We start from the raw sequence: 72,089 nt of genomic DNA, 5'->3' as shown, positions 1-72,089 counted from the left end.
TTCATAACAGAAACTAGAACCTCAATCCAATCCTAAGATTATACAAACAAGCAATCAACACAAGGGAACAACACCCTTGCCGTGAGTCTCAATAGCCGAACGTGTGGTGATCCCAATAACCCAAACAAATCCTAGAATCAAGTATGCTCTGATACCAACTTGTAAGACCCGATCCTGGATTCTTTAACCCAACCAGACCGCGGCTTACTTAAACATTTCTATTCAGTTTGACTCCTTTACTTCCGATTTCAGGTGTAATATTTTCTAAGTATTTATCACAGTTTTGAGGTTAATTCAATCATACTTAGAAAATCAGATTCAAGTAAGGGCAAATCGATGTTTCATAGATAATAAACGAGATCCATACATCATTCATACATTCATAATACATAAGTTACACTCTAGGCTATCATAAATGATAGACCATAGATTTTACCCACTTTTAGCCACGGTTTATAAGTGTTTTAATATATATTTACTACTATATAGAGTCTATTTAGAGTGTTTACAGGTTCAGGTACGTTCTAGAGAAATATGGTGATTTTAGAGCATTTTGAGGTGCAGAACTGCACAGACGCATCACATGTTTAGCTATGGATGGAGACCTTCCCACCGTTAGATTGAACTCATCTTTTGACACACGATAGATATTTGCGTTTGCTTTCCAGCGCCACAGTTTGAGGCCAATCAGCATCTTGTAGCAGACATTATGCCTGTTTTACTGAAGAGTGGTCAGTCTACCTCGTGAGACGAAGCTATCGAGAAGAGGAACGTATGTCGATCAATGCAGAACTCTTGACATCGATCGATATGGATGCCATAATACGGGCCAAGCATATTCTATGACCAATTTAGGCCCAGAAGTCACCACATATTACCAATATACCCTTGGACGACCAGAAATCCTATTTTATTGTTTTCTAAGCCATTGTTGACGGCTATGCTTCATACTATTCTGGAGAGAGAGAGCTTAGGATTGGAGAGAGAGATCTGTACACCTTGAGAGAGGGAAGATCTTGAACTCCCTTTGTTTCTTTACTCTATTCTGTTTATTTATCTATTGCAATATTATTCAGACCATCATAACCATGTCTTTTATGAATATGTCTGAGTAATCTCATTGTAAGATTTAGGTTTCTTATATAGGTTGATATATGTATTGCTAGCTTAAATTGTTGTTAGGATGATTTAATTAGTTCTTCATCTAGTTGTTCTTATTACTAAGATTAGGGTTGATAAACCCTAAATCTTAAATCTTAGAATTAATTGAGATCAAGCCATTGCTTGACTCAATACCTGAAAATTAGCTAGGTATGATCTAACTGACTAGATACAGACGAGAGTTGGTCTAGTGAGTTAGAGAATATAAATAAAACCTGTTCGTAAAGCCTTCTGGAAGAAATATCGATCGACACAGCAATAGCCCTGTCGATCGATATTTTGAAAGGTGTATCGATCAATATTCATAACAGATTATCGATCGACACTTTATCGCAATTACGATATGAGAGTTCAAATCCGAGATCCAGAATAGACAATCAAATAGATTATATCTTAGTTTGAATTCAAGAACAATTAGTATCAGTAAACCCCTAAAAATCTACCTTAAGTAATGCTTATCATACCTGAGAACATACCTAAATCTAGCTATTCTCCCAACTGTCAACAACCTCAAAGCAAACCAATCGAGCAATAACTCTGCTCACCAATTCATTTACTGCTTTAAAACCTATAAACCAATTAATCTAGATTATTTCAAGACCATAATCTACTATGTAATCCTAGAGTCTTTGTGGATTCGATCCCTAAGTACTACATCTGAACCTCTTATTTGAGAGAGTAATTCACACCTTAGGGTAATTTGAGTGATATAAATAAGTTCACAACAAGCACAATAGGTTATCAGTACTTCACATCTATCAACAATGACCCAATCACCACATATCTTCCCACGGCTGGAGTCCTCACAGTTCCTTTCCTTTACCACGGTCCAAGTCTGTACCTGGAACCACAAACACAACACACAAGCATATGATCAGATAACCTAACACAAGGATCTATCATTGCATGGCTGGTTCCATAACTAATAATCAAATTACTCATCAGGCCCAAATCTGACCAATTTTGAAAGTACTCCAAAAAACTAATTAAAATTCACTAAAACTCATGATAAATCTCAACTAAGAGATTTCCATAATCAGAATCCAATGAATCGACCCGGACCATATGGATCCTGATCATTAACAGCCCGACTAAGGCCATGGACATCATTCCTGAACCGGCCAAGGCCATGGTTCAGTGCCATCAAGTCTGATCGAACAGACTACACCATAATGATTCAGAATATAAGATGAAGTAATCAGAAAGTGGAAATGGGTGTAACCAACAAAACAAATTGAACCATAGACTCAGACGGATCAACCGCCGGCTATGTATGATGGTTTGCGAACCACATTTTTGGGGAAAAATACTCAGGTATTAAATTCCTCCAGACCCCAGACAAGACACCGACATCTGGGTCCCTGCTAAGAGGTACCCCGGTTCCCCGCTACGGAGTACCCAGGGTGTCCCTGAGACCGCCCCCTTCCCCTGGAAAAGGAAAGCTTCCGATAAGGATAACCTTCCATATTTCTGAATATGGAAGAGTTTAACCTACTCCAACCAACTAAGGCCAACCTTAAGAAGACTATATAAAAGGAACATAAACCCTAAAGCAAGAGATCGACACTTCGAGACTTAGAGATTAGAGCTAGACGCCTAGAACTAGGGTTCTTACTAAAAACTGTTGTAGTTCCTGTTGAGATGAGATCAGTATATGAGCAAAGGAGACATGAGGAACTACGATAGATGGAGAAAGGATGAGCTTTAGGGAGTTGGGGCGAGCTAAGGCGAGCCATCTGTACCAGGCCGTACAAGATGCGCGAGGTAACTCGACCATGGTGAAACAAAGTTACCCGAGTAACTTTGTATGATGAGAAGAGGCTTCGGACACTTATCTAAGGAGATCAGACCATTGGGAAAGGAAGGGGAGCGTGCGTGACAGCCTGTCATGGGCTGGAAAGGATAAGACATAAAGCAAAGACGCCTCACACACGCGGCCACACCCATTGGACAGATTCAAAAGCATTCCTCCCATATCCATTGACTTCACATGCTTGTTCCTTTTGTATCTCAAAACCCTAGTGTCTTCTCCTTACTATATATTGTATCCTAATCTCATTAATGAAAGTTAGATAGTTCTAAACAATTAATATCTCCATACATTTAACAATGATTATCCATTAGTCTCTTAATCTCTCATTATATCTCAATCTACTCAAATCTCTTTTCTATTCTCATCTAAACTCAGATTATCCATTACAGTACTCAAAAGTCATATGGTATCAGAGCCAGGTTGATTTCAATCTGAGTTCTTGGTGTTTTCTCTTAAAGATTCAAGCTTGAAGCTTTAAGAGATCAAGTGAGTGTGTTTGAAGTGTTCTTGGAAGAATCGATATCAAGGGGGCTTCAGCTAATATTGGGAGATCTTATCTGGTTCTTTAAAGGTTCTTTGAAGATTCAAGACAGGATACAAGGTGATTGAAGCTGGTGGTGCGGTTCTAAGTCTCAAGATCAAGTCTTTTACAAGTTATTGAAGTGAAACTGTTGAAGATGGAAAGCGGTACAAAGATGAAGGTTGCTGTGACTTTCAAGGTTAGTAACTACCTAGTATGGTCTAGGATGGTGAAGACTGCTGTGGGAAGCAAGGGTTTATGGAAGCACATCACATCTAGTGAGGCTCCAAAGCTCATTACACAAGGAGGAGACAAAGAGAGTGTCTCGGAGAGTAAAGCTGAGAAGTGGCAGCAAGAGGGAAAATGGCTAATTCATACATCAACACAGTCCAGCGGTCCCGATCAGTACATAAACACATAAGCTGTGCAAATACATACATGAACACGTAGTTAATTCAAATCTCATACACGAACTAACAAAATTCGGTTTTTGCATACATTGACTAATTATCCGTTAGTCAAACGTAACGGAATCTGAGATGTCCGTTATATACCGCTTACGTGGCTTTTTACGTTTTTAAATAATAAATAAATTAATAAAAAAAATTAAAAAATAGCTTGTGGGGGAATCGAACCTGGGTCTGAGCAATATTCAAAGCATGCTAAACCATTGTGCCAAAGTAGGCTTATTGTTTACTGTCCCGATTGTTTCCAATTTATATAATCGATATTTCATTCACATATTTCTTTTTTTTTGTGGTTGACTTTATCATCTAAATTGTTCAGAAAAGAGACTAATCATCCAAACAAAATGAAAAAAATATTCAAATATTTTTTTTTGTGGAAGAAATAACCTTTTTATATATTCGAAAAAATAAAATAATAATATATATTATTAAAAAGGGGTTACATACATTGAAGTTGTTTCTACCTTACTATATTTTGTGCGACAAAGATCGACAGATCGTTCTCTTGTTGAAATTTCTAATTTCCTCTTGTTTGAATTTGAGTTTATTTGCAAACACTTATGTTTCTAACGCTCTCTTACAATTACTGGAAATTGGAAAAAAGTTTACTCAAAATTTAAACAAGAAAAAATTAAAGATTTCAACAAGAGAACGAACTAGTTCAAAAAGAGAATTGATATTATTAAGGATTATGGATTAGTTTAGTAGAACGTGCCGGTGTGGTAGTTGAACGAAATTAGACGCGCAATATTTGAATTAGTTTTGTTTCACTACAAGAAAACAGCGGTATTCTGACGGACGTTCCGACGGAAAATGAATTCCTCGGAATATACCGAGGAATTTCCGAGGCAATTCCGAGGAAACACAAAATTTGGCTTCCTCGGAATTTCCTCGGAATATTCCGACGAAATTCCGAGGAAAATTCATCTCGTCGGAATATTCCGACGGAATACCGAGGAAACTAGTATTCCTCGGAAAAAACCGATGAATTCCGAGGAAATATTATAGACGTTAGAGAGCCGTTGGAGAGAGCCGTTGGAGAGCCGTTGGGGGATTTTAAAAATTCCGAGGAAATTCCGACGAACTAGCCGTTTGCATCGGAATTCCGTCGGAATTTCCTCGGACCGTCGGCAGGATTTCAACTATAAATACAAGCACCCCTCTTCCTCTTCATTCACTCCATATCTTCATCCTCCCTCTCACTTTCTTTACACACGAATTTGATTCATAAAAAACATGTCTTCTTCAAATTATTTTCGTTCTTGGATCGATCGACCTCATTTGGATCCGAACACGAGATTGCTTACGGAAGAATACCAACAAGGTATAACCGAATTCATGGGGTTAGTTCACCGACAACCGGAAGCAAAAACAGGTATGTTAAGATGTCCTTGCTCTAATTGTAAAAATAAAAAAGTTATTAAAGAATGGGATGTTTGGACTCATCTATATTTGAGTGGGTTTACACGAAGTTACAAAATTTGGTATCATCATGGAGAAACTGATTATGAACTTGGTAGTACTAGCGAACCTCAGCCAGCGGTTAGATTAGAAGATCCAATTAGAACGGATGTAGATTACGGTGTAGGTACTGAGCAGATGGTAAATGATCATTTTAGAGGGGAAGATTTACCCAATGCCGAAGCTAGGAGATTTTATGATATGTTGGATGCTGGAAAGCAACCATTGTACGAAGGTTGCAGAGATGGTCATTCAGCTTTATCATCTGCTACAAGATTGATGGGCATTAAGACGGATTATAATTTGGCTGAAGACTGTGTGGATGCGATTGCTGATTATGTAAAAGGTATTCTACCCGAAGATAATGTAGCTCCTGGCTCATACTACGAGGTTCAGAAACTCGTAGCTGGTCTTGGTTTATCGTATCAGGTAATAGATGTATGCAGAGACAACTGCATGATTTATTGGAGGGCGGATGAACAGCGGGTTTCATGCAAATTTTGTGGGAAGCCTCGTTATAAAGATACGAGTGGAAGAGTTCCAGTACCATATAAAAGGATGTGGTATTTGCCTTTGACGGAAAGGTTGCAGAGGCTGTATCTGTCTGAACGCACAGCGAAACCAATGAGATGGCATGCGGAGCACTCAACAGATGGTGAGATCAGACATCCTTCAGATGCAAAAGCGTGGAAGCATTTCCAATCAAAGTATCCCGACTTTGCGTATGAGAGAAGAAATGTCTACCTTGGATTATGTACTGATGGTTTCAGCCCGTTTGGCAAGAGTGGAAGACAGTATTCTCTATGGCCAGTCATTCTTACACCATACAACCTACCCCCAAACTTGTGCTTGCGACGAGAGTTTTTGTTTCTCTCGATTCTCGTTCCCGGACCAGAGCATCCTAAGAGATCACTTGATGTGTTTCTTCAGCCACTAATATATGAGTTGCAACAACTATGGACTCAAGGTGCTGAAACATACGATATTTCGTATAAAGAAAACTTTCAAATGCGGGCAGTACTAATGTGGACAATAAGTGATTTTCCAGCATATGGTATGTTATCTGGATGGACAACGCATGGAAGGCTATCATGTCCATATTGTCAAGATAACACTGATGCTTTCCAACTAAAACACGGAAGGAAAACGTGTTGGTTTGACTGTCACAGGAGATTTCTACCACCAGATCATCCATATCGTAGAAGTAGGAATTTGTTTACGAAGAACAAGAAGGTGTTTGACAGTCCACCTCCGGAAATTCGTGGGAAAGATTTGAAGACACAACTTAGAGATTTTGGTGCAGAAAGAACGCCAGACGTCGGTGGACATGAGCATTTTCCGGTAGATGGTGTTGGAAACCTACATAACTGGCACAAAAAAAGTATTTTTTGGGATCTGCCATACTGGGAGGATCATCTACTAAGGCATAATTTAGATGTCATGCATATCGAGAAGAACTTTTTTGACAACCTGATGAACACGATCCTTAATGTTCAAGGTAAAACAAAGGATAATTTGAAGTCAAGACTGGATTTAGTCGATATATGTGCTCGTTCAGAACTTCATGTTGATGAGAGTGGTAGGGCTCCTTTTCCCATATACCGACTTGATGCAGCGGGAAAGGATGCGTTCTTTGATTGGATTTCAAACGATGTGGAATTTCCAGACGGTTACGCATCTAATTTGCGTAACTGTATCGACAGAAAGGAAGGAAAGTTTACTGGCTTGAAAAGCCATGATTGCCATGTAATGATGCAGCGTCTCCTTCCGTTTGCCTTCAAGGAACTATTACCACGAAATGTTCATGAAGCAATTGCAGGGATAAGTGGTTTCTTCCGCGATTTATGCACAAGATCAGTGACTCTTGAAGGTATTGAAAATTTGAAGACTAACATAGCTGTGATTCAGTGCAACCTTGAGAAGATATTTCCTCCCTCATTTTTTGATGTTATGGAGCATCTTGTTATTCACCTGGTAAGAGAATTGGAGCTTGGTGGTCCTGTGCAGTATAGATGGATGTATCTGTATGAGCGGTATATGTTCCATTTGAAAAAGATGGTGAAAAATTTAAGTAGGGTGGAAGGGTCTATAGTCGCACAGATGATCAATGAAGAAACTTCAAACTTTGCCGAGTACTACTTTCCAGCAGAAGTTCAGACCAAAAACAGAAGACCTGCTCGGCATGATGATAGAGGCGAACGGGCAACATATCATTGGAAGGTTCCAGACATTTTCACAGACGTTGGACGACTTAGCGGAAAACCAAAAGACCGTCGACTTACTGATCAGGAGCGCAGTCATTTGCAAACATATTTACTCACCAACTGCGAAGATGTTCTTCAATATGAAAGGATTTTCATGGCAGAAAAGCGGTTAGAATATAGATACGCCACAGAGGACGAACTAGAAGAAATGAAGCAGAGAGAATTTGGTGGATGGATGTTTACCTATGTGAGTGATGGTTTGGCCAGAGGTGAAACATTCGACGATTGGATACGCGAGATGGTCGTTGGACCAAACTTTGTTGTGAAGTCATATCCGAGATTTTGTACTCGAGGTAAGTATTCTAATTTTAAATTATATTTTTTATATTATTAATACTATTTTTTGTAATTATTAAACTATTTTCTATATTTATTAGACATTTTAAATATTATTAAAACTTATTTTTTGTAATTATTAAACTATTTTCTATATTTATTAGACATTTTAAATATTATTAAAACTTATTTTTTGTAATTATTAAACTATTTTCTATATTTATTAAAATATTATATTTTTGTGCTTAAAAACTATTTTTAAACTATTTCAGCAAGAATTCAACTGGAATGCCGATGATACGCTCTCTATCTATCACCATTTTGTCCATAAAGTTATGGACAACTATGGGAAGCAGATGTACGAGTGGAAGAAGAAGTGGGAAGTAAACAAGGTAGTTTTTAATTTATTAACAATTTTTAATTTATTAAACTATTTTTAAAATTATTAAACTTTTTTTTTTAAATTAAAAGGTCCCAAAGTCGATGAACGACACGGTCTGGAAGGAGTTGTGTGCGCATTGGGATAAAGAAGAGACGAAAGAAACTTCTTCCACCAACTCCAACAACCGCAGGAGCGACCGTAAAGGAAAGGGCATCTACAAGCATAACTTGGGTGCTCAATCAATTGCCACTCTGGCGGATCGCATGGTAAGTTCAACTGCTTTTTCTTCAATTATTTAAGTTTCAGAATTTAATTTTTTATGCATTTTTTCAAATTTCTAATGTTTGTTTAATTTATTTTTTTTTCAAGGCCGAAGAAAATGAGGGCGAGCCGGTTGATGATCTCGCCCTCATGAAAAGGGCGTATACCAACAAGAAGACCGGCCAGATTGATGATGGTCTTGTGAGGGACGTGGTCGACCTGGTCCAAACTCAGGTGTATGACGAAGTGTCTCAGCTTCAAACCGATGATGACGATTCGACGGCCTCGACCAACTTGTCTCGGGTTCGAATCAACGAAATCGTTGAATCGGTAAGTTTTTTTTTTTTTAAAGTTCAATTTAATTATTTCTTGATTTTTATTTTATCATCAATTTAAATTATCTAAACTTGGTTATTTATATTTCAGTCGGTTCCAAAGAAAAAGGGACGTTTGGTCGGTTTGGGTCGTCGCTCCCGGTCGGCTGCTCCTTCTTCTGCACCACATGCGTATGTTGATCCAGAAGTTCTTACGGCTCAGCTGAAGGACAAGGATGATCGGATATCTGCGTTGGAGACCCAGATGGCAGCTCAACAGGCGGGCTATGAGACCCAGAAGAGGCTGAACGAGCAGATGATGGAGATGATGAAGAGGATGTACCCGAACGAGACGTTCCCGAACATTCAAGACCCGTAGTATTTTTTTTTTCCAAAAACTTTGAATGTTTTATTTAAATTTGAATATTATATCTACTATGTTTTATTTTTTGTTTTATACAATTTTAATTTTAAATTTTAAAAATTAATTTTTTTAAAAAAATTAATTTTTTAAAAAAATAAATTTTTTAAAAAAATAAATTTTTTCAAAATTCCGAGGGAATGGAGTTCCTCGGAAAATTCCGAGGAACTTTCTCCCCTCGGCAAATTCCGACGAACTTCAAGTTCCTCGGAATTTTCCGAGGAAGAAAGTTCCTCGGAATTTTCCGAGAAACTCCCCTCCCTCGGAAATTTCCGAGGGAAGAAAGTTCCTCGGAAAAGTCCGAGGGAGGGGAGTTTCTCGGAAAATTCCGATAAACATTCCGAGGAATATTTCGTCGAAACTTCCGAGGATTGGACCATCGGAATTCCCTCGGTATTTTCCGAGGAACCTTCCGACGAACTTCGTGTTCTCGGCGTTTCCTCGGAATTCCGTCGGAAAATTCCGACGGAATTCCGAGGAAGTATGAATTTCCGAGGAGATATTTCCGAGGACTTGTTTCGTCGGTATGTCCTCGGAATAGCGTTATTCCGACGACATACCGACGATTTTTTCCCTCAGTATCCCGATGTTTTCTTGTAGTGTTTTGTTCAATATAAGCTTGTAATTGACATTTGAATTTTCTTTTATCGGGTTGATTATTATAAGTAAATATTATCTTTAAAAAATAGAGATTCACAAAAAGATAATAAAAGTAAAAGACAACTCCAATGTACGCAACGCTTTTTAATAATATATATTATTTTATTTTATTTTTTCGAATATATAAAAAATGATTTTTTCCACAAGAAAAGGAAAAACAGAACAAAAAAGTATTTGAATTTGTTTTGGAACAATTTGGATGATAAGTCAAACATGGAAAGAAAAAAAAATATGTGACTGAAATATCTGTATAAATGGGAAACAATTGGGACTATAACCAATAGGCCGGGTCTGGCACAATGGTTTTATCTTGTGATGGATATATCTGAAACCTGGGTTTGAATCCCCCTTCAGACAATCTTTTAATTTTTTTTGTTAATTTATTTATTATTCAAAAACGTAAAAAGCCACGTAAGCGGTATATAACGGACAGCTCAGATTCCTTTACGTTTGACTAACGGATAATAAGTCAATGTATGCAAAAACCGAATTTTGTTAGTTCGTGTATGATATTTGAATTAACTACGTGTTCATGTATGTATTTGCACAGCTTATGTGTTTATGTATTGATCGGGACAGCTGGACTGTGTTGATGTAGGAATTAGCCGATTTCCCGGCAGCAAGAGGATATGATGGTGATGTCTGTTCTTCATGCCTCATTGGAACCGGCTATTTTGGATGCTTACAGCTACTGTGAGACAGCGAAGGAGCTGTGGGACACGCTGAAGAAGGTGTATGGAAACACCTCCAATCTGAGCCGTGTCTTTGAAGTGAAGATGGCAATTAACGGTTTGTCTCAAGAGGACATGGAGTTCACTAAGCATTTGGGAAGGTTCCGGTCCCTTTGGTCTGAGTTGGAGATGCTGAGGCCAAGCACAATTGATCCGGAGTTCTAAATGAGAGGCGTGAGCAGGATAAGGTCTTTGGGCTCTTGCTTACCTTGAATCCAAGCTACAATGGCTTGATCAAGCACATGTTGAGGTCTGAGAAGCTCCTTGATCTTGAGGATGCGTGTGCTCAGATACAAAAGGAGCAAGGCTTGGAGGCAAGGGGGAGTTGTCTCTTGCAAACGCTGTGCAATCTGATCATGAAGAGACTCCACAACCCAACAAAGCAGCTCACGGAAAGTATGAGGATAGGAAGTTCAATGGAAACTGTGATCATTGCAAGAAGCATGGACACAAGAAGAGCCAATGCTGGATACTTCATCCTCACCTGAAGCCAGCTAAATTCATGAAGGAAAGAGAAGCAAGAGCTCATGCATCTGAGGGAACGAGTGGAGTTGGGCCGTCTAACCGAGGAGCTGAGGGAGACGGTCGTGAAGGTGATGGCAAGGCTTTGGTGACATACTCAGGAGCTCCTAACCCCCGTGGCAATGATCATGACTTCATTAGAAGATCCGAGATGGATGCTCTCATCAAAATGCTCAAGGATAATGGTAACATTCATGGGTACTCTTTTGGTGCATCTATGGTTGCTAAAACCATAGAAATATCTCCTTGTGTTGCTGATATTGCTAGGATTGATACGACTAGGAGTAATGAGAATGCTAGAACTGAGTACACCTTTGCTAGAAATGCTAAGATGAATCATAAGTTCAATGCATTTAGATCACCAATAATACTTTGTCATAATGCTAGCAACATATCTAAGCCATTAATTGTTGATTATGGTGCATCTCATCATATGATTAGTGATACTAATCTCATTAAGGATATAGAACCAACTAATGGACATGTTATGATTGCAAATGGAGATAAGATGTTGGGTTCAAAAACGGTTGCGACGAAATAAACATTCAAAGCGACCGAGCTCTTCCGAAACATTGATATGACACCAGTCCATGCATTCTCGTCAAACCTTCGATGCTATCTCCCGAAGACCGTAGCAAACTCGGTTCATGTTTTCCGCTATCCTAAATCATCAATCAAACTTTGCGGACTGAAATCGCGGAAAGTTCGTTCTTTATCGAAAGAAGTCGCAGTAAACGCTTCGAGTCGAAGACGGCCCAAAGGGACCTAAAACATGACTCGAGGCCCACCCTGGGATTTCTTAACAAAAAGCCCGTAAACCGTAGCACGGTTTACGTTTGGCGCGCAAGGAAGGATAAATGTCAAGTTTCCGCGGATAAATACGAAATTTTAAGGATAATTACGAAGATCGGAAAAAATGGAATATCTCCATTTTATGATATGACGGCTTAAGGGCAGAAGAGTAAAAGCGTAAACCGACCTTGGACCAAGTATATAAGGAGTCCTAGGCGAGAGGCATGGGAGGGATACTTTCAGAGCAAACTTAGCACTTAGAGCAATTGAGGCAACTTTCCGTTTTTGTTATTTCGAGCTGCGACTCAATTTGGTTTAGCCGTCTTAAGGTTGCTAGAACTAGGAATCTCGCCGACAGCTCTCGAGCCCAGGCTTATACCTTGTTGTAAACGCTCATACGCAAATTCGGACTAAGATCTACTTTGCTCTCTTTTCGATTTCTTATACTTTATCGTTGTTATTCTCGTGTTCTGATTGCTTGACGTGTGGTATTAGCAGATATCCGGGTCCTCTGGGAAATTAGGGTTTTCCTAGTTTCCTTATTTAAACGGAAATCGACAGTGCAAATTTCGGTTCCCACAGTTTAGCGGTAGAAGGAGGGGGGGTATGGATCAATCTAATCCGCAAAAGCCACTCGACGATCAGAAACGATATGCAAGACTCGACGTGCGCGAACGTCATCTCATTCAAGGGGGGAGCAATAGTCGATCGAGCCAAACCTCGAAACGATCTCCTTGTTATCGAGTTGACGATTCGAGATATCGACGTCGCTAGGGTGCTAATCGACACCTGAAGTTCGACCAATATCATCTTCAAAGATACTCTCGAAAAATGGGGATCAAATAATCCGAAGTCACGAAATACCCTAGCCCACTGCTGGTACTTCCAGGGGAAACAACCATGGCCTACGGATCGATTAATCTCGCTGTCAAAGCCGGAACCGTGACGAAAATCACAGATTTTTAGTCGTTGACCATCCCGCATCTTACAACGTTATCATGAGGACGCCATGGTTGAACGCCATGCGTGCAATCCCATCAACATACCATCTTTGCCTCAAGTTCCCAACCCCTAACGGAGTCGAGGTAATATGGGGAAATCCGAGAGTATCACAGGTGTGTTTCGCTGCAGAACTAAAACGAAAAAGACCGGTCCTCGAGATCACTCCTAGAAAAGTGGAGAGAAATATCTCCAGCAAAGATACGCGAAGTCAGGATTCAGCGGAACTCTTCTGACAATCTAGTAACATCGCGGCCCTAGATGAAAAACGCAAGCCAACATGCGAACCCGTGGTAACAATCTGTCTCGACGAAGCATTCCCGGAATGCTGCGTCGAGATCGGAGCCAATCTCCGCGAGCCTTTGAGGACAGAACTCGTAACCTGTCTTAAAAAGAACCTCAATACTTTCGCATGGGCTGCGGAAGATATGCCAGGGATCAACATTAACATAACATGTCACGAGCTGAATATCGACCCAACGTTCAAACCCGTCAAGCAAAAAAGACGGAAGCTAGGACCCGAACGTGCTTCCGCAGTAAACGACGAGGTCGAAAAATTGCTTAAAGTTGGGTCGATAACAGAAGTAAGATACCCAGACTGGCTCGCCAACCCTGTAGTAGTCAAAACGAAAAATGGGAAATGGCGAGTTTGCGTGGATTTTACCGACCTAAACAAAGCATGTCCAAAGGATAGTTTCCCTCTACCACATATCGATCGATTGGTAGAAGCAACAGCGGGCAACGAGCTCTTATCCTTCATGGATGCCTTCTCAGGTTATAATCAAATTAGGATGAATCCCGACGATCGCGAGAAGACAGCGTTCATTACCGATCGCGGAACTTATTGCTATAAGGTAATGCCCTTCGGCCTCAAAAACGCTGGCGCGACTTACCAACGACTCGTGAACCGAATGTTCTCCAAACAACTCGGAAAAACGATGGAGGTTTATATCGACGACATGCTTGTCAAATCCCTCAAAGCAAAAGATCATGTGTCACATCTCGAGGAATGTTTTGTGCAGTTAAATTCCCATAACCTGAAGCTCAACCCGACAAAATGTAGATTCACTGTGGCATCAAGGGAATTCCTCGGCTACTTGGTCACATACCGCGGCATCGAAGCAAATCCAAAACAGATCAACGCATTAATCGAGATGGCTTCTCCAAAGAATAAGCGGGAAGTCCAAAGGCTGACCGGCAGGATCGCAGCGCTTAACCGATTTATTTCACGATCAACAGACAAGTGCCTGCCCTTCTACGATTTCTTGCGAGAAAATAAAAAATTCGAATGGTCAGAAGAATGCGAAAACGCCTTCCAACAGCTGAAGCGTTATTTAGCTACTCCTCCAGTCCTCGCAAAACCCGTGGAAGGGGAGCCTTTATTCTTATACATCGCTGTGTCAGGAACGTCCGTAAGTGGGGTCCTGATCAGGGAAGAACGCGGGGAGCAGAAACCTATTTTCTACATAAGCAAAACCTTGCTGGATGCCGAGTCTAGGTACCCGTTAATGGAAAAGTTAGCATGCGCGGTCGTAACATCGGCCCGAAAACTAACACCATATTTCCAATCCCACACGATCATCATCCTCACGACCTTTCCCCTACGGACAATTCTGCATAGCCCGAGTCAGTCAGGCCGACTGGCCAAGTGGGCATTCGAATTGAGCGAGTACGATATCGAGTACCGACCAAGGACGAGCGCGAAATCACAAGTGCTCGTAGACTTCTTGGTCGAACTACCAACAGGGACCATAACCAACGAGGAACCAAATTCCACCTGGCTCCTCCACGTCGACGGATCCTCATCCAAGAAGGGATCGGGTATCGGAATCCGTCTCACATCTCCAACGAGCGAGATCTTGGAACAATTGTTCAGGCTGGAATTTCACGCCTCAAACAACGAGGCCGAATACGAAGCACTCTTTCGCAGGGCTACGTTTGGCTCACGGCTTAAAAATTCGTAACCACCACGCTTACTGCGACTCCCAGTTAGTGGCCAGTCAATTCAGCGGAGAGTATGAAGCCAGAGACGAACGGATGGACGCGTACCTCAAACTGGTCCAAAGTCTAGCTCAAGACTTTGACTGTTTTGCCCTTACGCGAATCCCCCGTTCCGAGAACGTCCAGGCAGACGCCCTCGCGGCCCTAGCGTCAAGTTCCGACCCAGGATTTAAAAGGGTAATTCCAGTCGAGTTCATCGAACATCCGAGCATCGGACCACCAATCGTCGTCAATCTCATAAAAGGTCAAGATGACAAGGAGGAAGAAATTACGATACAACGGCAATCGGAGCAATCTGATTACGGCTGCGATACCCCATGGCTTCAGACAATTCGAGACTACATTATTGACGGGCAACTGCCCACCGAAAAATGGGCAGCCCGCAAAGTCCGAACAAAGGCCGCACGCTACGTGACAGTGGACGGCGAGATTTACAAATGGAGATTCTCCGGACCACTTATGACGTGTTTGGAAGGGGAAAAAGCAAGGAAGTAATGGAGGTAGTACATTCCGGTTCCTGCGGCAACCATTCCGGTGGAAGATCACTAGCCGTGAAAATCAAACGCCATGGATACTACTGGCCAACAATGATCGGAGATTGCGAGAAGTTCGCGCAGAAATGCGAAAAATGCCAAAGGCATGCGCCAACCATACGACAACCGGCCGAAGTTCTTTCCTCCATCACATCGCCCTACCCCTTTATGCGTTGGGCCATGGATATTGTCGGACCTCTTCATAATTCAAAGCAAAAGCGTTTCCTTCTAGTCCTCACCGATTTTTTCTCAAAATGGGTAGAAGCGGACTCGTACGCAAGTATAACAGATGTCCAAGTCGAAAATTCAGTATGGAAAAACATCATCTGCAGGCATGGAGTTCCTTACGAGATCGTAACCGATAACGGGTGTCAGTTTATCTCCACCCGGTTCGAGGCATTCTGCGAAAAATGGAAGATACGACTCAACAAGTCAACTCCCAGATATCCGCAGTGCAACGGACAATGCATTTAGATCACCAATAATACTTTGTCATAATGCTAGCAACATATCCAAGCCATTAATTGTTGATTATGGTGCATCTCATCATATGATTAGTGATACTAATCTCATTAAGGATATAGAACCAACTAATGGACATGTTATGATTGCAAATGGAGATAAGATGTTGGGTTCAAAAACGGTTGCGACGAAATAAACATTCAAAGCGACCGAGCTCTTCCGAAACATTGATATGACACCAGTCCATGCATTCTCGTCAAACCTTCGATGCTATCTCCCGAAGACCGTAGCGAACTCGGTTCATGTTTTCCGCTATCCTAAATCATCAATCAAACTTTGCGGACTGAAATCGCGGAAAGTTCGTTCTTTATCGAAAGAAGTCGCAGTAAACGCTTCGAGTCGAAGACGGCCCAAAGGGACCTAAAACATGACTCGAGGCCCACCCTGGGATTTCTTAACAAAAAGCCCGTAAACCGTAGCACGGTTTACGTTTGGCGCGCAAGGAAGGATAAATGTCAAGTTTCCGCGGATAAATACGAAATTTTAAGGATAATTACGAAGATCGGAAAAATGGAATATCTCCATTTTATGATATGACGGCTTAAGGGCAGAAGAGTAAAAGCGTAAACCGACCTTGGACCAAGTATATAAGGAGTCCTAGGCGAGAGGCATGGGAGGGATACTTTCAGAGCAAACTTAGCACTTAGAGCAATTGAGGCAACTTTCCGTTTTTGTTATTTCGAGCTGCGACTCAATTTGGTTTAGCCGTCTTAAGGTTGCTAGAACTAGGAATCTCGCCGACAGCTCTCGAGCCCAGGCTTATACCTTGTTGTAAACGCTCATACGCAAATTCGGACTAAGATCTACTTTGCTCTCTTTTCGATTTCTTATACTTTATCGTTGTTATTCTCGTGTTCTGATTGCTTGACGTGTGGTATTAGCAGATATCCGGGTCCTCTGGGAAATTAGGGTTTTCCTAGTTTCCTTATTTAAACGGAAATCGACAGTGCAAATTTCGGTTCCCACAGTTTAGCGGTAGAAGGAGGGGGGGGTATGGATCAATCTAATCCGCAAAAGCCACTCGACGATCAGAAACGATATGCAAGACTCGACGTGCGCGAACGTCATCTCATTCAAGGGGGGAGCAATGGTCGATCGAGCCAAACCTCGAAACGATCTCCTTGTTATCGAGTTGACGATTCGAGATATCGACGTCGCTAGGGTGCTAATCGACACCTGAAGTTCGACCAATATCATCTTCAAAGATACTCTCGAAAAATGGGGATCAAATAATCCGAAGTCACGAAATACCCTAGCCCACTGCTGGTACTTCCAGGGGAAACAACCATGGCCTACGGATCGATTAATCTCGCTGTCAAAGCCGGAACCGTGACGAAAATCACAGATTTTTAGTCGTTGACCATCCCGCATCTTACAACGTTATCATGGGGACGCCATGGTTGAACGCCATGCGTGCAATCCCATCAACATACCATCTTTGCCTCAAGTTCCCAACCCCTAACGGAGTCGAGGTAATATGGGGAAATCCGAGAGTATCACAGGTGTGTTTCGCTGCAGAACTAAAACGAAAAAGACCGGTCCTCGAGATCACTCCTAGAAAAGTGGAGAGAAATATCTCCAGCAAAGATACGCGAAGTCAGGATTCAGCGGAACTCTTCTGACAATCTAGTAACATCGCGGCCCTAGATGAAAAACGCAAGCCAACATGTGAACCCGTGGTAACAATCTGTCTCGACGAAGCATTCCCGGAATGCTGCGTCGAGATCGGAGCCAATCTCCGCGAGCCTTTGAGGACAGAACTCGTAACCTGTCTTAAAAAGAACCTCAATACTTTCGCATGGGCTGCGGAAGATATGCCAGGGATCAACATTAACATAACATGTCACGAGCTGAATATCGACCCAACGTTCAAACCCGTCAAGCAAAAAAGACGGAAGCTAGGACCCGAACGTGCTTCCGCAGTAAACGACGAGGTCGAAAAATTGCTTAAAGTTGGGTCTATAACAGAAGTAAGATACCCAGACTGGCTCGCCAACCCTGTAGTAGTCAAAACGAAAAATGGGAAATGGCGAGTTTGCGTGGATTTTACCGACCTAAACAAAGCATGTCCAAAGGATAGTTTCCCTCTACCACATATCGATCGATTGGTAGAAGCAACAGCGGGCAACGAGCTCTTATCCTTCATGGATGCCTTCTCAGGTTATAATCAAATTAGGATGAATCCCGACGATCGCGAGAAGACAGCGTTCATTACCGATCGCGGAACTTATTGCTATAAGGTAATGCCCTTCGGCCTCAAAAACGCTGGCGCGACTTACCAACGACTCGTGAACCGAATGTTCTCCAAACAACTCGGAAAAACGATGGAGGTTTATATCGACGACATGCTTGTCAAATCCCTCAAAGCAAAAGATCATGTGTCACATCTCGAGGAATGTTTTGTGCAGTTAAATTCCCATAACCTGAAGCTCAACCCGACAAAATGTAGATTCACTGTGGCATCAAGGGAATTCCTCGGCTACTTGGTCACATACCGCGGCATCGAAGCAAATCCAAAACAGATCAACGCATTAATCGAGATGGCTTCTCCAAAGAATAAGCGGGAAGTCCAAAGGCTGACCGGCAGGATCGCAGCGCTTAACCGATTTATTTCACGATCAACAGACAAGTGCCTGCCCTTCTACGATGTCTTGCGAGAAAATAAAAAATTCGAATGGTCAGAAGAATGCGAAAACGCCTTCCAACAGCTGAAGCGTTATTTAGCTACTCCTCCAGTCCTCGCAAAACCCGTGGAAGGGGAGCCTTTATTCTTATACATCGCTGTGTCAGGAACGTCCGTAAGTGGGGTCCTGATCAGGGAAGAACGCGGGGAGCAGAAACCTATTTTCTACATAAGCAAAACCTTGCTGGATGCCGAGTCTAGGTACCCGTTAATGGAAAAGTTAGCATGCGCGGTCGTAACATCGGCCCGAAAACTAACACCATATTTCCAATCCCACACGATCATCATCCTCACGACCTTTCCCCTACGGACAATTCTGCATAGCCCGAGTCAGTCAGGCCGACTGGCCAAGTGGGCATTCGAATTGAGCGAGTACGATATCGAGTACCGACCAAGGACGAGCGCGAAATCACAAGTGCTCGTAGACTTCTTGGTCGAACTACCAACAGGGACCATAACCAACGAGGAACCAAATTCCACCTGGCTCCTCCACGTCGACGGATCCTCATCCAAGAAGGGATCGGGTATCGGAATCCGTCTCACATCTCCAACGAGCGAGATCTTGGAACAATTGTTCAGGCTGGAATTTCACGCCTCAAACAACGAGGCCGAATACGAAGCACTCTTCGCAGGGCTACGTTTGGCTCACGGCTTAAAAATTCGTAACCACCACGCTTACTGCGACTCCCAGTTAGTGGCCAGTCAATTCAGCGGAGAGTATGAAGCCAGAGACGAACGGATGGACGCGTACCTCAAACTGGTCCAAAGTCTAGCTCAAGACTTTGACTGTTTTGCCCTTACGCGAATCCCCCGTTCCGAGAACGTCCAGGCAGACGCCCTCGCGGCCCTAGCGTCAAGTTCCGACCCAGGATTTAAAAGGGTAATTCCAGTCGAGTTCATCGAACATCCGAGCATCGGACCACCAATCGTCGTCAATCTCATAAAAGGTCAAGATGACAAGGAGGAAGAAATTACGATACAACGGCAATCGGAGCAATCTGATTACGGCTGCGATACCCCATGGCTTCAGACAATTCGAGACTACATTATTGACGGGCAACTGCCCACCGAAAAATGGGCAGCCCGCAAAGTCCGAACAAAGGCCGCACGCTACGTGACAGTGGACGGCGAGATTTACAAATGGAGATTCTCCGGACCACTTATGACGTGTTTGGAAGGGGAAAAAGCAAGGGAAGTAATGGAGGTAGTACATTCCGGTTCCTGCGGCAACCATTCCGGTGGAAGATCACTAGCCGTGAAAATCAAACGCCATGGATACTACTGGCCAACAATGATCGGAGATTGCGAGAAGTTCGCGCAGAAATGCGAAAAATGCCAAAGGCATGCGCCAACCATACGACAACCGGCCGAAGTTCTTTCCTCCATCACATCGCCCTACCCCTTTATGCGTTGGGCCATGGATATTGTCGGACCTCTTCATAATTCAAAGCAAAAGCGTTTCCTTCTAGTCCTCACCGATTTTTTCTCAAAATGGGTAGAAGCGGACTCGTACGCAAGTATAACAGATGTCCAAGTCGAAAATTCAGTATGGAAAAACATCATCTGCAGGCATGGAGTTCCTTACGAGATCGTAACCGATAACGGGTGTCAGTTTATCTCCACCCGGTTTGAGGCATTCTGCGAAAAATGGAAGATACGACTCAACAAGTCAACTCCCAGATATCCGCAGTGCAACGGACAAGCTGAAACAATCAACAAGACCATTCTCGACGGACTGAAAAAACGCTTAGAGGCCAAAAAAGACAGGTGGGCCGACGAACTCGAAGGAGTCCTCTGGTCTCACCGTACAACCTCAAGGTGAGCAACAGGAGACACTCCTTTCGCTCTGGTGTACGGCACAGAATGCATGATTCCCGCGGAAGTAGAATTCCCCGGCGTCTGAAGAAGGTAAATACCCGAACGGGAGGAACTCAACGATGCCATGCTCCTGGATGATCTCGATCTCATTAACGAGCGCCGAGATCGAGCGCTCATCCGAATCCAAAATTACCAGCACGCCGCTGCAAAGTACTATAATTCCAACGTACGGAATCGTAGGTTTAATCAAGGAGATCTGGTCCGTCGCAAAGTATTCCAAAACACCGCTGAAAGAAACGCGGGAAAACTTGGAGCAAACTGGGAAGGTTCCTATAAAATCAAAAAAGTCATCCAACCAGGCTCCAACGAAATAGCCAACATGCAAGGCGTAAAAATTCCTAGAACCTGGAACGCGATGCATCTCAAAAAATACTATCACTAAACAAACCAACTCGCAATCACCGAACTACGAGACGGCTTGATCTCCATAAGGAGTACGTAGGCAGTTTGTCAAAAGACAAATTCAGCTGTCCCCCCTCGTTAAAAAGGGGGGGAGTGGATACGTATACTCGTATACTCCTAAATTCGAAAACATCTGACCACACCCCGATGTTTGCGACTCATCTTAACCAAGCAAACTATCTACTCGCAGAGCACTCGACCGTTAGGAAGAAGCAACCTTTAGCATCGCGATACGTTGCAAGAGATGCCTCAGAGAGTTATTTCTTCTGAACAACGAAAAGCGGAACCTCTGACAACAAATTTTTATGTACAAAGTACACTTTAACAACATATTTTGCGCAAAACTCAAAACGGCGACATCCGTCGCCAAGTCCGATGCTGATCACATCGAACTCGCAAACGTCCTAAACAGACATAGTCATCTCGCAAAGATGACTCTCGTACATCCGACACAGGGATAATAGCGCTATAAAAGAAATCCAAAATTTTGGTCCAGCACTTCCGGTTAGCTTAAAAATTGTCTCCGGAGAGATGCTCGATTCGTATCAAACAAGTCGTATAAACCGAGAACCTATCGCGGACTTTAAATCGGTACGAATCAGGAAGAAATCGCAACAGGAAAAACGATAGCCGGCTAGTCACCGCTCAAATCTTAAAACCGAAAGTAAACCTAGGTCTTGCCCTAAACCCAGCGCACTGGTCTCTAACATCTCAAGGCATGATATCAAAAGATACGAGATCCCTAAACCATGCCTCTATGTTTATATTCAACATCTTCAGCGCCCCCGCGAAGCCTACATCTCGCGGAAGAACTCTCGAAACAAATCTCGAATGAAACATTTCACAATCACATAAGGATATGAGACGACAACTCATCACCTTCCTTCCCACTGTACACTAACTCATAAAAAAGTACCATTTGATTATCTCATCACAAAAAGCCGCAGAGCGGCAGGGATTCAAAGCCACACGCGGCTAGTCCCGAAACACGAAATAAGGCCGTTTAAGGCCGAAACATAAAAACATAAAAACAAATCTCTCGCAAGAGATCTAACCCAAGTCATCCTCAGAACTCACGCCCCCTCTTCACCCGTCGCCTCGTCCGAGCCTGGAGCCGCGTCACCTCCGTTTTCTCCAACCATCGGGTCTTTCCCCTCTGGGTCTTCTGAACAAGTCGGAAGGAATCATGCGGATTTCAGGTCAGCTAGGATGAGATCGAAATCTCCATCCACGGCCGCCATATCTTCCTTACAGCCGGACAGTCGGGCCTCTTCAGCCTCCAAGGTCGGGGGAGCCTCACTTTGGAACGACCAAACCACGGCCATCCCGCCCTCAATCATCGCCAAAGCTAAGTCCCTGCTCCGGATACACTCGAGGGAACCCAGGGAAGCATAAATCTTCGCCAAGCGAGCCTGAAACTCTGCGCGAAGAGCATCCGTGGCCTCCTGGATTCCGCGGGTCGCTAGTCCCGCATCACCCTCGATCTGACGCTGGAGCCGACGCCCCTCCAAGGATTTGGCCTTCCTGGCCTTCTTCTCCTTAAGCAAGGAACTCGCCGTCTTCCCGAGGTCCCTCTCGAGCTCTCATATCGCGACCTCGAGCTTCGACACTTCCGCGGAATGAGAGTCCTTGACAGCCGTCAGCATGGCCTCGGTTTCAGACCATCTACCCTGGAGCTCCACCAACTCCCCGGCAAGGCGACTGGTCTCAGCACCGCACTCGCTGATCATCCCATCGATCAACGACATGAACTGCGAACAAAAAAAATTTTAAAACTAAGTCTGAGAAAGAATGTACACGAAACGATCGAGAATTCAAGTGAGAGACAAATCTTTCCGCGAAGTCCCGAACTAGGCTCGATCCACCTTGCTGCGAAGATTTCCCGTCACCACTCTTGACAAGCTTCCTCTTCCGGCTCTTAGGTTGAGCAACCGGAACAGCACTAGGAGCACGCAACGCCAGAACGATTTCTTTCCTGGCCAGAGGAGGAGGCATAGAGTCAGCGGCCCTCTCCTTGTCCTCGACAAGGATCGGAGTCGTGGATGATCCGGCAGGTAGAGCTTGCGGAAGAGGAGCCACAACCTCGGTCCGATGACTTGGGGCAACAACCCGCGCAGAAGAAGACGGGAACTCGGAGCCAGCTTGAACCAGTTCCTTCTCGGCTTGGCGACGAACTAGTTTCTCTCGGAAGTAGAGATGACCAGCAACACAAGCTGGCGCTTCAGCAGGAGAAATGGCCTCGCTAATACCACTCAAATTACCCTAAGGAGTGTTACTCTCATCAAAAGAGGTTCAGATGTAGTACTTAGGGATCAAATCCACAAGGAGCTAGGGAACAATTAAATCTAGTGTTTATTAATTCTAAGAGTTGTAAATGTTTAAATGAAATAGCAATAGTAACAAGCGAAGTAAATAGTAAATGTAACTTGATTGGAAATGATATTAGATGCAGGGCCACTATTCAGGTGTTGGAGATTATAGTATCTATAGATGCCTATTTGTTGCATGCATGATATGTTAGAGCTCAACCGCTTAACTCAGTGATCAGCTGTCGCATGTTTCACTGGTTAACAAGATAAATCTCATGTCTCAACAGTTAGTATGTTGACAACGAAAGAGTGTCGACCGATGGTCCTATAGGGACGTCGACCGATAATCAGTTGAGGACATCGATCGATGGGTTCTAGCAAGGCCTATGCGCGAGTATGATATGCCCTATTAAGATACTAAATTGGCGGTTAGCCCTCTCTAGCAGTCCTAATATGATAGATAGATGTCAGGATGGGATAACAAGGGTGCTTGAGTATGCAATCCTATGATCAAGTTCTAGTTAGCAAAGCTAAAACAAGCAATGAATACAACTCTATAATGAATATCACAACAAGGCAGATCTATAGTTTGGGGCTAATCCCACAAACCTATATGAACCCTGGATCTAATAAATTAACTACTCAGACATAGCAAAGCAATTCATGACAATGAAGAAATGGAAATTCATAGTATAGATGAAAAGAGAATAAAAAAAAGGAGTTCCAATCACAAGTGATCTTCTCTCCAAAACTCTCTCTCTCTCTCTCTTAAAGTAAAACTGTAACAAAAAGCTCTCCCTGCCATCAAAACATTTAGGCAGTATATAATCTACTAGGTTAAGAACTCCTCAGGGCATTTTCGTAATTTGGATTGGACTAGGGCTTCAAGTCCGCTGGATCCGAAATGTCGCATGTCCGATGTCTCGACATCGATCGATGGTACTTGTGTACATCGATCGATATTAATCTTCATTTTTCGAGGCATCTCATGGTGTCGATCGACAGCACTGGATGTGTATCGATCGATTGTTCTTCATCTCGTCGACGTCTACATGGTCAGCTCGGGTGAAATGTCCTTTAAGCTCCAAAATGCTCCAAAGTCATAGCTTTACTCCGAAATGCACCTGAACCTGAAAACATACCTAGAAGAGTAGAAAACATAGATATATATATATAGTAAAACACCTATATACCATGGATGAAAACGGGTCAAATCCAAGGTATATCAACTCCCCCAGAGTTACCCTTTTGCTTGTCCTCAAGCAAAACATACAGGCAGTCTCTCTGAAAGAGGTTTGAAAATATTAGGGACTTACAGATTTTAAACCATAGAAATCTTTTCCTCAACAATTTTGCAACCATATCTAAAAAGTCCTAATCACAGAAGCACACTATGCAATATCCTAGCTTAGCAACCATTTCTAACACAACTCAGCAATTCACTTTTGACATCCCCTCTACTGACTTCATTTCTTAGCATAAATATAAAGTGAATGCTTTACCTTGGGAGTATCGATCATAGGATGCAAGGATTTCAGACAAGTATCTAGAGCTGCAGGTAAACGTTAGTTCCTAATTTTCCTCTCTCTAATTTTCTCTCTTGAGTCAAAGTCTTCTTCCATTGCAGGATTAGTGACCCAAATTGGACAGGGTTCCATGAATCAAAACTTAATGGTGGTTGCCACCAAGCTCTGTTCACTTCTTTTTGACATATATCCAAGAATTATTTGTGAAAGCGAGCCTTGAAGATTGCCGCCTCCAAGTCCCGTTTCGAACTCTTTTATTGGAGTCTTTATGAATCAAGCTTTAATGGTTTTAGCCACCAAGTCCTGTTCAGCCACATCCTAATTAAACAATAGATCTTATTTATTTTTTTTTATTTTTTTTATTTTTTTTATTTATTTTTATTTTTTAAAAAATGAAATGTAAATCACGAACTATTCTAGGGTCGAAATTTATAGAGAGAAAATGTGATAAATAATCTACACAAGGCGTTACCTTCCAGACCTGTCTGAAGAATCCGATCCCATGTATATCAAGCCCCAAGACAAGCGGTTATGTCAGGTTTAGTGTTGGAAATCAGCTTTGGTTACTTCATACGTTCAAGGCAAGTGTGTAGTTGATAGATTGATCTGCTTTAGCATCTATAGTGCTATCTGTAATCGGTAAATCTAAAATGGTGCTAAAGATTGGTTGGTTATTCAAGTCTAAATCAATATAAGATTATAGTCCCTATTTTCAATAGCTAAGCATAATTTATTAAAATTCCTTTTATATAAGAATAAAATAAATTATATCAGTAAATCTCCCCCCAAACTTATATTACACTCTCCCAATGTAACTCAGCCGGAGTTATGATGGAATAATTCATAGGTATGAAATGTAACAAGTGAGGAAGATACATCTGACCGGATTAGATACCGATCGATGGGAAAATGTTACATCGATCGTCGTGTGGTTGTCTATGTCGAGCGATGTCGATGTCTCGTCAGCGGTCGATATTCAGGTCCTCCTTCTTGGGTCTCCTAAATCTGAAAGAAATAAAACGAAAGTAAATAAATGCTAGCTAATAAAACCAAAATAAAAATACCTAATAGTGGGGTGCCTCCCACTCGGCGCTTGGTTATAGTCATTTACCTTGACTGTGGTAGTGATTGGCTATATGGTGGAGAAACAGCTGCTTGTTGGAAAACAAGCATCCACGTCATCTCTGCACATTCTGGACCGAGATGCAATGAAACTTCTTGTGGCCTCATCATTTCTTGTCCATTTGTCATCCATCTTCTCAAGTACATTGGAGATATTCTGTAGCCTATCTTGAACGTTGTCAATGCTGACCTGGTGCCAGCCTATGTTGTTATAGGCGTATGCTGAAAGTTCTGTCAGTTCCACGTGCATTGACTCTATCGTTTTGTGTATCAGCTGCACGCCGGCTGGTGTAGACTCGGCATCGATCGATGCGATTTAAGTGTTCGTCGGTCGATCTCGGCGACTTACCATCGAGCGGTTTCGCTCGCTTCTTGTCGATCGATGCTGATATCTGGTGTTGGGCTGCGAGTTGCCTCTGAATGGCTTTGACTTCTTTCTGTAGCCATTCTGCGTGGCTGTCTAGTCCACTGATTCTGTTGTCGAATGGAAAGTAGATGTCATTGCAGCGTTTGTCAAGTCGTTCCTCCATGATGTCTATAGCAGCGTAGATCTTGGATGTGATCTTGTCAACTGTTGGGGTCAAAAATGGTTACGACGGAATTACCATCCGAAAATCCTCAGAGATCGTATTTCCGAAAGGGTTAAAGAAGGGATGTAATTTTTCGTCGAAATAAACTATACGAGGTTATTTCTACGAAGAAGTATTCTTTGGGATTCAAACCAAACGATCGTCCCGCTCGGTCGCTACGTAGCAACCGAGCTCAAGCCAAAGCTCGGTCGCTACGTAGCGACCGAGCAATCATCCCGCTCGGTCGCTACGTAGCGACCGAGCTCGAGCCAAAGCTCGGTCGCTACGTAGCGACCGAGCGATCGTCCCGCTCGGTCGCTACATAGCGACCGAGCTCGAGCCAAAGCTCGGTCGCTACGTAGCGACCGAGCGATCGTCCCGCTCGGTCGCTACGTAGCGACCGAGCTCGAGCCAAAGCTCGGTCGCTACGTAGCGACCGAGCGATCGTCCCGCTCGGTCGCTACGTAGCGACCGAGCTCAGCCAAGCTCGGTCGCTACGTAGCGACCGAGCGATCGTCCCGCTCGGTCGCTACATAGCGACCGAGCTCGAGCCAAGCTCGGTCGCTACGTAGCGACCGAGCTCGAGCCAAAGCTCGGTCGCTACGTAGCGACCGAGCGATCGTCCCGCTCGGTCGCTACGTAGCGACCGAGCTCAGCCAAGCTCGGTCGCTACGTAGCGACCGAGCGATCGTCCCGCTCGGTCGCTACGTAGCGACCGAGCTCAGCCAAGCTCGGTCGCTACGTAGCGACCGAGCGATCGTCCCGCTCGGTCGCTACGTAGCGACCGAGCTCGAGCCAAAGCTCGGTCGCTACGTAGCGACCGAGCGATCGTCCCGCTCGGTCGCTATGTAGCGACCGAGCTCAGCCAAGCTCGGTCGCTACGTAGCGACCGAGCGATCGTCCCGCTCGGTCGCTACGTAGCGACCGAGCTCGAGCCAAAAGCTCGGTCGCTACGTAGCGACCGAGCGATCGTCCCGCTCGGTCGCTACGTAGCGACCGAGCGATCGTCCCGCTCGGTCGCTACGTAGCGACCGAGCTCGAGCCAAAGCTCGGTCGCTACGTAGCGACCGAGCGATCGTCCTGCTCGGTCGCTACGTAGCGACTGAGCTCAAGCCGAAGCTCGGTCGCTACGTAGCGACCGAGCACTCGTTTCGCTCGGTCGCTACATAGCGACCGGGCTCGAGCCAAAGATCGGTCGCTGTATAGCGATTGAACCTTTCCGAACATCGATACGACACCAGTCCTTGCATTCTCGTCAAACCTTCGAATGCTATCTCCCGAAGACCGTAGCAAGCTCAGTCTATGATTCCCGCTATTCTAATTCATCGATCAAACTTCGCGGATTAGAAACCGCGGAAAACTCGTAGTAAACGTGTCGAGTCGGAAGACGGCCCAAAGGGACCTAAAACACGACTCGAGGCCCATCCTACGATCTTTCCTAACCAAAAGCCCGTGAACCACAGCGTGGTTCGCGCTTGGCCCGCGAGGAAGGATAAATGTCAAGTTTCCGCGGATAAATACGGAAGTTTTGAAGATAATTGTGAAGATCGGGAAAAATGGAATATCTCCATTTTTATGCTATGACGGCTTAAGGGCAGAAGAGTAAAAGCGTAAACCGACCTTGGAGCTAGTATATAAGGAGTCCTAGGCGAGGAGCAGAGGAGAGAACTTTTTCAGAGCAAACTTAGCACTTAGAGCGATTTAGGCAACTTTCCGTTTTTGTTATTTCGAGCTGCGACTCAATTAGGTTTAGCCGTCTTAGGGTTGCTAGAACTAGGAATCTCGCCGACAGCTCTCGAGCCCAGGCTTATACCTTGTTGTAACGCTCATACGCAGATTCGGAATAAGATCTATTTTGCTCTCTTTTCGATTTCTTATTTTTATCGTTGTTATTCTCGTGTTCTGATTGCTTGACGTGTGGTAATTAACAGATATCCGGGTCCTCTGGGAAACTAGGGTTTTCTTAGTTTCCTTATTTAAACGGAAATCGACAGTGCGAATTTCGGTTCCCACAGTTTGGCGCTAGAAGGAGGGGGACTTACGGATCAATCTAACCCGCAAAAGCCACACACAGTCAGACATGTCAACCAACGACGCGGATAACGTGCAAACTCCCCTTAACGGAGGCAGCGGCACCGATCTCCACACTCCGGTAGCGGACGTATCTGCGGCCAACGCGCAAGCCAACGCCGCGACTCTCGAGGAGTTTAAAAAGATGTTCGCCACCTATGAAAAAAGGTCGGAAGAACAGGATAAGCTCGTGAATACCTTGACCAAACAGGTTGAAACCTTAACGGCAAGGACCCAAGCTATCCGTCCCCGCGGAACCACCAAAATCCGCGGGAAGAGGCTCGATTTCGCCACCCCACTCGATAGAGCAGGAGTCGCGCGGGAACGACCTTCCGGTCAAAACCCCAGCGAGAAGTCTCCCATCGAGAAGGGGAACTCTGAAAGTCTTCCGCTCCCTGCAAAGGACTCGGAGGATAACGGAGCCGAACACATTGACCTGGACCCTAGCGATGTCTCCAACGACAGCGACGAGGATGGCGACAGACATCCAAGAAGGACCAGAAGCCGATCGGCTCGGGAAGGCTCCCCGTTCGAAAAACCAATGACGGAAGAAGAAGAAGTCGCCTATTGGAACGAACAAGAGGAGCTGGCCGAGAGGCAAACCGAGCTCACTCGCAGTAAGCGCCGACAGGCTCGGAAATCCTCTGACGAGACATCGGATATCCGCGATCTCCGCGACTACATCACCAAGACTGCGGCAGAAGTGAGAGCCGTAAAGTCTCAAATCCATCATGCTACTAGTGCCGCCCCCGAGATCGATCGACTGCTGGAAGGAGCTCGAAAGACCCCCTTTACCAATCGCATTTCGGACATGAGGGTGTCCGATCCGGGAAAGATCAAAGTACCGAAGTACGATGGTACGGCCGATCCGAAAGCGCACCTTCAGGCTTTCCACATCGCGATGGGAAGAGCAAGACTGAAGGACGGCGAAAAGGATGCCGGCTATTGCCGCCTGTTCGTCGAAAATCTTGAAGGAGCAGCGCTCGAATGGTTCGCACGCCTTCGTCGCAACACCATCGGGAGTTTTCGACAGCTCGCATCGGAATTCCTCAAACAGTACTCTGTATTCATAGACAGGGAAACCTCCGATGTTGATCTCTGGAGTCTCTCCCAGAGGGAAGACGAACCCCTCCGCGAGTTTATCAGCCGATTCAAATTGATAATGTCCAGGGTCAGCGGGATAAGCGACAAAGTGGCCATCGACGCGCTGAGAAAGACGCTCTGGTACAAGTCGAAATTCAGAAAATGGATAACTCTCGACAAACCGCGAACGATCCAGGACGCCCTCCACAAAGCAACAGACTATATCATAGTGGAGGAAGAAACTAAAGTCTTATCGCAAAAACATAAGCCGGCAAGACCATCCTCGAAAGACGCAGATCCGAAGGGGAAAAAGAAGAACTCTCGTAACGACAAGTACGTCCATCACGAGGGGGAAGATCTCCAAGGGGCGCATAACTATGCGATCATTCGGATCAAGGCCGGACCACGGGCAACACATGGACTCGCAATCAAGGGTATGACGAGAACACCTTCTGCGAGTTCCACCAATCCCGAGGACACTCCACGACTAATTGCAAAGTCTTAGGAGCAAGACTGGCCGCGAAGCTGCTCGCTGGAGAGCTTTCGGAAGTAACTAGCGTCAAGGATCTCATCCTCGATTCTGATCGGCCTCCAAAGACGGACAGAAATCCGCCCGCCGAAAAATCTCCTCAACGAAACCAACCTGGGGATAAACGCGGTAGGAAGGCCGGATGACAAAGGGAACGATAACAATCGTCGCAGAGTCAATATGATCATCGGAGGATCTCAATACTGCGGCGATACCGTGTCAGCCATCAAGGCTTACCAACGGAAGGCAGAATCAAGCGCAAAATGGCCTACATGGTCTCCTCCTCGAGACGGCCAAAATTGCTCGATCACCTTCACGGAGGAAGAAGCCGGCGGTATCGACCAACCTCACTGCGACCCTCTCGTCATAGATCTCGTCATACGAGATTTAGAAGTCGGAAGGGTACTCGTCGATACGGGAAGTACGGTCAACGTAATCTTCCGCGACACTCTCAATCGGATGAGTATCGAACTCGGAGAGGTAATTCCGACGCCAAAACCACTCACGGGTTTTTCAGGCGAAGTGTCAATGACTCTCGGGTCAATCCAATTGCCAGTCATGGCCAAGGAGATCACGAAAATCGTCGAATTCGCGGTAGTCGACCATCCCGCTATCTACAACGTGATCATGGGAACCCCATGGCTCAACGCCATGCAGGCAGTTCCGTCAACTTACCACCTGGGTCTCAAGTTCCCAACGCCGAGCGGAGTCGCGGCCATCTGGGGATGCCAAAAACAATCGCGACTATGCTTCCTCGCGGAGCATAAGTTAAGGCAAATCACGGCTTCTGCAAATGGCAAACGCGCGAAGATAGATCGATCTTCGGCCAAAAGCACCCCGCACAAGGACGAAGTAAAATCGTCTGTCAACGCAAACGCATCGGACGTCGAAGCTCGACATAAATCCGAAGCCCACGCGACAACTCAACCGGAACATCCGGAAATTAGCGTCGACCCAGCCACGATCGACACGGTCAAGGCGGACATCGCGACACCAACCGCCGAGTAAGAACACTCGCGGCATGAAACAGAACTACGAGATGGCTTGATCCTCGAAAGGGGTACGTAGGCAGCTTGTCAAAAGACGAGTTCAGCTATCCCCCTCTCTAAAAAGGGGGGGGGGAGTGGGTGCGTATACTCGTATACTCCCACAATCGCCATTATTGTAATCGAGTTTTAGAAACATAAAAATTTTTACAATATACACTGTCTTTTTATCGAAAACGCTTACGCTTCAGTTTACGCTCGTCTGCGGCCTCATCCGGCCCAAAAATCGTAAAGATTATCACCTTTCAAACACGCATAATCCTCGAAAATAACTGCGAGACGTCGCAAAAAGTTAAAATTCGAGGACAATGCTAAATAAATTGTCCGAACGCGACCACTAAAAACCTTACACCCCGTTCGTCGATTGGCCCCGACGAACACGCCAGCCGTCTTAAACAAACGCAATCCGATCACTCTTTTGATCTTTAAAAACGTCCAGCACAAGGACAAAAGCGCGCTACAACAAAAATCCGAAATTTTGGTTTAGCACTTCCAGATTCTGAGAAGATGCTCGATTCGTACCATACAAGTCATATAAGCCGAGAACATATCGCGGACTTTAAACCGGTGCGAGTCAGGAAGAAATCGCAACAGGAAAAACGATAGCCGGCTAGTCACCGCACAAACCTCAACCGAAAGTAAACCTAGGTCTTGCCCTAAACCCAACGCTCTGGTCTCGAACATCTCAAGGCATGATATCTAAAAGATACGAGATCATAAACCATGCCTCTCCGTTCGTATCTCAATGTTCTCGAAAATCGTAAAGACAGATAAATTTTTACGAAAATCACGAACGAACCAACAGATCGAACGTCTAATTAGAACTACATACGAGACGACAACTCGTATTTACTTCAACCCTACTCAGGAAAAACTCGAAACGAAACATTTATCATATAAATAAACCGCGTAAAGCGGCAAAGGGATTCAAAGCCACCAACGGCCAGTCCCGGAAATACAAATACGGCCATCGTGGCCTAAACGAAATCCAAATTCAAAAGGCCACATTCGACCGAAAACCAGGATAACTGATCCATCCCTCATAATCCAAAGTCGAAGTCCCCGGACAACGAAGCACCAAACGCATCCGCAGGACGATCCACTTCCTCGCCACCGCCGTGAAAATCGATCGGGACCTCCTCGGTATCAGGAGAAACCGGGATGGAATCCCAGAACCCTTGAATCCTCTCGTCGATCGGAGGGATAAGCGCCTCAGCGTGGGCACGGTCACTCATCCCACTCTTCATCAAGCTCATTTCTTCTTCAAACACATAGTCGTCGGCTTGCGTCCTCCAAAGACTTCCGACCGAACCACGGCACTCGCGAAAGTCGCCCACCGAGGTAAAGGCATTCTTAAGATTCCCGTACTCAACCTGGAACTGAGATGCGCGAGTCTTCATACCTCGACGATCTCTCTTTTGCCTTTCCTCTCCGATCTGCGAACAGCCCGCGCATGATCACGAGTAAGCTGTGCCTCTCGCTCCAGCATCTCGCCTTGCACGCGGGCGAGATCCCGCTCCGCTTTCTCCGCCTTGAAGCGGTAAACCATGGCTTCTCTATGACCCGCTCGATGGCCGAGCCCAGCAAGCTCAGGCCCTGCAAAATCAATAGGCGTGTTACAAATCCATACATAGGACAATCACTTAAAAATTCCCAAAAAAAAAACTAACCCCATTGATGATGCGAGATCCTTCCGCAACAACTCTCGGCCTCGCCGATTCTTTCGTAGGAGGAGGAGCATCGAAACCCGATGGCAGCCCAGCAAAGAAATCATCGAAGTCCGGAATGGGGGCTTCGCTCGAACCGCTTCCGTCGCCGTAAGCAAGGTTCGGATCCCATCCTGGAAGCATAGAGTCATCCATCGAAAACTCTATGTCGCCAAGATCGACGTCTTTTCCCTTCCAAGAGCTCGACTCCGGCGCGGCTGTCGGAACTTCAACGGGACTCTGGCCGTCGGGTTCGGAGTCGCTTCCCGTATCCGCGTCCAAAGCTGGACTAGGGTGCACAAATTTCAGCGCCTTCCGAACCCTTCTCGGCGTGAAAGAAGTCCAGAAGAAGGGACCATTCCTGAGAAGATCCCTCACCGCGATAATATCCTCAGGGAACGGAGCAAGAGGATTGATGAAGGGACGATTGTTCGGCAACCTCCGGAACAGTGGAATGCAACTCTCTTCGACGGACGCAGCGTCCAAACGAACAAAGAAAAAGAACTTCTTCCACGAGTTGAAGTTCGAAATGAACTTCTTAACCACCGACATAAATTTCCGAGGGACAAACCTATGCTTATCCGTATCCTTGACAAGTTGAAGCCTCAAAAGCGCTTCATAATGATCGACGGAAAGGGAAAGGCCATGCTCATAGCTTAGGATCAAGATCCCAATAAGGTGCTGAATGGCAAGGGGTGTCAACTGACTTATCGCGACTTCAAAACGGTCCAACACTCGGACGAGAATTTCGGGTATGGGGAACCAGAGGCGACAACGCACTATGAACACCTCATAACAAGTAAAGTAACCCTCCGGGGGGTTGTTAGCACATTCCCCGCGGCAGGGAACCCGGAACTCCACAACATCCGGGATGCGGTAGAACGACCGCATCGTCGCGAGAAACTCGTCAGTGGTCCTACTTGCGTCTTTTCCCTCGACTCCACGATGGACCAGGACCGGGAATGGCTTCTCCTTGGGAGGGATCAACGAGCCATAATGAGCAACCCACCATGCCTCGTTCTCGGCAGGATGCACCGAGTGAGGCACGAACTCCGTTTCGGAACGACGAGCTCTTCGTAAGGACTCGCGGACGAAGACCCTTTTTCGCAATCTTTTCTTGCTCGACATCTTTACACTTCTCTTAAGAGAATAGAGGAAAAGGGTGGAGAGAAAGATAGAAAGTTTTTGAAAGATCTTAGAGAAAAAACAAGAAAGTGAAAAAATTATGGAACAAGTTACCTCTCTTCTTATAAGACATGAGGATTTACTATTCAAGCTCGGACTTTCGCATATTAATTCCATCCATCACGCCTAACTTGCCAAACATGTCTAACCGCACGCTAGGATCCCCCCATGCATGATCCTAACGGGCTGGGGGGCTAACTGTTGGGGTCAAAAATGGTTACGACGGAATTACCATCCGAAAATCCTCAGAGATCGTATTTCCGAAAGGGTTAAAGAAGGGATGTAATTTTTCGTCGAAATAAACTATACGAGGTTATTTCTACGAAGAAGTATTCTTTGGGATTCAAACCAAACGATCGTCCCGCTCGGTCGCTACGTAGCAACCGAGCTCAAGCCAAAGCTCGGTCGCTACGTAGCGACCGAGCAATCGTCCCGCTCGGTCGCTACGTAGCGACCGAGCTCGAGCCAAAGCTCGGTCGCTACGTAGCGACCGAGCGATCGTCCCGCTCGGTCGCTACGTAGCGACCGAGCTCAGCCAAGCTCGGTCGCTACGTAGCGACCGAGCGATCGTCCCGCTCGGTCGCTACATAGCGACCGAGCTCGAGCCAAAGCTCGGTCGCTACGTAGCGACCGAGCGATCGTCCCGCTCGGTCGCTACGTAGCGACCGAGCTCGAGCCAAAGCTCGGTCGCTACGTAGCGACCGAGCGATCGTCCCGCTCGGTCGCTACGTAGCGACCGAGCTCAGCCAAGCTCGGTCGCTACGTAGCGACCGAGCGATCGTCCCGCTCGGTCGCTACATAGCGACCGAGCTCGAGCCAAAGCTCGGTCGCTACGTAGCGACCGAGCGATCGTCCCGCTCGGTCGCTACGTAGCGACCGAGCTCGAGCCAAAGCTCGGTCGCTACGTAGCGACCGAGCGATCGTCCCGCTCGGTCGCTACGTAGCGACCGAGCTCAGCCAAGCTCGGTCGCTACGTAGCGACCGAGCGATCGTCCCGCTCGGTCGCTACGTAGCGACCGAGCTCAGCCAAGCTCGGTCGCTACGTAGCGACCGAGCGATCGTCCCGCTCGGTCGCTACGTAGCGACCGAGCTCGAGCCAAAGCTCGGTCGCTACGTAGCGACCGAGCGATCGTCCCGCTCGGTCGCTATGTAGCGACCGAGCTCAGCCAAGCTCGGTCGCTACGTAGCGACCGAGCGATCGTCCCGCTCGGTCGCTACGTAGCGACCGAGCTCGAGCCAAAAGCTCGGTCGCTACGTAGCGACCGAGCGATCGTCCCGCTCGGTCGCTACGTAGCGACCGAGCTCGAGCCAAAAGCTCGGTCGCTACGTAGCGACCGAGCGATCGTCCCGCTCGGTCGCTACGTAGCGACCGAGCTCGAGCCAAAGCTCGGTCGCTACGTAGCGACCGAGCGATCGTCCTGCTCGGTCGCTACGTAGCGACTGAGCTCAAGCCGAAGCTCGGTCGCTACGTAGCGACCGAGCACTCGTTTCGCTCGGTCGCTACATAGCGACCGGGCTCGAGCCAAAGATCGGTCGCTGTATAGCGATTGAACCTTTCCGAACATCGATACGACACCAGTCCTTGCATTCTCGTCAAACCTTCGAATGCTATCTCCCGAAGACCGTAGCAAGCTCAGTCTATGATTCCCGCTATTCTAATTCATCGATCAAACTTCGCGGATTAGAAACCGCGGAAAACTCGTAGTAAACGTGTCGAGTCGGAAGACGGCCCAAAGGGACCTAAAACACGACTCGAGGCCCATCCTACGATCTTTCCTAACCAAAAGCCCGTGAACCACAGCGTGGTTCGCGCTTGGCCCGCGAGGAAGGATAAATGTCAAGTTTCCGCGGATAAATACGGAAGTTTTGAAGATAATTGTGAAGATCGGGAAAAATGGAATATCTCCATTTTTATGCTATGACGGCTTAAGGGCAGAAGAGTAAAAGCGTAAACCGACCTTGGAGCTAGTATATAAGGAGTCCTAGGCGAGGAGCAGAGGAGAGAACTTTTTGAGAGCAAACTTAGCACTTAGAGCGATTTAGGCAACTTTCCGTTTTTGTTATTTCGAGCTGCGACTCAATTAGGTTTAGCCGTCTTAGGGTTGCTAGAACTAGGAATCTCGCCGACAGCTCTCGAGCCCAGGCTTATACCTTGTTGTAACGCTCATACGCAGATTCGGAATAAGATCTATTTTGCTCTCTTTTCGATTTCTTATTTTTATCGTTGTTATTCTCGTGTTCTGATTGCTTGACGTGTGGTAATTAACAGATATCCGGGTCCTCTGGGAAACTAGGGTTTTCTTAGTTTCCTTATTTAAACGGAAATCGACAGTGCGAATTTCGGTTCCCACATCAACCTCTGCTGCTGTGTAGGGAAGTAACTCCACAGGATTCTTGCCATCGATCCATGGCCCTCGTAGCCTGTCGATTGAATGAGTTTGCCTGCAAGAAATTTTGATTAGTAATTTATTCAATATCCCTTTGGGCATGAAGTATTTGACTAGACAATTTGTTTAAATCTAGCATGACTGGTGATACGAAGCGGTCATGCATGATTTCGTAAGTCTGCAGCCTAGTATCTATGGCTGAGATCTTAGCGTCGAGCGATGTGATGGTACATACATCGATCGATGTGGCTGGTTGTTGGTCCTTCTTGCGAATGGTGTCCAGATCTTGCTGTAGTAGCTCGATTTTAGTGTTCAGCCAGTCCACGTTGTTGTTGAGAGGGTAGTACACGTCGTTTATCCTCGTGTTGATGTATGAGACTTCCCATTCATCCTTGTGTTGTGCTGAACATTGCGGTTCTGCAGGGATCTGGGCTGTCGGAAGACTGACGTCGATCAATGGTGCATGTGGTGCGTCGATCGATGCTGAGGTCGTGGCTTCCTTCTCAACTTGCTGTCGCAAACTCTCAATTTCTGTCCTCATTTCTACCATACTTCTGAAAAGCTCATTGTAGCCTCTATCCAGAGGTTGATGTGTATCTTCTACCAATGATTTGAGCTCCTCTCCCAGTTTTTCCTGAGCTCCACAAATACCAGTCACCATCTCGTTGATTTCATCTTTGGTGTAGAGTTCCGGTGCCAGTCTTGTGAGTGTGAAGGAAGTGGCGTGTTCTGGAAGACAGATGTGGCCCTCTTCAAAAAGAGATGCTCTTTTCAGTATTTTCCTGATGTCGTCCTTTGTGACAGGTATCATCTCACCAGCTACGCCTCGTGCGTGTCCACACTCATCTCTGTAGACTACATACTCGTCCCTTCATTCCCAAGTGAACTTTCTGGCTCCGTACATGTCTTAAGCGCGGTGTCCAAATTCGTAACGTCTGTCGACCGACGTCGGGTCATCCTTATCGATCGACGTTGGTGTTACCCTGTCGATCGATGTCTGAGTTGTCCCGTCGATCGATGCGTGGCCTTTTGGTTGGCATGATAGATCTGGATTGATTTCTGTTGCGGCGACTCCTACATGTTTGTTTGGATCGGTGTGAATGATGTCTGGAGTGCCACGTTGTTGTGAGAATAGGTTGTCAGGTCCATTGGCCACTTGAAGGATATCTGCTATGTCCTCTCTGGACACTTGTAAGATCCTTCCATTCATTGCACGTGCGTTGCCATCTGGGTTCCTGAAAATACCAAATTCATCAGGAGTTAGAAAACCGTAATCAATGTTTGCATTATCATTCAATTTAGAAATAGAAAGATTAGGTTTAAGAGTAGTATCGATCGATGTTGATACAGATGCATCGATCGAGGGCAGAATAATTTCTTCAGAACTTGTGTTCTTGAGATGATTGCTCTTCATGGATTTTCCTGTTGATGTAGATGGAAGAGTGTTCATCTTTTTTGCTTGTGTGTCTGCTCTGTTGTGTTGAGGTGGTTTCAGGGGTGCAAAACGTTTTAAATAGGTATCTATAAACCTAGTTGGAGAGGGAATATTCTCCTATTCCTTGATTTTCGCTGCGGCGCGAATATCGATCGATGTTCCTTTGTGGGTGTCAATCCATGTGAGCGGTTGTTTTGCTGGACGAGGGTGGGTATCGACCGATGTGGAGTGCACTTCGTCGAGCGATGTTGGAAACGTGTTGGTGAACTTATGCGTTTCAAATCTTTCATCCTGCAAAGACATCTCTATTGCACGTTCCTTCCAATAATCCTCATCGTGTTCCTCTGTATGTTCCTCGTTAGATGAAGTGATTACAGTGTCAACTGCAAAACTTTCATGGAAACCACTGTCTGCCCAACTGCCTATGGAATAATCATCACGTCCTATCTTGCTTGGAGGTTGGAAGGCAAGGTGTGGGTGACAATGATTTGGTATAGCGGAATGGTCAACCGGTTGCTTTACGTCGAGTGACGTGTTGTTGCGGTCATCGGTCACCGTTGACTTATTGGAATCGATGGATGGAAAAGTGGGGGTGTCGATCGATTCCGAGTACTCTGTTTCGTACTCCGATTCGTACTCTGCTCCACAATGGGATGCGCGAATGAAGCTAAGTTCTTTCCCGTAATCCACATAATTAATAACCTTTCTCTTAGGTTGGATTGGGTCGTACTGGATGTTGGGGTCTATCAGCGTCAGACACAATTTGTTTTTGTTCATGTCACATACAGCTCCTATTGTAGCTAGGAAAGATCTTCCAAGCAGAAGTGAAGAGTTCCAGTTAAGCTTAATGTCTAGGACTTGAAAATCTACCGGGACAAGGGTATTACCAATCTGTACCTCCAGATCTCTTATGATACCTCCTGATCGTTTCTCTGAAAGATCCACGAAGGTGAAGGATTCTGTTGAAGGTTCGATGGTCAAAACAAGCTGGTCTGCCATGATCCTAGGGAGGATACTAACTGATGCTCATGTGTCACATATTGAATGGGGAAATTTAACACCCTTGACTACGCATGGTATTGCAAACTTCCCAGGATCACTCTTCTTCGTCAATGTGATCCTTTGTCTCATCTTCTCTCTGACTTGATGAAACATTCTCCTAATGTCCTCCTCAGTTACCTTTGTTTCTCTGAAGAACATCCACAACCGGTGTGTGAAGTAAGCTTCATCAAAAGGTTTTTCGATTGGGATTCTGAGGATTTTTTTAGTGAAACCATCCATCTCCTTATCGTTAGCTTCCCTCTTAAGGTTCTTAGGAATTTTATTCTTTCTTTTCTTTAACCTTCTCCCTTCAGTTTCCTGATTTTCTTGAACTGGTTCTGGTGAACTATTTAAAGGGTTGGGTTTTGGTTCGGGTGGTTTAGCTAATGGTTTTGGTGGTGGTTTGAGTGCGTTGATATAGTCAATATCGATTGAGGATAACCGCACTCGGTATGTCAGAGGTGCCTGTCGATTGATGGGAGGTGTGTTGTGACGATCGACGTTGGACTCACTCTGTCGATCGATGGCTGGCTAAGCCGATCGATCAATTTTATCATAGAAAGGGGAGGGTGGGTGAGGATGCTTAGCTGTGAATTCCTCATGAGTTAGAATTCGAACCGCATTGCAATCAGTCGATTTGGCAGACGACGTCGATCGATGACTGGAGTTATCTGTCCATCGATCTTCGTCATGGTCTGTCGATCGATACGAGTGCATCAACATCGGTCGACACCATTGGGATCCGGCGAGAGTCATGGAGCTTTCGATTTCGAAGTCTCCTTCCTCGAGTTTTTCATGTCTCACCACTTGCCAGAAATCATCATTTATGATGGCATTTACGTGGTGTTTTCCCTTGTCAGCTCCTGCCTCTCTAGCAAAAGCTTCTTGCCTCTTTATAGTTTCGCCAGTCTGAATCACTTGCGTTTCAAGTTTTCTCACCTGAGTCCCTAAGGTCTCGATTTTGGTGTTCAGATAGTTGTAGGCGGAGTCAATTTTACCGTTGAAATCCACGGTGATTTGTTGTTGTCCAAACAGTACTCGATCAAGCATTTCTTCGATCTTGCTTTCCTGAGTCTGGGGTGGTGGATTCTGGTAGTAGGAGTTCGCGTAGCTTTTGCTGTTGTTGAAGGGTTTTTGAAATTGTGAACTTTGGTTACTTCTTTGACCATTTCCAAAGAAGTTTCTGTTTCCGCCCTGGTTTCCAAATTTCTGGAATCCGGTACCTCCGATGTAGTTCACACTTTCTTCTCCTTCTGTATCTGCTACTTCTCCTTCAGCTGATCAGACTTGCTTCCTAAGAAGCTAGTGCACCACATCTAACTTAGCTCTTACTTCGTCCATCTGTTCCTTCCCTATAGAGGCTACAGACTTCTTCCGTTCAGAGTCAGTGTTTTTGGTGCTGCTGCTGTTAGCAAGGTTTTCGATAAGTCTCACAGTTTCCAACGGATTCCGAGTAGTGAAGTTTCCTTCACTCACCGTATCAAGAGCCATTTGATACTGTAAGGCGAGACCTCGGAAGAAAGTGCTTAGCAGCTGCACTTCGTTAAATCCGTGGTGTGGACAGTCTCGCTGGAAGAACCTAAATCTAATCCACGCATCTTTGAAGGACTCTCCAGCCTCCTGCGAGAATGTGGAAATTTTGTTTCGAAGTTCTTCAGCGCGCGCCCCATCGAAGAAGTTTCGTAAGAAAGCATTCTTGATGTCGGCCCAGGATGTTAAGGATCCTGTGGGTACCTGCCTAAGCGAGTGCATCGCTTCTCCATTCAGCGTGTATCTGAAGAGCTTGCACAGCAGGTAATCTTCGGGGACTCCTTTCATCCGAATAGCAGCGATTAAATCCTCGAACCGTTCTAGATGGTTCATAGGATGCTCGTGCGGTAACCCAGAGTAGGGTATCTGCGACACGAGAGTGTAGTATTGAGGCTTCAGCTCGAAATTCTGCTTCTGGATCTCTGGAAGTCGAATAGCTGATCTGTTGGAATAGTACTCATCTGGGCGATTGTAGTCGGCCAGTGGTTTCGATCGAGCGTCCTCATCTATAGGTTGAGCAGCTCCTGTAGCATCAGCATCAGGGATTACAGTCCCCTGAGCATCTATTTTCTGACATGTTGCATTACACAGATGACCGTCCTGGTCATACAGGTTTTCGTTCTTGCCCTGTGTTAGAATAATAAAGTTTACCATTTTTGACGACACTGTATCGATCGACGTACGCGGTGTAATATCGATCGTTGTCGAACGATTAGGATCGATCGACGATGAAGGTCTGGTGTCGGTCGACGGTTGGTTGTGCGTATCAATCAACGACAAAGTTGTTGCGCTAGCGATGTGGAACGTTGACCTCTACGGATGATGCGTTCCAAGTGAGCAGGATCGTCTGAGAACAGCAAGTCTTTCTCCTTGTTGCTTCTGGTACCGCTGGGCATGCACCTGAAAAGACAAGAAAAATATTAATGTTAGAAAGGGGGTAGAGAAGAGAATAAGAATCAATAAAACTAAATCTAATGGCGATCAAAGCTCCCCAGCAACGGCGCCAAATTTGATACCACTCAAATTACCTTAAGGAGTGTTACTCTCATTAAAAGAGGTTCAGATGTAGTACTTAGGGATCAAATCCATAAGGAGTTAGGGAACAATCAAATTACCCTAAGGAGTTGTAAATGTTTAAATTAAATAGCAATAGTAACAAGCGAAGTAAATAGTAAATGTAACTTGATTGGAAATGATATTAGATGCAGGGCCACTATTCAGGTGTTGGAGATTATAATATCTATAGATGCCTATCTGTTGCATGCATGATATGTTTGAGCTCAACCGCTTAACTCAATGATAAGCTGTCACATGTTTCACTGGTTAACAAGCTAGATCTCGTGTCTCAACGGTTAGTATGTTGACAACGAAAGAGTGTCGACCGATGGTGCTATAGGGACGTCGACCGATACACCTTTACCTACGTCGACCGATAGTCAGTTGAGGACATCGATCGACGGGTTCTAGCCAGGCTTATGCGCGAGTATGATATGCCCTATTAAGATACTAAATTGGCGGTTAGCCCTCTCTAGCAGTCCTAATATGATAGATAGATGTCAGGAAGGGATAACAAGGGTGCTTGAGTATGCAATCCTATGATCAATTTCTAGTTAGCAAAGCTAAAACAAGCAATGAATACAAATCTATCATGAATATCACAACAAGGCAGATCTATAGTTTGGGGCTAATCCCACAAACCTATCTGAACCCTGGATCTAATAAATGAACTACTCAGACATAGCAAAGCAATTCATGACAATCAAGAAAGGGAAATTCATAGTATAGATGAAAAGAAAATGAAAACAAGGAGTTCCAGTCACAAGTGATCTTCTCTCCAAAACTCTCTCTCTCTCTCTCTCTCTCAAAGTAAAACTGTAACAAAAAGCTCTCCCTGCAGTCAAAAAATTTAGGCAGTATATAATCTACTAGGTTAAAAACTCGTCAGGGCATTTTCGTAATTTGGCTTGGACTAGGGCTTCAAGTCCGCTGGATCCGAAATGTCGCATGTCCGATGTCTCGACATCGATCGATGGTACTTGTGTACATCGATCGATATTAATCTTCATTTTTTGAGGCATCTCATGGTGTCGATCGACAGCACTGGATGTGTATCGATCGATTGTTCTTCATCTCGTCGACGTCTACATGGTCAGCTCGGGTGAAATGTCCTTTAAGCTCCAAAATGCTCCAAAGTCATAGCTTTACTCCGAAATGCACCTGAACCTGAAAACATACCTAGAAGAGTAGAAAACATAGATATATATATAGTAAAACACCTATATACCATGGATGAAAACGGGTCAAATCCAAGGTATATCACTCGCCCATCTCGACGTCGGAATCTCTCTTGTCACCTTGGGAGGAAGACATGTTGAAAGCAAAAGTTTTGGAGCTAGATAGGTTTTTGAAGGTATGAAGAAGGGAAGGTGTGAAGAAAATGAATAACAAGAGCTCACTACTTATAGAAGTATGGGTTCGGAGTTCGTATCTTTAACACACATACAGTCTCGATAACTTTTCTTCCGCGGAGTTTAAAGTGTGAACTTCGTCCAATACGCTTAACCTTGCCAAAATCGTCAATCCGCCCGCTAGAGTCACGACTCTAACGATCTGGGGGGGCTAACTGTTGGGGTCAAAAACGGTTGCGACGAAGTTAACATTCAAAAACGTCCGAGGGAGAAAATGAGAATTTCTCTGATGCATACTTTTCGAAATAGATTCTTTCTTACGAAAAAGCTTTGCGGAGGAAAAAACGAGACGTCCAACGAGAGCTTGAAACAGGTCGTTACGCAGCGACTAAACGCGCCACGCTCGGTCGCTACATAGCGACCGAGCTCGAGCCAAAGCTCGGTCGCTACGTAGCGACCGAGCATCCGTCCCGCTCGGTCGCAACATAGAGACCGAGCGTTCGTCCTGCTTGGTCGCTACATAGCGACCGAGCTTGAGCCAAACCTCGGTCGCTACGTAGCGACCGGGCTCAAGCCAAAGCTCGGTCGCTACGTAGCGACCGAGCTCTTCCGAAACATTGATACGACACCAGTCCATGCATTCTCGTCAAACCTTCGATGCTATCTCCCGAAGACCGTAGCGAACTCGGTTCAAGTTTTCCGCTATCCTAAATCATCAATCAAACTTTGCGGATTGAAACCGCGGAAAGTTCGTTCTTTATCGAAAGAAGTCGCAGTAAACGCTTCGAGTCGGAAGACGACCCAAAGGGACCTAAAACATGACTCGAGGCCCACCATGCGATTTCTTAACCAAAAGCCCGTAAACCGTAGCACGGTTTACGCTTGGCGCGCAAGGAAGGATAAATGTCAAGTTTCCGCGGATAAATACGAAATTTTGAGGATAACTACGAAGATCGGAAAAAATGGAATATCTCCATTTTATGCTATGATGGCTTAAGGGCAGAAGAGTAAAAGTGTAAACCGACCTTGGAGCAAGTATATAAGGAGTCCTAGGCGAGAGGCATGGGAGGGAGATTTTCCGAGCAAACTTAGCACTTAGAGCAATTTAGGCAACTTTCCGTTTTTGTTATTTCGAGCTGCGACTCAATTAGGTTTAGCCGTCTTAGGGTTGCTAGAACTAGGAATCTCGCCGACCGCTCTCGAGCCCAGGCTTATACCTTGTTGTAAATGCTCATACGCAAATTCGGAATAAGATCTACTTTCCTCTCTTTTCGATTTCTTATACTTTATCGTTGTTATTCTCGTGTTCTGATTGCTTGACGTGTGGTATTAGCAGATATCCGGGTCCTCTGGTAAATTAGGGTTTTTCTAGTTTCTTTATTTAAACGGAAATCGACAGTGTGAATTTTGGTTCCCACATAAGATACCTATTAGAGGAATATGAAACTTGAAACTGTTTGACAAAAGTATTAGAGCTTTCTATATTCCTGAATTTACATCTAACTTGCTGTCTGTTAAGAAATACACAACTGATTTAAATTGCAATGTTATATTCAGTCCTAATGATGTGAAGTTTCAGGATATTGAGAGCAGCCAATTGATTGGAAAATGAATCACTAAAGGAGAGTTGTATTTGCTTGAAGAACTTGATCATGTTTCCAATTACAATTGCTCATTTACCTCTGCTTCTAGTTTGAATAAAAATGCATTGTGGCATACTAGATTAGAACATCCTCATGGAAGGGCTTTGAACTTGATGTTACCAGGTGTTTTATTTGAGAATAAGGATTGTGAAGCTTGCATTTTAGGCAAGCACTGTAAAACTATGTTTCCAAAGTCTAATAGTGTTTATGATAAGTGCTTGATCTGATTCATTCTGATGTTTGGACTGCACCTTGCATATCTAGAGATAATCATAAATACTTTGTCACATTCATTGATGAAAAATCCAAATACACCTGGTTAACTTTTATACCATCAAAAGATAGGGTGATAGATGCATTTAAGAACTTTCAAGCTTATGTAACTAACCATTATCATGCCAAGATTAAAATTTAGAGATCAGATAATGGAGGAGAGTACACAAGCTATGCGTTCAGAATCCATCTAAACCACCATGGGATCTTGCATCAAACAAGCTGTCCTTATACTCCTCAACAAAATGACGTGGCTGAGAGGAAGAATAGGCACTTGATGGAGGTTGCTAGATCACTGATGTTCCAAGCCAATGAACCAAAGAGATTTTGGAGTGATGCTGTTGCCACTACTTGCTATCTAATAATAGAATTCCCACAAAGGTGTTGAAGGATCAAGCACCATTTGAAGTTCTAAACAAGCACAAGCCATCAGTGGATTACTTGAGAGTATTTGGATGCTTATGCTATGTTTTGGTACCAGGGGAGTTGAGAAACAAGTTAGAAACAAGAAACACTAAGGCAATGTTCATTGGCTACTCAACAACACATAAAGGATACAAGTTCTATGATCCATATACTAGAAGAGTTCTTATCTCTAGAGATGAGAAGTTCATAGAAGCAAGAGGGTATTATGAAAAAAAGAATCAAGAGGATCTAAAGGAGTTGACATCAGATAAGGCCGGAGCTTTGAGACTGATCTTGGAAGGTCTAGGAATCAAGATGAACCAGGATCCGAATGTTGGTGGTGGAAACCAACAAGAGAGCTCCGTAGCACCTGTTGAAGCTAATCAAACACCTCGCCTTGATCATGAGGGAGGAAGTGAGCCTGAAACTCAAGAAAATGGGCAAGATGGAGCCGGCTTGAGTGAAGAAGGAGAAGAGAGTAACTCAGGCTCTCATAATCAAGGTGACCAAAGAGAAGGAGATGTAGAAGCTCAGGTTGATGGACAAGAACCAAGTGTCAAAGATGAGCCGGTTCGAGATCAACCAGTATTGAGGAGAAGCACAATGCTGAGAAAGGATCCTTTTAGCTGGGTAAAATGGCCAAGATGGAGCCGGCTTGAGTGAAGAAGGAGAAGAGAGTAACTCAGGCTCTCATAATCAAGGTGACCAAAGACAAGGAGATGTAGAAGCTCAGGTTGAAGTACAAGAACCAAGTTTCCAAGATGAGCCGGTTCAAGATCAACCAGTATTGAGGAGAAGCACAAGTCTGAGAAAGGATCCTTCTAGCTAGGTAAACACGAGAGTGTATTACAATGCCCAGGCTGTGGAGCATCCTACTCAGGCTGTGTGTTCCTTTGCTCAATATCCTGAAGAGTATTGTGCTGTTATGGTGAACTTGGATGAGAACTATTTTCCAAGAAGCTATGAAGAGGCAATGTTAGATAAGGAGTGGAAGGAATCAGTGGGAGCTGAGGTAGGAGCTATGATAAAGAATGATACATGGTATGAGAGTGAGCTACCTAAGGAAAAGAAGGCTCTGTCTAGTAGATGGATCTTAACAATCAAGTACAAGGCTGATGGGCAGATTGATAGAAAGAAGTCAAGGCTGGTTGCAAGAGGCTTCACACAAACCTATGGAGAGGATTACATTGAGATATTTGCACCAGTAGCTAAGTTACATACAATCCGGATTGTACTAAGCTTGGCTGTGAACCTTGGATGAGGCTTATGGCAAATGGATGTGAAGAATGCCTTTCTACAAGGAGAGCTTGAGGATGAAGTCTATAGGCATCCTCCACCAGGCCTGGAACACTTAGTGAAGAAGGGAAACATGTTGAGACTGAAGAAAGCCATCTATGAATTGAAGCAATCACAAGGAGCTTGGTACAACAAGTGATATACCTTGGATTTGACCCGTTTTCATCCATGGTACATAAGTATTTTACTATATATATATCTATGTTTTCTACTCTTCTAGGTATGTTTTCAGGTTCAGGTGCATTTCGGAGTAAAGCTATGACTTTGGGACATTTTGGAGCTTAAAAGACATTTCACCCGAGCTGACCACGTAGAGGTCGACGAGAGGAAGAACAATCGATCGATGCGCATCAGTGCTGTCGATCGATACCAGGAGATGCCTCGACAGATGAATATTAATATCGATCGATATACACAAGTACCATCGATCGATGTCGAGACATCAGACACGCGACATTTTGGATCCAGCGGACTTAAAACCCAAGGCCAAGCCAAATTACAAAAATGCGCTGACGAGTTTTTAACCTAGTAGATTATATACTGCCTAAGTGTTTTGACGGCAAAGAGAGCTTTTTGTTACAGTTTCACTTTGAGAGAGAGAGAAGAGAGTTTTGGAGAGAAGATCACTTGTGATTGGAACTCCTTGTTTTCATTTCTTTTCATCTATACTATGAGTTTCTATTTCTTCATTGTTATGAATTGCTTTGCTATGTCTGAGTAGTTCAATTATTAGATCCAGGGTTCAGATAGGTTTGTGGGATTAGCCCCAAACTATAAATCTGCCTTGTTGTGATATTCATGATAGATTTGTATTCATTGCTTGTTTTATCCTAGCTAACTAGAACTTGATCAAAGGATTGCATACTCAAGCACCCTTGTTATCCCATCTTGACATCTATCTATCATATTAGGACTGCTAGATAGGGCTAACCGCCAATTTAGTATCTTAATAGGGCATATCATACTCGCACATAGGCCTGGCTAGAACCCGTCGACCGATGTCCTCAACTGACTATCGATCGACGTTGGCAAGGTGTATCGGTCGACGTCCCAATAGGACCATCGATCGATATTCTCTCATTGTCGACATACTAACCGTTGAGACACGAGATCTAGTCTGTTAACCAGTGAAACATGCGACAGTTGATCACTGAGTTAAGCGATTGAGCTCTAACATATCATGCATGCAACAAATAGGCATCTATAGGTATTATAATCTCTAACACCTGAATAGTGGCCCTGCATCTAATATCATTTCCAACTAAGTTACATTTATTATTTACTTCGCTTGTTGCTATTGCTATTTCATTTAAACATTTACAACTCTTAGAATTAATAAACACTAGATTTAATTGTTCCCTAGCTCCTTATGGATTTGATCCCTAAGTACTACATCTGAACCTCTTTTGATGAGAGTAACACTCCTTAGGGTAATTTGAGTGGTATCAAATTTGGCGCCGTTGCCGGGGAGCTTTGATCGTATTAGATTTAGTTTTATTGATTCTTATTCTCTTCTCTACCCCCTTTCTAACATTAATATTTTTCTTCTCTTTTAAGGTGCATGCCCAGCGGTACCAGAAGCAACAAGGAGAAAGACTTACTGTTCTCAGACGATCCTGCTCACTTGGAACGCACCATCCGTAGAGGTCAACGTTCCACATCGCTAGACGTAACAACTTTGTCGTCGATTGATACGCACAACCAACCGTCGACTGACACCAGACCTTCATCATCGATCGATCCTAATCGTTCGACAACGATCGATATTAGACCGCGTACGTCGATCGATACCGTGTTGTCAAAAATGGTAAACTTTATTATTCTAACACAGTGCGAGAACGAAAACCTGTATGACCAGGACAGTCATCTGCGTAATGCAACAGGTCAGAAAATAGACGCTCAGGGGACTGTAATCCCTGATGCTGATGCTACAGGAGCTGCTCAACCTATAGATGAGGACGCTCCGTCGAAACCACTGGCCGACTACAATCGCCCAGATTAGTACTATTCCAACATATCAGCTAATCGACTTCCAGAGACAAGCAGAATTTTGAGCTGAAGCCTCAATACTAAACTCTCGTGTCGCAGATACCCTACTCTGGGTTACCGCACGAGCATCCTATGGGCCATCTAGAATGGTTCGAGGATTTAATAGCTGCTATTCAGATGGAAGGAGTCCCCGAAGATTACCTGCTGTGCAAGCTCTTCAGATACACGCTGAATGGTGTAGCGATGCACTCGCTTAGGCAGCTACCCACATGATCCTTAACATCCTGGGCCGACATCAAGAATGCTTTCTTACGAAACTTCTTCGATGAGGCGCGCGCTGAAGAACTTCGAAACAAAATTTCCACTTTCTCGCAGGAGGCTGGAGAGTTCTTCAAAGATGCGTGGATTAGATTTAGGTTCTTCCAGCGAGACTTTCCACACCACGGATTTAACGAAGTGCAGCTGCTAAGCACTTTCTTCCGAGGTCTCGCCTTACAGTATCAAATGGCTCTTGATACGGCGAGTGAAGGAAACTTCACTACTCGGAATCCGTTGGAAGCTGTGAGAAGTCTGTAGCCTCTATCGGGAAAAAACAGATGGACGAAGTAAGAGCTAAGTTAGATGTGGTGCACGAGCTTCTTAGGAAGCAAGTCTGTTCAGCAGAAGGAGAAGTAGCAGATACTGAAGGAGAAGAAAATGTGAACTACATCGGAGGTACCGGATTCCAGAAATTTGGTAACCAGAGCGGAAACATAAACTTCTTTGGAAATGGTCAAAGAAGTAACCAGAGTTCACAATTTCAAAAACACTTCAACAACAACAAGAGCTACTCAAACTCTTACTACCAGAATCCACCACCTCAGACTCAGGAAAGCAAGATCGAAGAGATGCTTGATCGAGTACTGTTGGGACAACAACAAATCACCGTGGATTTCAACGGTAAAATAGACTCCGCCTATAACAATCTGAACACCAAAATCGAGACCTTAGGGACTCAGGTGAGAAAACTTGAAACGCAAGTAATTCAGACTGGCGAGACTATAAAGAGGCAAGAAGCTTTCGCTAGAGAGGCAGGAGCTGATAAAGGAAAACACCACGTAAATGCCATCATAGATGATGATTTTTGGCAAGTGGTGAGAAATGAAAACCTTGAGGAAGGAGACTTCGAAATAAAAAGCTCCATGAGTCTCGGCGGATCCCAATGGTGTCGACCGATGTCGATGAACTCGCATCGATCGACAGACCATGACGAAGATCGATGGACGGATTACTCCAGTCATCGATCGACGTCGTCCGCTGAATCGACTGAATGCAATGCGGTTCGAATTCTAACTCATGAAAAATTTGCAGCTAAGCATCCTCACCCACCCTCCCCTTTCTATGATAAAATCGATCGATCAGTTGAGCCAACCATCGATCGACAGAGTGAGTCCGGCGTCGATCGTCACAATACACCTCCCATCGATCGACGGGCACCTCTGACATACCGAGTGCGGTTACCCTCAATCGATAATGATTATATCAACGCACTCAGAACACCACCTAAACCATTAGCTAACCCACCCAAACCAAAATCCAACCCGTTAAATAGTTCACCAGAACCAGTTCAAGAAAATCAGGAAATTAAAGGGAGAAGGTTAAGGAAAAGAAAGGAGAAAATTCCTAAGAACCTTAAGAGGGAAGCTAACGAGAAGTAGATTGATGGTTTCACTAAAAAAATCCTCAGAATCCCAATCGAAAAAGCTTTTGATGAAGCTTACTTCACACACCAGTTGTGGATGTTTTTCAGAGAAACAACGGTAACTGAGGAGAACATTAGGAGAATGTTTCATCAAGTTAGAGAGAAGATGAAACAAAGGATCACATTGACGAAGAAGAATGATCCTGGGAAGTTTGCAATACCATGCGTAGTCAAGGGTGTTGAATTTCCCCATTCAATGTGTGACACAGGAGCATCAGTTAGTATCCTCCCTAGGATCATGGCAGACCAGGTTTGTTTGACCATCGAACATTCAATAGAATCCTTCACCTTCGTGGATCTTTCAGAAAAACGATCAGGAGGTATCATAAGAGATCTGGAGGTACAGATTGGCAATGCCCTTGTAACGGTAGAATTTCATGTCCTAGACATCGAGCTTAACTGGAACTCTTCACTTCTGCTTGGAAGATCTTTCCTAGCTACAGTGGGAGCTGCCTGTGACTTGAACAAAAACAAATTGTGTCTGACCCCATCCGACCTAAGAGAAAGGTCATTAATTCTGTGGATTACGGGAAAGAACTTGGCTTCATTGGCGCATGCCATTGTGGAGCGGAGTACAAAACAGAGTACTCGGAATCGATCGACACCCCAACTTTTCCATCGATCGATTCCAATGAGTCAACGGTGACCGATGATCGCAACAACACGTCACTCGACGTAAAGCAGCCGGTTGACCATTTTGCTCCACCTAATCATTGTTACCCACACTTTGCCTTCCACCCTCCAAGCAAGAGAGGACGTGATGATTATTCCATAGGCAGTTGGGCAGACAGTGGTTTCCATGAAAGTTTTGCAGTTGACACTGTAATCACTTCATCTAACGAGGAACATACAGAGGAATACGATGAGGATTATTGGAAAGAACGTGCAATAGAAATGTCTTTGCAAGATGAAAGATTTGAACCACATAAGTTCACCAACACGTTTCCAACATCGTTCGACAAAGGGCACTCCACATCGGTCGATACTCACCCTTGTCCAGCAAAACAACCGCTCACATCGATCGACACCCGTACAAGAACATCGATCGATATTCGCGCCGCAGCGAAAATTCAGGAGCAGGAGAATATTTCCTCTCCAACAAGGTTTAGAGATACCTATATAAAACGTTTTGCACCCCCAAAACCACCTCCACACACCAGAGCAGACGCACAAGCAAAAAAGATGAACACTCTTCCATCTACATCAACAGGAAAATCCATGAAGAGCATTCATCTCAAGAACACAAGTTCTGCAGAAATTACTCTGCCATCGATCGATGCATCTGTACCTACATCGATCGATACTACTCTAAACCCTAATCTTTCTATTTCTAAATTGAATGATAATGCAAACATTGATTACGCTTTTCTAACACCTGATGAATTTGGTATTTTCGGGGATCCAGATGGCAACGCATGTGCAATGGATGGAAGGATCTTACAAGTGTCCAGAGAGGACATACCAGATATCCTTCAAGTAGCCAATGGACCTGACAACCTATTCTCACAGCAATGTGGCACTCCAGATGTCATTCAAACAGATCCAAACAACCACGTAGGAGTCGCCACAACAGAAATCAATCCAGATCTATCACGCCAACCAAAAGGGAAAGCATCGATCAATGGGGCAACTGAGACATCGATCGATAGGGTAATACCAACGTCGATCGATAAAGATGACCCGACGTTGATCGACAGACGTTATGAATTTGGAAACTGCGCTTATGACATGTACGGAGCCAGAAAGTTCACTTGGGAACGAAGGGACGAGTATGGAGTCTACAGAGATGAGTGTGGACACGCACGAGGCGTAGCTGGTGAGATGATACCTGTCACAAAGGACGACATCAGGAAATTACTGGAAAGAGCATCTCTATTTGAAGAGAGCCACATCTGCCTTCCAGAACATGCCACTTCCTTCACACTCACAAGACTTGCACCAGAACTCTACACCAAAGATGAAATCAATGAGATGGTGTTTGGTATTTGTGGAGCTCAGGAAAGACTGGGAGAGGAGCTCAAATCATTGGTAGAAGATACACATCAACCTTTAGATAGAGGCTACAATGAGCTTTTCAGAAATATGGTAGAAATGAGGACAGAAATTGAGAGTTTACGTCAGCAACTTGAGAAGGAAGCAACGACCTCAGCATCGATCGACGCACCACATGCACCATCGATGGACGTCAGTCTTCCTACAGCCCAGATCCCTGCAGAACCGCAATGTTCAGCACAACACAAGGATGAATGGGAAGTCTCATACATCAACACGAGGATAAACGACGTGTACTACCCTCTCAACAACAACGTGGACTGGCTGAACACTAAAATCGAGCTACTACAGCAAGATCTGGACACCATTCGCAAGAAGGACCAACAACCAGCCACATCGATCGATGTATGTACCATCACATCGCTCGACGCTAAGATCTCAGCCATAGATACTAGGCTGCAGACTTACGAAATCATGCATGACCGCTTCAGCACAACACAAGGATGAATATGGAAGTCTCATACATCGACACGAGGATAAACGACGTGTACTACCCTCTCAACAACAACGTGAACTGGCTAAGCACTAAAATCGAGCTACTATAGCAAGATCTGGACACCATTCGCAAGAAGGACCAACAACCAGCCACATCGATCGACGTGTGTAACATCACATCGCTCGACGCTAAGGTCGCAGCCATGAATGAGAGGCTGAGGACTTACGAGGACATGCATGACCGCTTTGTATCACCAGTCATGATAGATTTAAACAAATTGTCTAGTCAAATACTTCATGCCCAAAGGGATATTGATAACATTACTAATCAAAGTTTTTTGCAGGCAAAATCAGCATCGATCGACAGGCTACGAGGGCCTTGGATCGATGGCAAGAATCCTGTGGAGTTACTTCCTTACACAGCAGCAGAGGTTGACAAGATCACATCCAAGATCTACACTGCTATAGACACCATGGACGAACGACTTGACAAACACTGCGATGACATCTACTTTCCATTCGACAACAAAATCAGTGGACTAGACAGCCACGCAGAATGGCTACAGAAAGAAGTCAAAGCCATTCAGAGGCAACTCGCAGCTCCGCACCAGATATCAGCATCGATCGATAGGACGCGAGCGCAATCGCTCGATGGTAAATCGTCGAGATCGACCGATGAACACTTAATCGCATCGATCGATGCAGAGTCTACACCAGCCGGCGAGCAGCTGATACACAAAACGATAGAGTCAATGCAAAAGGAACTGAGAGAACTTTCAGCATACGCCTATGACAACATAGGATGGCACCAGGTCAGCATTGACAACGTTCAAGAAAGGCTACATCACATCTCCAATGTACTTGAAAAGATGGATGACAAATGGACAAGAAATGATGAGGCCACAAGAAGTTTCATTGCATCTTGGTCCAGAATGTGCATAGATGACGTGGATGCTTGTTTTCCAACAAGCAGCTGTTTCTCCACCCAATAGCCAATCACTACCACAGTCAAGATAAATGACTATTAGGTATTTTATTTTGGTTTTATTAGCTAGCGTTTATTTTCTTTCATTTTATTTCTTTCAGATTTAGGAGACCCAATTAGGAGGACCTGAATATCGACCGCCAACGAGACGTCGACATCGCTCGACATAGACAACCACACGACGATCGATGTAACACTTACCCATCGATCGATATCTAATCCGGTCAGATGTATCTTCCTTACTTGTTACATTTCGTACACCATGAACTATTCCATCATAACTCCGGCTGAGTTACACTGGGACAGTATAATTTAAGTCTGGGGGAGATTTACTGATATAATTTATTTTATTCTTATATAAAAGGAATTTTAATAAATTATACATAGCTATTGAAAATATGGACTATAATCTTATATTGATTTAAACTTAAATATCTAACCAATCTTTAGCACCATTTTAGAACTACTGATTGCAGATAGCACTATAGATGCTAAAGCAGATCATACTATCAACTACACACTTGCCTTGAAACGTATGAAGTAACCAAACCTGATTTCCAACACTAAACCTGACATAACTGCTTGTCTTGGGGCTTGGTATACAGGTCTGGAAGGTAACGCCTTGTGTAGATTATTTATCACATTTTCTCTCTCTAAGTTTCGACCCTAGAATAGTTAGTGAGTTCTATTTAAATATATATATATATATATATATATATATATATATAGATCTATTGTTTACTTAGGATGAGTCTGAACATGACTTGGTGGCTAAAACCATTAAGACTTGATTCATAAAGACTCCAATATAAGAGTTCGAAACGGGACTTGGAGGCGGCAATCTTCAAGGCTCGATTTCGCAAAGAACTTTTGGATATATGTCAAAAAGAAGTGAACAGAACTTGGTGGCAACCACCATTAAGTTTTGATTCATGGAAGCCTGTCCAATCTTGGTCACTGATCCTGCAATGGAAGCAGACTTTGACTTAAGAGAGAAATTTAGAGAGAGAGAAACTAGGAACTAACTTTTTCCTTCAGCTCCAGATACCTGTCTGAAATCCTTGCATCCTGTGATCGATACTCCCAAGGTAAAGCATTCACTTTATACTTATGCTAAGAAATGAAATCAGTAGAGGGGATGTCAGACATGAATTTATGAGTTGTGTTATGTTAGAAATGGTTGCTAAGCTAGGATATTGCATAGTGTGCTTTTGTGATTAGGACTTTTTAAATGTGGTTGCAAAATTGCTGAGAAAAGATTTCTATGTTTTTAAAATCTAAAGTTCCCAAATATTTTCAAACCTCTTTCAGAGAGACTGCCTGTATGTTTTGCTTGAGGACAAGTAAAAGGGTAAGTCTGGAGGAGTTGATATACCTTGGATTTGACCCATTTTTATCCATGGTATATTATTATTTTACTATATATATATCTATGTTTTCTACTCTTCTAGGTATGTTTTCAGGTTCAGGTGCATTTCGGAGTAAAGCTATGACTTTAGGGCATTTTGGAGCTTAAAAGACATTTCCCCCGAGCTGACCACATAGAGGTCGACGAGAGGAAGAACAATCGATCGATGCGCATCAGTGCTGTCGATCGATACCAGGAGATGCCTCGACAGATGAAGATTAACATCGATCGATATACACAAGTACCATCGATCGTTGTCGAGACATCAGACACACGACATTTTGGATCCAGCGGACTTAAAACCCAAGGCCAAGCCAAATTACGAAAAGGCCCTAACGAGTTTTTAACCTAGTAGATTATATACTGCCTAAGTGTTTTGACGGCAAAGAGAGCTTTTTGTTACAGTTTCACGTTGAGAGAGAGAGAAGAGAGTTTTGGAGAGAAGATCACTTGTGATTGAAACTCCTTGTTTTCATTTCTTTTCATCTATACTATGAGTTTCTATTTCTTCATTGTTATGAATTGCTTTGCTATGTCTGAGTAGTTCAATTATTAGATCCAGGGTTCAGATAGGTTTGTGGGATTAGCCCCAAACTATAGATCTGCCTTGTTGTGATATTCATGATAGATTTGTATTCATTGCTTGTTTTAGCCTAGCTAACTAGAACTTGATCATAGGATTTCATACTCAAGCACCCTTGTTATCCCATTCTGACATATATTAATCATATTAGGACTGCTAGAGAGGGCTAACCGCCAATTTAGTATCTTAATAGGGCATATCATACTCGCGCATAGGCCTGGCTAGAACCCGTCGATCGATGTCCTCAACTGACTATCGATCGACGTTGGCAAAGGTGTATTGGTCGACGTCCCAATAGGACCTTCGATCGACACTCTCTCGTTGTCGACATACTAACCGTTGAGACACGAGATCTAGCCTGTTAACCAGTGAAACATGCGACAGCTGATCACTGAGTTAAGCGATTGAGCTCTAACATATCATGCATGCAACAAATAGGCATCTATAGGTATTATAATCTCCAACACCTGAATAGTGGCCCTGCATCTAATATTATTTCCAACCAAGTTACATTTATTATTTACTTTGCTTGTTACTATTGCTATTTCATTTAAACATTTACAACTCTTAGAATTAATAAACACTAGATTTAATTGTTTTCTAGCTCTTTGTGGATTCGATCCCTAAGTACTACATCTGAACCTCTTTTGATGAGAGTAATACTCCTTAGGGTAATTTGAGTAGTATCAACAAGCTTAGTACTACCTTAAATGGCCGAGGCTTCAGGTATGATTGCACTTCTTGTGTATGTTGATGATATTATTATCACATGAAGTGATAAGGAAGGTATCATAGCAACCAAGGAGTTTCTTAAATCCATGTTTGAGATTAAAGACTTGGGAGAAATGAAATACTTTCTTGGAATTGAGATATGTAGATCCAAGGAAGGTTTATTCATGTCCCAAAGGAAGTATACACTTGATCTTTTGAAAGGTGCAGGTGCTTATGGAGGCAAGACAGCAAGAATGCCTATGGAGGACGGTTACAAAGTCCCAAGAGAGGGGGAGATTGAAGACAACAAACCATATTAGGATCCTAAACTCTATAGAAAACTAGTTGGCAAATTGATTTATCTTACCATTACAAGATCTGACATTTGTTTTGCTGTGAATCATGTGAGCCAACACATGCAAGTGCCTAAGGAGCATCATTGGCGCATAGTGGAGAGGATCTTGATGTATCGCAATGGCTCACCAGATCAAGGAGTATGGACGGGCTGCAATGGAAGCACTGAAGTGGTTAGGTACTGTGATGCGGATTGGGCTGGTGATAGGGCTGACAGAAGATGAACAACCGGCTATTGCACATTTATTGGAGGCAACTTGGTTACTTAGAAAAGCAAGAAGCAGATGGTGGTGTCTTGTTCAAGTGCAGAAGCTGAATATAGAGCTATGCTGAAGCTTACAAACAAGCTAGTATGGATCAAGGGCATCTTGAAGCATTTGGAGATTGATCAAGCCACACCAATGACCATGCATTGTGATAACCAAGCCGCCATCCACATTGCTTCCAACTCGGTGTTCCATGAGAGGACAAAGCACATTGAGGTTGATTGCCACAAGGTGAGGCAGATGATTGTCCTAGGAGTCATCTTGCCATCGTACACTAGGAGTAAAGATCAGTTGGCTGATGTGTTCACTAACGCAGCAAGACAAAAGACTATGGAGTCCATTCACATCAGATTGGGACTCATAGATCTTGGGAAGAGAAGGAGCTAATCCCCTTAGCTATGAGGTCTTTACTCTTTTTCCATCTTCAAGATTTTGTCTCAATGGGTTTTTCTTGGTGAGGTTTTTAATGAGGAAGATCTCAGGGCTATGCAAGCCAAGGCTTTCACAAAGCTAAGCTTGAGGGGGAGTGTTGTGATGAGATCCGTATATGAGCAAAAGAAACATGAGGAACTAAGATAGATGGAGAAAGGATGAGCTTAGGGAGTTGGGGCGAGCTAAGGCGAGCCATCCGTACCAGGCCGTACAAGAAGGGCGAGGTAACTCGACCATGGTGAAACAAAGTTACCCGAGTAACTTTGTATGATGAGAAGATGCTTTAAGCACTTAGCTAAGGAGATCAGACTGTTGGGAAAGGAAGGGGAGCGTGTGTGACAGCCTGTCATGGGCTGGAAAGGATAAGGCATAAAGCAAAGATGCCTCACACACGCGGCAACTCCCATTGGACAGATTCAAAAGCATTCCTCCCTTATCCATTGACTTCACATGCTTGTTCCATTTGTATCTGAAAACCCTAGTGTCTTCTCCTTACTATATATTGTATCCTAATCTCATTAATGAAAGTTAGACAGTTCTAAACAATTAATCTCTCCATACATTTCACAATGATTCTCCATTAGTCTCTTAATCTCTCATTCTATCTCAATCTACTCTAATCTCTTTTCTATTCTCATCTAAACTCAGATTATCCATTACAATACTCAAAAGTCATAGTTCCAGCTCTTTGATCTAATAAAACGTCTCTTCCTACTTTCTTACTTACAAATCAATACGAATATCATTCTTGTCCATCGTTCCGTGGTACTCACAAAGATCCTACAAAAGAAATCTCCTAACAGTTTGTCGCTAGAAGGAGGGGAGTAATCTAAACTACGTGATAATGGTTGTGGACGAGCAGGAAGAGCTACCCGAAGCTACCCAAAGAGAAGTCGAACTTCAGAGGCAAATCGATGGTCTGCAAAGTCAAGTAACCAAGTTGCATAAAACTCGGGAGGAAGCTAATCCCGAGCTCTCCTCGGAATTCCAGAGCTTAGCTTGAAGTAGAAACTCAACGAACACTCCAATCAACTAGAGCAGAGCGCCGAGAAGCTCAGCCAGCTCGAATCGGAGAATCTTAACCTCCGTGACGAGAACCCAGCCCTCAACATGGCGAGTAATAAGAAGGGTCGATTCCGAGCTCAGGTCCGCCCTATGCCGACTCTGGAGACACCCAACTCTGGAACGGTGCGAATCTCCCTCCTATGGCGTCGAGAGGAGATGCGTCTACGCGCGATAAGGCTAAGAACGCCCAGACCTACGACAAGGAAGATAGCGACTCTGAGCCGGAACCCGATAAGGAAGCACCTGATGGAGCAACGAAAGTGGAGTCTCCCATGGTCGCTTACCTGGAACAAATGTTCTCCAAGGGGCTCGATGCAATGCAGTCCATGGTAGAGAGTCTCCCATGAGTAGCTCCCCCCATTCGGAAAAGCAAACCTGACTCATATGCCGATACTTCTTTCACGGATGAGATCACTTTGATCAAGATGCCCGGGAAGTTCTACATCCCCAGCATAAAGGCGTATGACGACACCACTTATCAGGACGACCACGTCGCCCAATACAGACAAAGGATGCTCGCCGTAGCACTCCCAAAGGGGTCGTGCGAAGTTACCATATGCAAAGGGTTTGGCTCCATCCTGGCCGGACCCGCTCTGCAATGGTATATCAACCTACCCTCCAGGCCCATAGCCTTCCTCGCGGTTCTCAGCGATAAATTCGTGAAACAATTCACCAGCAGCAGGGACCTGGAGAAAACCTCTAATGGCCTCTACGAAATCCTCCAACACTGGGCGGAACCTCTGCGAGGCTACATAGCCCGCTTTAATCAAGAGAAGGTGGCTATTCCCGAATCAGCATTCCCACTGCTATCTCTGCCTTCAAGAGAGGCCTGCTCCCCAACGGAGACCTCTATAAGGAGTTAACCAAATACCAGTGCAAAACCATATAAGGCGTCCTATCTCGAGCCTAGGCGCAGGTAAAATGGGAGGAAGATGTCGCCAGCCGCGCTAAGACGCAACAAAAACAAGATCCCAAGACGATAAGACCAGACTGAACCAAGCGAGACGAGAAACCCTCTCAAAGACCAGCCAGGGACTCCGAAAATCAAAACCGGGGCAGATACCAGAACCGGCCTATCGAGAAGGCAGAAGGGATGGCAGTGTCCAAGTGGCCAGACATCTCTCACCTCTCCGTCTCAAGGCCGGAGCTGATCAATGTTCTAAGGAAGATGGGCCAACAGGCCAAGTGGCCTTAGAAGATGAAAGCACCCGACTCAAATTACTCTAAGGGGTGATTTATACTCTCTCAAATAAGAGGTCGAGTTGTAGTACTTAGGGATCGAATTCACAGGGAGCTAGGGAACCTAAGAAATCTAATATAATATGTTAAGCATGATGTTTTAATGATTTAAATGTAAATTGCAGTTTTTATCAAGCAAGTGTTTGCTCAATTGATTGGTTGAGGTTTTCGTGTTTAAAAGGAAATAGCTAGACTTAGGATTTTTATTTAGAAAACTTGGGATTATAATCATACAGATGCCTAATGAGTTGCATGCATGATAATGTAAAGCTCAACTACTTAGTCAATAAGTCTATCAGCTTTCGCATGTTTGGACTTGTCTATTAACTAGATCTAATGATCTCAACTATCGTTTGTCGATCAATAAGAAAGTGTCGATCGATGATCCTATAGGGATATTGATCGATAAACCTTTTTCTCCGTCGATCGATTATTCAATAATGATATCGATCAACGCGCTTCTAGTTAAGCTTTATGCGCGGGTTGAATGATAGCTTACTAAGCTCACTAGATCAGCTCTCGCCTTACTCATAGCAAGAAATTTAGCTCAGTTAGAATGTTTTCAGGATGGGAATGAATCTCTCGCTTTTATCTATCAATCCTAGGGCAAGTTCTAGGTAGCTAATCTAGAAACATGCATTAATGAATAATCCTAATGACAATTACCACAACTCATCAATCTATAGTTGGGGCTAATCCCTCATAACCTATTTAAGCCCTAAATCTAACAGTGAAACTACTCAGACATGGCCAAGCAATTCATAACAGCAATTAAGTAAGAAAACATCATTAGAATAATAATTAGATATTAATAGAGTTCCAATCACAAATTAAAACGTTGGATATTCTCTCCAATCTATCACAATCCTAAAACCTTTTGCTGAAAGTAATAAAATTAAAAACAAAGAAAATCACACTTTGCTTCTAGCACGGTGGCAAAGCTTATATAATTAGGTTAAAACTCGTCACAGGTAATCTTGTAAATTGATGAAGACTTGGGCTTCAAGTCGGCTGTGACCAAACGGGCTTTCTGCGTGCTTCGCTGTTGATCGATGTCAAGACAGGAACATTGATCGATTATTCCTCTTCAATATCAACCGATGGTCGAGCTCGATGGTCATCTCGGGTGCTTGCTCCAAATATCTCCAAAATCATCACTTATCTCCAAATAACTTTTGATCCTATAAAAATTCTAAATAGACTTTATAATATAATAATTAGTAGTTAAAACACTTAGACCATCTCCAACCCACCTCTATTTTTATCTCTATATTTTCCTCTAAAATAGAGAAACTCTATTATAGAGGTGGATTTGCTCCAATGTATGCCTCTATAATAGAGTTCCTCTATTTATAGGGGAATATATAGAGATTTGCTATTTTCATCTCTAAATATAGAGGTAAAAAGTAAGATTTCTCTATATTTTCCTCTAAAATAGAGGAACTCTATTATATAGGCATACATTGGAGCAAATCCACCTCTATAATAGAGATCTCTATTTTAGAAGAAAATATAGAGATATACATTGGAGATGCTCTTATAAACCATGGATAAAGTGGGTCACATCTATCGTCTATCAACTCTCTGGTAGACCATGGATTATATCCACTTTCACCATAGTCTATAAGTGTTTTAATATATATTTACTACTATATAGAGTCTATTTAGAGTATTTACAGGTTAAGGTACGTTCTAGAGAAATATGGTGATTTTGGAGTTTTTTAAGGTGCAGAACTGAACAGACGTGTCAAATGTATAGCTATGTATGAAGACCTTCCCAACTTTATATTGAGCCCTTCTTTTGACACAAGACAGCGCTTTGAGTTAGCTTTCCAATGCCACTTGTTTGAGGTCAATCAGCATCCTGTAGCACACGTTATGCCCGTTTTACTGAGGTGTGGTCAGTCTGCCTCACGAGAAGAAACTGTCTAGAAGAGGAACGTATGTCGATCGATGCAGAACTCTTGACATCGATCGATATGGATGCCAGAACGTGGGCCAAGCATATTTGAAGACTGTTTGAAGCCCAGAAGCAACCCCAAATTACAAGAATACCCTTTGATGACCAAAAATTCTATTTATGTTATTTCTAAGCCATTGTTGACGGTTACACGCTATCTACGCATTTTATTATTATTGATTGCTCTTAGTTAGGAGAGAAGGGAGGAAATCCTTGAGAGTGGTCTTGAAACTCCATTCGTTTTATCGTTGATTTCTATTATATTATTATTCAGACTATGATTTCTATTATTGCTTCCATGTCTGAGTAATTCTCTTTTTGACCTATATCCTATGATTATTTGTGAAGCAAGCCTTAATGGTTGTAGCCACCAAGTCCTGTTCGAATTCCTTCCTAATAAATCTCTAATAAATATATATAATAAATATATATATATATATATATATATTTTTTTTTTATTTATCTATCTATCTATAATTCGAAAATAGAGAGAGAAAGGATGATAAATCTATCTACACAAGGCTTTACCTTCCAAACTTGTTTGAAGAATACGATCCCATGTATACCAAGCCCCAAGACAAGCAGTTGTGTCAAGTTTAGTGTTGGAAGTCAACTTTGGTTCCTTCAAACAATCTCAGCAAGTGTGAATAGTTGACAGGTTGATATACTTTAGTATCTTTAGTACTATCTGCAATCAGTAAGTCTAGAATAGTGCTAAAGAGTGATTAGATAACGAGCAAAAATCTAAAAGTTTATTATCCCCGTCTTGACTCAATAAAAACTTTTTGAAAAACGTTTTAATAAGACTCATATATAAATTACTATCAGTAAATTGTTGGGGTCGAAAACAGTTACGACGAAGTTAACATCCAAATCTCCGCAAAATACAATTATTAGTATCTATCCGCTACAAACTGTGTTTGGTCGGAAGAAAGTCGCGACATATGTTCACGAGATAAAACTTTGTTCAAATCCCGTTGGGATCAAACAGAACCTGTCTCAAGGTAACGGAAACGTATCTAACCCAGCCACGGACAGGTTCGAATATGACGATCGGAACACGGACAAACCAAGTTCAGTCACTACGCAACTACCGCACATGCACACTGCTCGGTCGCTACGTAGCGGCCGAGCGTGCGTTCCGTTCGGTTGCTACGTAGCAACCGAGCTCTTCCGAAACGACGATACGACATGAATCCGTGCATTCTCGCCTATCCTTCGATGCTATCTCCCGAAGACCGTAGCTAACCCGTTTCATGTTTTCCGCCAGTCGAAGTCATCAATCAAACTTTGCGATAAAAACCGCGAAAAGTTCGTTTTTATCGAAAGAAGTCGTAATAAACGCTTCGAGTCGAAAGACGGCCCAAAGGGACCTAAGACATGACTCGAAGCCCACCTTATGATTTCCTAACCAGCAGCCCATAAACCGTGGGATGGTTTACGCTTGGTTCGCAAGGAAAGATAAATGTCAAGTTTCCGTGGATAAATACGAAATTTTGAAGATAATTACAAAGATCGGGAAAAATGAAATATCTCGCCGACAGCTCTCGTGGCCCAGGCTCTTACCTTGTTGTAACGCTCAAACGAGAATTTGGAATAAGATCTACTGTGCTCTCTTTTTACGATTTCTTATACTTTATCGTCTTTATTTCGTGTTCTGATTGCTTGGCGTGTGGCAATAGCAGATATCCGGGACCTCTGGGAAACTAGGGTTCTCCTACTTTCCTTATTTATACAGAAATCGACAGTACGAATTTCGGTTCCCACATAAACCTCCCCCCAGACTTAAACTACACTGTCCCCAGATTAAATTCAGTCGGAGTTATGGTGAGAACTAAATCATAAAGACTCAATGTTACAAGTGAGAACGATATACCATACCGGAATGGATGTCGACCGATGTAAGGATGTTGATATCGGTCACGGCAGGTAAGGCAGTGTCGATCGATGTCGACAGTTTCTCGTCGGTCGATACTCACGGCTATCATCTACTCGGATCTTTCTTTTTTTTTTTAATATGACCTGCCATAATTAAAAACCAACATAAATTGTATATTAATAAAAACTAAATAAATATTACCTAATAGTGGGTTGCCTCCTTCTCAGGGCTTTGTTATAGTCATTTAGCTTGACTTAGGAGGTGATTGGGCTAGTTGTGTTGAAAACTGGATATTTCTGGAAAACAAGTGTCCATCTTATCTCTGCGCTTGTTGAACCATGTACCAGTGAAGTCTCTCATTGCTTCATACCCTCTGCGCAGTTTTTTCTTCATTGTTGCAGTTGTGTTTTCCGTCCTCTGCAATCTATCTTCAAGACTCTCATGGTTGAACTGATGTCTTCTAAGTGTGGTGTAAGTGTCAGCTGAGGTCTCCTCTCCATGGTAATGTGTGTCAGACATGTCTAATTTCATTTTTGGTACTAGCCGGCCTTGGTTTGCAGCTTCGTCGGCCGATGTCTGTCTATGAATATCGGTCGTTATGTTGTTGCATCTGTCGATCGATGCAGATGCTTCTGATCGACGGGCAATGAAACCCTGAGTTTCCACCAATTCCCCTTGTGTAGCTTTAATCTTGGAAGTCAAAGCACTAATACTAAGATCCATTGGGAAATAGATGTCATCACATTTCCCATCAAGCCTCTCTTCTGTAGTGTCCAGAGCTCTGTAGATCTCTTCTACCAACTGATCTATCTCTTCTATGGAGTTAAAATCTTGTGGAAACTTCATCAGAGGTGAGTGTGGTGGATTGTTGTCGATCGATGCTGGTAAGCGATGGTCGACCGATGTTGTTAAGGGATTATCGATAGATGCATGTTGTCTTCTGTCGATCGTTGTATGGCGAGAAGCGTCACTCGCTTGCTGAATTGTGGCTATGTCTTGCCTCATCTCTTCCATGCATGTAGTTAACCAACCGATGGTATCTTTCAGTGGATGGTGGACACCATCAAGCTTCATCTGGAAATTACTGTTATACTTCTTTTGGGCTCCATAGACTCCATAGAACATCTCATTGATCTCGTCCTTGGTGTAGATCTCTTGTACCAGCTTGGTCTGTGTGAATGAGCTAGCATGTTCAGGAAGACATATGTAGCTTGGCTCATCTCTCGAAGCTCTTTCCATTAGCTTTCTGATCTCCTCCTTGGACACACTGATGATGTGCCCATCCATATCTCTTGCACATCCCTGATCATCTCTGTAGATTCCATACTCGTCCTTGTCTTCCCATTAGATTTTTTTGGCTCCAAAAAGGTCAAAGGTGCTCCTGCCGAATTCTAGACGTCTATCGATCAATGTTGGCATGTTAACATCGAACGGTTTCTTCTTGGCTCTGTCGATCGATGCATGTATCTCTCTGTCGATTGCTGCTAGTCTATCTGCTTCACTGATTCGGCTGGAGCTTGTTCCTTTTCAAGAAGCTTCTGCAAGAAGTGAATCTGTTTCCACTTGTTCCTGAATCTCTGGTCTTAGAGGAAAAAATTTGTAGACTATAATTCCTTTCTTTCTGTATTCTTCATCATACAAATCATCAGGGGTCTCAGGTGGTGCATTGATATACCTTGGATTTGACCCATTTTAATCCACGGTATATTATTATTTTACTATATATATATCTATGTTTTCTACTCTTCTAGGTATGTTTTCAGGTTCAGGTGCATTTCGGAGTAAAGCTATGACTTTGGAGCATTTTGGAACATAAAGGACATTTCACCCGAGCTGACCACTTAGAGGTCGACGAGAGGAAGAATAATCGATCGATGCGCATCAGTGCTGACGATCGTCGAGACACCAGATGCGACATTTTGGATTCAGCAGACTTAAAAACCAAGGCCAAGCCAAATTACCAAAATGGCCTGACGAGTTTTTAACCTAGTAGAATATATACTGCAATTGTTTTTGACGGCAGGAGAGCTTTTCTTTTCTAGACCTAGTTTTTTTACAAGTTTCATTTGGGAGAGAAGATCACTTGTGATCGGAACTCCTTGTTTCTATTTCCTTTTCATCTATTCTATGAATTCTTAATTCTCTATTGATATGAATTGCTTTGCTATGTGTGAGTAGTTCAACTGTCTCAAGCTGAAGCCTCAATACTACACTCTCGTGTCGCAGATACCCTACTCTAGGTTACCGCACGAGCATCCTATGAACCATTTGGAACGGTTCGAGGATCTAATCGCTGCCATTCGGATGGAAGGAGTCCCCGAAGATTACCTGCTGTGCAAGCTCTTCAGATACACGCTGAATGGAGAAGTGATGCACTGGCTTAGGCAGCAACCCACAGGATCTTTAACATCCTGGAGCGACATCAAGAATGCTTTCTTACGAAACTTCTTCGATGAGGCGCGCGCTGAAGAACTTCGGAACAAAATTTCCACATTCTCGCAGAAGGCTGGAGAGTCTTTCAAAGATGCATGGATTACATTTAAGTTCTTCCAGCGAGACTGTCCACACCACGGATTTAACGAAGCGCAGCTGCTAAGCACTTTCTTCCGAGGTCTCGCCTTACAGTATCAAATGGCCCTTGATACGGCGAGTGAAGGAAACTTCACTACTCGGAATCCGTTGGAAGCTGTGAGACTTATCGAAAACCTTGCTAACAGCAGCAGCACCAAAAACACTGACTCTGAACGGAAGAAGTCTGTAGCCTCTATCGGGAAGGAACAGATGGACGAAGTAAGAGCTAAGTTAGATGTGGTGCACGAGCTTCTTAGGAAGCAAGTTTGTTCAGCTGAAGGAGAAGTAGCAGATACAGAAGGAGAAGAAGATGTGAACTACATCGGAGGTACCAGATTTCAAAAATTTGGAAACCAGGGCGGAAACAGAAACTTCTTTGGAAATGGCCAAAGAAGTAACCAGAGTTCACAATTTCAAAAACCCTTCAACAACAGCAAGATCAAAGAAAAGCAAGATCGAAGAAATGCTTGATCGAGTACTGTTGGGACAACAACAAATAACCGTGGATTTCAACGGTAAGATAGACTCTGCCTACAACAATCTGAACACCAAAATCGAGACCTTAGGGACTCATGTGAGAAAACCTAAACCCAAGTAATTCAGACGGGCGAGACTATAAAGAGGCAAGAAGCTTTCGCTAGAGAGGCAGGAGCCGACAAAGGGAAACACCACGTAAATGCCATCATAGATGATGAATTCTGGCAAGTAGTGAGAAATGAAAACCTTGAGGAAGGAGATTTCGAAATCGAAAACTCCATGAGTCTCGGCGGATATCAATGGTGTCGACCGATGTTGATGAACTCGCATCGATCGATAGACCATGATGAAGATCGATGGACGGATTACTCCAGTCATCGATCGACGTCGTCTGCCAAATCGACTGATTGCAATGCGGTTCGAATTCTAACTCATGAAGAATTCGCAGCTAAGCATCCTCACCCACTCTCCCCTTTCTATGAAAAAATTGATCGATCGGTTGAGCCAACCATCGATCGACAGAGTGAGTCCGACGTCGATCGTCACAACACACCTCCCATCGATCGACAGGCACCTCTGACATACCGAGTGCGGTTACCCTCAATCGATAATGATTACATCAATGCACTCAGACCACCACCTAAACCATTAGCAAACCCACCCGAACCAAAACCCAACCCTTTAAATATTTCTCCAGAATCAGTTCAAGAAGAACAAGAATCTGACGGGAGAAGGTTAAGGAACAGAAAAGAGAAGATTCCTAAAAACCTTTAGAGGGAAGCTAACGATAAGGAGATGGATGGTTTCACTAAACGAGTCCTCAGAATCCCAATCGAAAAACCTTTTGATGAAGCTTACTTCACACACCGGTTGTGGATGTTCTTCGGAGAAACAAAGGTAACTGAGGAGGCCATTAGGAGAATGTTTCATCAAGTCAGAGAGAAGATGAAACACATGATCACATTGACGAAGAAGAGTGATCCTGGGAAGTTTGCAATACCATGTGTAGTAAGGGGTGTTGAATTTCCCCATTCGATGTGTGACACAGGAGCATCAGTTAGTATCCTCCCTAGGATCATGGCAGACCAGCTTGGTTTGACCATCGAACCCTCAACGGAATCCTTCACCTTCGTGGATCTTTTAGAGAAACGATCAGGAGGTATCATAAGAGATCTGGAGGTACTGATTGGTAATGTCCTTGTCCCTGTAGATTTTCATGTCTTAGACATCGAGCTTAACTTGAACTCTTCACTTCTGCTTGGAAGATCTTTCCTAGCTACAGTAGGAGCTGTATGTGACATGAACAAAAACAAATTGTGTCTAACGCTCATAGACCCAAACATCCACTACGACCCCATCCGACCTAAGAGAAAGGTAATTAATTCTGTGGATTATGGGAAAGAACTTGGCTTCATTGGCGCATGCCATTGTGGAGCAGGGTATGAATCGGAGTACAAAACAGAGTACTCAGAATCGATCGACACCCCAACATTTCCATCGATCGATTCCAATGAGTCAACGGTGACCGCTAACCGCAACAACACGTCCCTCGATGTAATGCACCCAGTTGACCATTTCGCTTCACCTAATCATTGTTACCAACATTTTGCCTTCCAACCTCCAACCAGGAGAGGACATGATGATTATTCCATAGGCACTTGGGCAGACAGTGGTTTCCATGAAAGTTTTGCAGTTGACACTGTAATTACTTCACCTCATGAGGAACATACCGAGGAATACGATGAGGATTACTGGAAAGAACGTGCAATAGAAATGTGTTTGCAAGATGAAAGACTTGAAACACATAAGTTCACCAACACGTTTCCAACATCAATCGACGCTGTGCACTCCACATCGGTCGATTCCCACCCTCGTCCAGCAAAACAACCGCTCACATCGATCGACACCCCGAAAGGAACATCGATAGATATTCGCGCCGCAGTGAAAATTCAGGAGCAGGAGAATATTCCCTCCCTAACTAGGTTTACAGATACCTATATAAATAGTTTTGCACCTCTGAAACCACCTACACAAATCAGAGCAAACACACAAGCAAATAAGATGAACACTCTTCCTTCTACATCAACAGAAAAATCCATGAAGAGCAATCATCTCAAGAACACAAGTTCTGCAGAAATTACTCTGCCATCGATCGATGTAACTGTATCTACATTGATCGATACTACTCTAAACCCTAATCTCTCTATTTCTAAAATGAATAATTATGCAAACATTGATTACGGTTTTCTAACACCTGATGAATTTGGTATTTTCAGCGACCCAGATGGCAATGCACGTGCAATGGATGGAAGGATTTTACAAGTGTCCAGAGAGGACATAGCAGACATCCTTCAAGTAGCTAATGGACCTGACAACCTATTCTCACAGCAACGTGGCACTCCAGACGTCATTCTAACAGATCCTAACAACCACGCAGGAGTCGCCACAACAGAGACCAACCCAGATCTATCACGCCAACCAAAAGGGCAAGCATCGATCGACGGTACAACGCATAAATTGATCGACAGGGTAACACCAACGTCGATCGATATGGATGAACCGACGTCGATCGATAGACGGTATGAATGTAGGAACCGCGCTTTCGACATGTATGGAGCCAGAAAGTTCACTTGGGAACAAAGGGACGAGTATGGAGACTACAGAGATGAGCGTGGACACGCACGAAGCGCAGCTGGTGAGATGATACCTGTCACAAAGGACAACATCAGGAAAATACTGAAGAGAGCATCTCTTTTTGAAGAGAGCCACATCTGTATTCCAGAACATGCCACATCCTTCACACTCACGAGACTGGCACCATAACTCTACACCAAAGAAGAAATCGATGAGATGGTGTTTGGAATTTGGGGAGCTCAGGAGAAACTGGGAGAGGAGCTCAAAACATTGGTGGAAGATACACATCAGCCTTTGGATAGAGGCTACAATGAGCTTTTCAGATGTATGGCAGAAATGAGGACAGAAATTGAGAGTTTACGTCAGCAACTTGAGAAGGAAGCTACGACCTCAGCATCGATCGACGCACCACGTGCAACATCGATCGACGTCAGTCTTCCTACAGCTCAGATCCCTGCAGAACCGCGATGTTCAACACAACACAGGGATGAATGGGAAATCTCATACATCGACACGAGGATAAACGACGTTTACTGCCCTCTCAACAACAACGTGGACTGGCTAAGCACTAAAATCGAGCTACTACAGCAAGATCTGGACACCATTCGCAAGAAGGACCAACAACCAGCCACATCGATCGACATGTTTACCTTCACATCGCTCGACGCCAAAGTCTCAGCCATGAATGAGAGGCTGAGGACTTACGAGGATATGCATGACCGTTTTATATCACCAGTCATGATAGATTTAAACAAATTGTCTAGTCAATTACTTCATGCCCAAAAGGATATTGAGAACATTACTAATCAAAGTTTTTTGCAGGTAAAATCAGCATCGATCGACAGGCTATGAGGACCCTGGATCGATGGCAAGAAACCTGTGGAGTTACTTCCTTACACAGCAGCAGAGGTTGACAAGATCACATCAAAGATCTACACTGCTCTAGACACCATGGAGGAACGACTTGACAAACGCTGCGATGACATCTACTTTCCATTTGACAACAAAATCAGTGGACTAGACAACCACGCAGAATGGCTACATAAAGAAGTCAAAGCCATTCAGAGGAACTCGCAGCTCAACACCAGATATCAGCATCGATCGATAGGACAAATGCGAAATCGATCGACGGCAACTCGCCGAGATCGACCAACAAACACATAATCGCATCGATCGACGCCGAGTCTACAACAATCGGCGAGCAGCTGATACACAAGACAGTAGAGTCAATGCAAAAGGAACTGACAGATCTTTTAGCATACGCCTATGACAACATAGGCTGGCACCAGGTCAGCATTGACAATGTTCAAGAAAGGCTACAGAACATCTCCAATGTACTTGAGAAGATGGATGACAAATGGACAAAAAATGATGAGGCCACAAGAAGTTTCATTGCATCTTGGCCCAGAATGCGCAGAGATGACGTGGATGCTTGCTTTCCAACAAACAGCTGCTTCTCCACCCAATAGCCAATCACTACAACAGTCAAGCTAAATGACTATAACCAAGCGCTGAGTGGGAGGCAACCCACTATTAGGTATTTTACTTTGGTTTTATTAGCTAGCATTTAATTTCTTTCGTTTTATCTCTTTCAGATTTAGGAGAACCAAGTAGGAGGACTTGAATATCGACCGACGACGAGACGTCGACATCGTTCGACATAGGCAACCACACGACGATCGATGTAACACTTACCCATCGATCGATATCTAATCCGGGCAGATGTATCTTCCTTACTTGTTACATTTCGTACATCATAAACTTTTCATCATAACTCCGGCTGAGTTACACTGGGACAGTGTAATTTAAGTCTGGGGGGAGATTTACTGATATGATTTATTTTAGGAAAGTTGACTCAGATATTATATATTTTAGGACTTATGACCAGAACCATACAAATCTTTTTTTATTACTGTCATTTTTTAAATGCAAAGCGTGCCCTTTATCTACGTTATGAGAAAAAACGTATTTACGAGAATGCCATTACTTTTTAACGCCACGTAAGCAAAAATCCGGCGACACGTAGGAATACGCTTCCGTGTTTTCATTAAGTCAGCCGTAAAAGAATACGTCTTTCGTTACGGCTGGTATATGTATAAGTTTCGGCTGACTTATAATAAAATAGTTGACTTAGTAAAAAAGGCTGATTTAAGACAATAAGTAAACCACGCGTAAGGGTTGAGTTATATGAATCTAGTTGAGTTATTGGACAACGGCTGACTTACGTACTGACGTAACGGCTGACTTAATCATCGATGGATTGATTTCTGGAAAATTTGGTTGAGTCGTAGTAAAGACATAACTCAGTTATATACCCACGGCTGAGTTAATGAACACCGAATGGCTGGGTTATGGGATGTTTGACGGCTGGGTTATCTTAAATCAGCCAAAACTGGATGGTTTAACATGAAACTCAGCTATATTGTGGTTGAGTTATTAGCGAAAGATTAATTACTAGAATAATATTGTTTTACGGCTGAATTGTTAAACGATATGGTTGACTTATTGTATTTCATCCTATTTACAGCTGGGTTATCGAAAAAGATTAATTACTGAACTAGTATCCACGTTTCGGCAGACTTACTAACTACATGTGGACTGACTTAGGGTGTCTGAGTTATATATTATTTTGGTGGCTGAAAAACCGAATTTCCATGTCAGCTGCCATGTCATCAATTCGGA

The 72,089-nt window shown here is 44.0% G+C and overlaps 1 protein-coding gene and 3 non-coding genes across 4 annotated transcripts; 2 read left to right on the top strand and 2 right to left on the bottom strand.

Annotated features, from left to right (window-relative positions):
* Nucleotides 1–8,334: 8,334 nt before the first annotated feature.
* On the top strand, nucleotides 8,335–12,264 carry LOC117134201. The gene is made up of 2 exons (XM_033292183.1): nucleotides 8,335–8,345; nucleotides 10,621–12,264. The coding sequence occupies exon 2, from the start codon at nucleotides 11,234–11,236 to the stop codon at nucleotides 11,792–11,794; it is 561 nt and encodes a 186-aa protein (XP_033148074.1). The 5' UTR covers nucleotides 8,335–8,345; nucleotides 10,621–11,233; the 3' UTR covers nucleotides 11,795–12,264.
* Nucleotides 12,265–40,617: 28,353 nt separating this feature from the next.
* On the top strand, nucleotides 40,618–40,724 carry LOC117134481. Its single transcript, XR_004458666.1, has one exon. It is a non-coding gene; the product is annotated as a small nucleolar RNA R71 (small nucleolar RNA).
* Nucleotides 40,725–48,957: 8,233 nt separating this feature from the next.
* On the bottom strand, nucleotides 48,958–49,064 carry LOC117134484. Its single transcript, XR_004458669.1, has one exon. It is a non-coding gene; the product is annotated as a small nucleolar RNA R71 (small nucleolar RNA).
* Nucleotides 49,065–66,195: 17,131 nt separating this feature from the next.
* Nucleotides 66,196–66,301, bottom strand: LOC117134488. Its single transcript, XR_004458673.1, has one exon. It is a non-coding gene; the product is annotated as a small nucleolar RNA R71 (small nucleolar RNA).
* Between the last annotated feature and the right edge of the window lie 5,788 nt (nucleotides 66,302–72,089).

Source organism: Brassica rapa, chromosome A05 (assembly GCF_000309985.2).
Source record: "Brassica rapa cultivar Chiifu-401-42 chromosome A05, CAAS_Brap_v3.01, whole genome shotgun sequence".
In the NCBI taxonomy this organism is placed as follows: Eukaryota; Viridiplantae; Streptophyta; class Magnoliopsida; order Brassicales; family Brassicaceae; genus Brassica; species Brassica rapa.
The sequence above is the reverse complement of the archived record's forward strand: the minus strand, read 5'-3'. Positions and strand labels throughout refer to the sequence as shown.

Excerpts from the sequence above, each read along its gene's own strand:
- LOC117134201 (XM_033292183.1), top strand. The coding sequence starts at position 11,234 with ATGAAGGAAAGAGAAGCAAGAGCTCATGCATCTGAGGGAACGAGTGGA.